Below are 72,089 nucleotides of genomic sequence, written 5' to 3' on the forward strand. Positions count from 1 at the left end.
CCCACATATATCTATATTAAAAAGTCAAATTTTCTTCTCATTCTCTCTCGACAAGTACTCTACAACTTCAAAGCAAGTAGTTGTACTTTTCAACTTTTGAGGTCTCTTTCCATAACTATCTACTTGTTGTCACATCCAAAAAACTTTGAATGCAAGGAGGCCTACAAATATTTTTTGACTTCTTTAAAATTTGTGAATATTATGCTTAAAATTTACCCCCAAACAATATATACATGAAAAAGATTTTTTCCCTCATTTTCTCACACTAACTATTCAAAAAAAATCCTTAAGGCTTTTTAACATATAAACATTCTTCTCTCTTTACTTTTTTAATTTCAAACATTTTCTCTTATTTTAATTTTTTATATATGTCTAACCTCTCTCATCACATCAACACAAGATTGAGTTATCATAACTTATCCTTTTCAGTTCTAGAGTCTCTCATTAACTTCCCAAATTGCCACCTCATTAAAAACGTGTATGGGAGTGCGGGGGAGGGGGAATCACTTTTTCTTTGGACTCCTTTTATCTCAAACTCTCTCCCAACCTATGTTAATGTTAAAATTCTATTTTTTTCTCTCATTTCCTCACACTAACTACTTTTACTGAAACACCCCTACGGCTTTTTTAACAAACAAACATTTCTCCTTCTTTACATTTTTTATTTTCAAGCATTCCATTTGAATTTCGATTACAACCTCTCTCCCTCTCTCGTCACATCAAGAGAAGATTTTTGACTTAACCTTTTTGAATTTTGATTTTTAATCTCTCTTCTCTGCCTTATCACATCAAGATAAGCTTTTTTGGATCATCATAACTTAACCTTTCCTCCTCCAGGGTCTCCCATTAGCTAACAAATCATAACTTAACCATTCCTCCTCTAGGGTCTCCCATTAACTAACAATCATACCATTAAAATCCTAATGGAAGCCTTATAGAAATCACCAATACTAATGACTCACTATGTGAAAGTAAACTTGATATGCATGTGCATGTTCTTGAGCAGCACACCTGTTTCAAGCTAAACAACCAATCCCTCCTCATACTATTCATTCATTAAGAAGCGCGGGAAAAGAGAATTTAGATCTTTGGGTTGATGGTCGTCTTTACCTCTCGATCTATTCATTCGATCTTTGGGTTGATGGTCGTCTTTACCTCTCGATCTATTCATTCGAGGTGTTCTTGTATTTAAGGACTTGTCCACATTTGTACGATTTGTGTGTGAAGGGTATAAGGGATTATTGGGGTATTGCAAAAGGCTATCCATGTCTGGAGCATTGCAAAGCCAATATTTGCATTCTTAACTATAGGGCATGTAATCACTTCTACATCAATGCCAACAAGCTTTGCTAGAGACCAATCAAAATATGAAGGAGCTAATGGAGAGAAGGATGCGCACATCTTGAAGTTAGAAGGGACTTTGAAGTGGTAAAAAGCATCCCAAACGGAGGCAGGGATCGCAAAAAAGCATTGGCATCAATTGAAAGTCTTGCGGTGGAGCTCACAAAAGGAGAATTCATGCCACAAAAACGTAAGTTCACACTACACTTTGGCTCAATTGTTCTTACTAACTTAGTTCCCATTAATTTTTAGCAGAGTGATTTAGGGTTTGCTTTGTATAGGGATTTTCTTAGAGAGGCTTGTGGTAATAAAAATCATGGGTGGAGGGATTTGGTGCATTTATGCATCAAGAAAGTCGCCCTTATCGCCCTCTTTCATGATCCTACTTGTTGCAAGCCCTTGCGCAAAGCAGTGATAAAGGAAGTTATGTCAAAACCTTATAGACCTTAGCTCAATGGACATTCAAAATGCATGCGATGAAGAGGGAATCAGTACCAAGGGTTATGAGGTAATACACCATCTAATCAAGGAAGCCCTTTGGAAGCGTGGGATTGCAAGCAACTTGTTTCTAGTTCCTAGAAAGGTTCGGGCTGTGAAGAGAACTAGTAATAATGATGTGGAAAAATGTGCAGGGTAGTATTTCCATGTCAAAGGCACATTGACATTAGCAAGTCCCAAGGGTAAGGCCAACAAATCACCGATAGTCTTTCAATATGATAACTTCAACAATATTTTTATGGACTTAGAATGGCTATAGTAAGCTATGGTGAAGTTCTATCACCTTCCCTTGCATGGTGAGTTTTCTTTCCTCTTGAATTTTTTGGTTTGAGAATTACTATCATGTCTACAATGCAGCCTTACCAATAACCTTCGATGGTCTTCAAGTTACTGCAATCTTGGATGGGGGAGCCGGAGTGAGCATTGTTATCAAACAATGCTTGGAAAAATGGAGAGCACCCGCCTTGGACAACACCTGATTTCTAGTTAAACTCATTGATGGAGCCACTGCTAGACCCATTGGTCTACTAAGGGATCTAAAGATCAAGATCCTTGAAACTACTTATTACCACCACACCTTCGTGGTGATGAATTTTGGACATCAGCCAGTTTCTTATAACTACATCCTTCGCAAACCCTTTATGAGAGAATCAAAGATGATCCATGATGACTGGGACACTGACCACATTTACATTCGGAGAAAAGATGTTACCTTCAAGATCAATCTATGCACATGGAAGGTACACCCCATGAGTGGCAAACCATTTGCAGAGGACTCCATCGCGAGACAACAACTCGATCCACGATAGTCCATCTGGCCAGACATGCCATAAAACGCTTGAAGATGAAAAGGAGAGTGAGGATAATGCACCTCTTCCAGGGCTGAAAGACTCCGAGAACTAGATGCATATCCTTGCTACCCTGGATATCTTACCTTGATGCACTGGCACAAGGTTTGCCACCACGGTAGATGGGCAAGAGCTTACATCATTATACATGCTCGGTTCAACATACTTGCTTGATGTTGCCACCCAAGCGCTTGAACATGCTGTCAAAGCAAAGCCATCAAGGAGTACACGCTCCCATAGAACTCACAGGCTTGAGGGATTCTGAGCATTTCAATAAAATATGGCAAAAAGAGTTTGCAAACAACTCTCTTTTGGTCCACACTACCATCCCATAGCCCAACAGAACCCACTGAACCTAAACTAGCCCCATAAAAGCTTTGCTGCTATGCGTGCAAGGCAGGCAACAAAAAGTTAGCACTTGCTGAAAAAGAAGCCAAAAGGATTGGTGAGGAAAGTGCTAAGGTAGAAGAGACAAGATAAGTGCCCAATCACTTTAGGACCTTCCAAATGGCCCACCAATTTGTCCATTATGATTTGGCTTAGAGGTCTGATAGTGGGAAACCTGGGACCTCATATGATGATGGTCTAGCTAAGGTCAAGGAAGTAAACTTAGCAAGCCTGAGTGAAGATCCGAGACCGGTATTTATTTGCAAAAGACCTTTCAAAGGAAGAAGAGACCGAGCTCATCACTTTATTGACTGAGTTCCAGGATTTCTTGGCTCTCGGAAGTACATAGCATGAAAGTTTTACCCCCAGAAATAGTCTAGCATACCATTTCCATGTTTGATGGAGCCAGGTTGGTCAAACAATGAGCTTATCCTATGAAACCTAAGTACTCCAAAATGGTCCGTGAAGAGATTGAAAGACTTATTGATGTCAGATTCATCTATGAAATCGAGCATATGAAGTGGGTATTACCAATCGTGATAGTACCCAAAAAGAAAGGAAAAGTCAGAGTGTGTGTTGACCTCAAAAAGGTTAATGCCACCACCATTAGGGACCACTATCCCCCCTACCATTCACTGAACATGTGCTAGAAAGAGTAGCAGGAAAGGAAGCTTCTAGCTTCCTTGACGGATTTTCAAGATATAACTAGGTGCTGATTGATCCAAAAGACCAGCACAAAATGGCCTTTGCCACTGAGTGGGGTATATGCATACGAGTCATGCCCTTCGGGTTGACCAATGCCCTCAAAAACTTCCAACGCCTCATGTGTACGGCTTACAAGGAATATCATTGGTTTGTGTCAATTCCTCTTGGAAGGAGCACCTACTAGCATGTTTGCTCAAAGTGTTAGAAAGATGCAGGCTATATCACATCTCGTTGAACCCTCTTAAATATCAATTTTGGGTTCGACACGATGTGATACTGGGACACATTGTCTCTAGGTAGGGAATTTCAACTGATGATAGTAAAGTGAGGCTCATTCTCAAGCTTCCCCCATCTACAAATGTCAAGGGTGTCCAGTGCTTCATGGGACATGTCGGCTATTGTAGGCCGATTCACCAAGGAGGAGACGCTTGCACTTTAGGGGGGGAAGATTGGCCTTGATTTACTCTCTTGGGTTGCCACCTTCATATACCTTTATGGTGAGCAAGACTCTGATAGAGAGGTAGAGGTGGAGGATGTCTCAATTAGAGGCATGGTACAAGGCAAGGAGGAGGATCCTAAACCTGAGGTCCTCAACACCAGATTGTTGAGGCCGTTATGGCCAAAGATCTCCTCCTCCAAATTGAGGCACCTGAATCTGGTGAAACATCCTCATCAAAGGCATTGGTGCCATACTCTGGAGAGACAAGTGCCTCAGCCACAACAAAGGGTGGAGAAGAGGTGGGGAAGGGTCCTATAGAGGGTATCCTAGATGTACCAGATGTTGTGGGCAAGGGAAAGGAGGTTACACATGAGATGCTGGAGCTTGAGCTTAGTAAGCTCAGCTCTTGGTGACTGAAGGGAAGAAATTCCTCTTTTTACATGACCTAGAAAAGGTCTACAAGCTCAACCAAGCCGAGCTCCTCTCCTTTTTAGCTGTGAATGATGAATTTTCCATCGACAAAACAAGGGCTCGAAGGCTTTGCAACAAGGACTTGTTCTGGTGCAGGGTGGTGTGCATGAGTCGGTGATGATTCTGAAATTAGCAATTGCAGAGGCTGATCAAAGCCTTGTGATTGAGGAGGAGTTCAAAAAAGCTCAGGAACAATTTCCATCGACCAGAGAGTCTAAGAATGCTACGCAGAAAAACCCGCAAAAATGTAGAAAAAATATATTTTTAATCATAAAAATGCTCAAAAAAATATATTTTTAATCATAAAAATGCTCAAAAAATTCCTTAAAATTTAGAAAAAAATTCCTTAAAATTCTACAAATTTAGGGAATCCATTCTACCAAAAATACCCATAATAAAATATGTGGTATTTTTGTAAACATTTTCATTAATGCTTATTTTAAACCATAAAAAAAGAAAAAAATAGCATTAAACTCACGGAATTCCCCCGCAACGTCAATTCGTCCATTGAATTGTAGTAACACACATTCCAATTGCCATATCGACGATCCACGTGTAAATCATCAATACAAATCAACAAAATAACATTTTTATTAGTAAATATTAAAATTTACTTCAAAAAAAATCAACAACAATTAACTAGAGATTGCTCTGATACCACTGTTAAAACCCTAAGATCTCTCTAGATAATTGTTATGCATAAACATGCATAAATCAAGCATAAACTCAACCACCCAACCACCCTCGAGCCCAATGGATGCACACATGAATTATAAATGAACATCATACCTCTACCTTGATGTCCCATACCATCAAGAGGCATAACGCTAATCCAATAGCATGTAGCTATAGTGTGAAATGGTAGGTGAGTAGATATGGACCTCTACACAAGAGACCATAGCCTAAGCCTCCAAGCCTCCCTTGAGTGTGCCCCATGTCCCTATTATATATAGGAGGGCCCTCAAGTGACTCTTGACTTTCCATTTCCCATGTGTGACCCTTGGATGCCTGACCCTAACCTTAACCCTTAAGGTTAGTCCTAACCCATGCTCCACTAGAGCTTGTTCCCATGCTCCCATTCTCACAAGCCTAATGTGGGTTGGCCTTCTAGTATATGCACACATAATGTGCATATAATAGTACACAACCAGCCCGGTGAAACTAGTATTATTTAGGAGACTCTTACTTGGCTATTTCATGATATTGCATCACTTACTTTGTGCTACCTCTGTTCTTCACTCTCCTCTACTTTGCTTCATTGCTCATCCTCTTCCTCCATCGCCACACCTCCATCGCCATGTGCCCATCTGCTCCCTCCATCGCCATGTGCCCATCCGCTCCCTCCATCGCCACACCCGCTCCCTCCACTCCCTGTAACGCCACACCCTTTCCCTTCAACGACACCATCGTCATGCCTTTTAACTCCACCCAAATGCCTCCTTGTATCACTCTACCTCCTATTCCTCGTATTAACGTCATCCCCATTTTGTCATCTTCTGCCTATAAGAGGTGGCCGTTTTGCATTCAAACCGGCTCTTGCTAAATTCACTTGTGCACCATCTTTGGACTCTTGGTCTGCTCCCCACAGGACTCTACATTGCCCATCTATTGGCAGATGCATGAAGCAGGCCTCTATTGTGTCGTCCTGGTATGGATGCCCTGTGGATGTTGACGAAGGGATAGCAAGATTCATGGAGGAGTGGTCTCGTCTCACATCTTGAGACTGTATTGTACATCCATTTTTGTGTACAAATACATTTTATGCTCGTCTCACATCATGAGACTGTATCATAAATCCTTCTCTGTAAATCCTTTTTGATGTACAAACACAAGGCCAATTTTGCCAATTATGCTGACTAACTAATATAAAAAGGACAGCATTTTGCTGCAAGGAACACAAGTCCTCCACATTGACATTTGCAAGCCTGAGGTAGTTAGCTCTGATTTCAAACATACGGTAAGATAAAGTATGTATGAATCCAATAAATATAATTGATAATACTAGTAGAATTCTACTAATCCTCTTTCTTGTGTGCAGCATATAGTCTCTGTAGATTCTTGGGCTCAATGTAAAGGTGGCACATGCGAGGGTTTTGGAAGAGATGCTACATTGGCCCATTACATGGATTGTATTGCACCTCAACACCTTGTTGTGGTGCACAATGCATTCACCCCCATGGTGGAAAGCTTCTACATTTATAGTGCCCTACAAAGTAGTATTAAGATCATAAAAGATACCCTTTTACATGATGAGAGAGTTCTTACACAGGGAAGGAGAGTTTGATTAATGTTAATATATAGTGCCCTACAAAGTAGTATTAAGATCATAAAAGATACCCTTTTACATGATGAGAGAGTTCTTACACAGGGAAGGAGAGTTTGATTAATGTGAACCATAGATAAATACATTTTTCCTATGATGAGCTATCGATAAAATGGAAAATGTGGTGTCTTCACCTTGGCCCTGACATCACCTAGTTATTTAGAGTTCAAAGTAAAATGGTAAAATGTTGCACTATCCTTGATGCTGACATTGGAAGCATATTTTGAAAACTATCTATATCAATCATTGTTTGCAAGCTTTGCTATCACCAAGCAATTTACAACTAAATAATATTAAAATAAAAAAATATTGATACATATGGTTGGGGAGGAAGGTTTACAAAGGAAAAAAGACCCCCAACCTGAACAGGGTGAGTTTTGCCCAGACAGGCTTCCTGTCTGGGCAAAAGTCACCCTATTGAAGCTTGTCTGGGCAAAAGTCACCCTGTTCAGGTTGGGGGTTTTTTTTTCTTTTCTAAGCCTTCAAACTATACATACTAGCAAGTGAAATATACAAATCACCCTTGCAAATGAAATATACAAATCAAATACATTAAAATTTTTTTGATATAGATACACATACAATCAAGGCCTTGATGGACAACTTGAGAAGCACCAAAAAAAGAATATATTAAGTGAAGTTTTACATTGTCCAATCATGTACATCATAAGGAAAAAAAATCATACATTATCACGTCGTCCAATGGTGTGTGCCAGCTTCATGTCTTTACACATGATTGTGACCTGCTTTACATGGATTACACACATGTTAGAATCTTCAAACATGGTGACCAAAAATTCCTCTGTTGCTTCTTGGATTGCAGCCAAGGCAAGGCTTTGCATCCTCTTGTCTCAACCCCCAAAATCGTCTAGTATCTCTTTGACAAGACGTGCAAAAGGAGCTCTCGGGATGAGGAGGTTGACACTCTTATGGAACCTCCAAATCTCCTTTAAAGCTGCCGTGCCATTGCATTGTTTGCTCCTAGGGGGCACGAGGAGGAGGGTTTCTTGCAGGTGGTCAAGGAGGACATGCATGAGCACTCCAACCTCGTGCACGTTTACGTCGTCCAAAGGATGATGGAGCTCCTTCAACTGGTGTTGCTTCTATTGTTGCTACTTCCATTGCTGCTGCTGCTGCTACCACCTCTTCTCGTGTTGGTGAGATGGACCCATGCCTCGATGCAAGCTCTTCCCCCCAATTGTGGAACGTATTGGGGGGATAGGAATATCACCCCATGGCACTCCATCAAGGTCAACATCACTCCATATCTCTCAATCAGGGTCGGGCAGTGTCTGGATGAGGGGGAGAGGGAGGTGGCGGTTGGCGGTGGCGGTGCAAGACGATGAGGTGATGGTGGATGCTTACGTGCAATGTTTTTTGTGTGCAAGCCTTGGCAAAAAGTGAAGTCAAAATATAGAAATGAGAATGAATGAGACTTTTACGCCTTTATATAAAGTCATTTATAATGTGTTCAGATAGTTTGAAACCAGCTAAAAATTAAAAACCACCAAATTAGACATGTTTCACCCAACGTATGCCATGTCTAACCATTGTGGCATGCCGCCATGCGACATGGCCTGCTCTTGAACTTCCATTCCACTTCTCTATGTTTGCCTCTTCTTTTTGAGTCATGCACCTTTAGCAATTGCTGACATTCGAGCCTTTTCCCTAGTAACATTTCTTGCAAGATTGTTGTGATAGAACCAATTAAACATATCCACAAGATAATTGCTACGTGTCTTCCCTCCACCATGTCGAGTATTCTTGAAGTACACTCCTTTGGCTACGTAATGTGATTTTTCTGTGCCTTGGGTGCTGAACATAATCCTAGGACCCGTATTTTTGTAGAAAATACGGTCCATGTGCATATACAATGTGCTAGGAAAAAATGTCCAAGTAAGAAATTATGAAGATAAATGTTTAATTTATGGAATTTTAGTAAGCAATTGCAATGATAATTAATGAACCACTGAGAATATCTTACCATGTAATATGTAATGGAGGTATCTCCCCAACTCTCACTAACAAGCTTGATGAATTCTGTCCTATCTATTTTGAACACACTTTGTTCTTCTTGAGTTGTTGTGCTTTTTAACATAGTTGTCACAACCTTGTTAAAGTAAGCCCATGCCTTCTTTCGCTTTTTTCCTAGATTTGGATCCTTGTCGAGATCTGTGATGCACTTGCAAAGATCTTTCCAATGCTCCCATGAGGACAGGCTCCTCCCTCCATCGTTCATATAGGATGCAAGAATCACCTCACTCATTGACACTTGTTGAGCAACAATATGATGTGTCCCAGACTTCTTAAGATCTTTCACAAACTTCACATTCCCACCATGCACTCCCAGAGAGTTGAGGAGCTCCTGCACTTTCTTTATTGCTTGGGCTAAGCATGAGGCTAGCTGCATAGTTAATGTGAAGCTTAAGCAACCTATCAAAAATCCTTATCATGGCATGCAATGTGCAAAAGTGTATACTTTCCATTGGGAAAGGAATAATTGGAGCCCAATTTGGATCCTTTGTGTCCCTATTGGGTGTTGCATCTAAATCAGAAGACAAGATCCCCTCCACCCACCATCAGAGCTCATCCTCGCTCTTTGGCTTGAGAATTGACCGCTTCATACACAATGGACATGGATGGAGGCATTGTGCACTATTGTCACAATTACATATGCATTTGATGTTCTTCAAATCACCACCTAGATGCCAATCCACACAAAAGCAACCCACACCATCCACTTCAAGCTCCTCCCCATTAATTTATCGTTTGATGACTTCTAGAATTTGAGGGCATCATTAAAGCATCCAATTCAACACCTCAGTGTTCTTCTTTGGAACCTCAAAGGCTCCAAGCCACCAATTATCCTTCTCAAATTGAATACTGAAAGAAGGGATTTTATCCTTGTCCTTTGCATATGCCATTGCTTCATTCATATATGTGACTCCCATTCGCTCCAATCTTTTTCCTTTTACTAGTTAAGCCTCATCCAACTTCTGTATAAGTGATAGGACTCCCTCCGATTCTACATATCACGTAAACTGGGCCAAACAACACAAGTAATTCATGTCATTGATGATAAGGGAAATTTGCAAGTTAAACGATAAATGCTTAAACCCAACCTTGATGTGAAACCTTATAGAATCGGATCATATGTCATTGAAGGTTCTTTAGGTCCACAAAGAGGTTGTTGTATGTGTTGTACTGTACTTCAAGCCTATCCTTGGACATAGGATCTAAAACCATTGTTCCTTCTACGTGAATATACTCACCAAGGATTGATTTAACATCTACATTGCTTGCCTTCTTTTCTAATGATAATTTGTAGGAAAGAGGAAGAAAGTGCCCTTGAATCCCTCGGGCACAAAGAGATCCTTTGATGACTCCATAAATTCCCTCTCATAACCCTTGCAAGACTGATGCCCGCTTCATCACATGCATCTTATACATCCCTTGCCCTAATAAGCCCCTTGATGTCTTGCATAATGTCCTTTGTAACCACCTCAAGGACCCTCTTGTAATTTGGATCACAGATGATTGATGTTATCTCTTTGTTCTTCATGCAGGCTTTGAAAAGATGCGTAGTATCTCCCACACCAAATGCATCAGCTAAGAAATTCCTGGGACATAATGAAACCACCATTAGATCTATCAGGAAAAACCTTTAAATTAACACAGAAATAAAAAATACAAAAAAATAATTCTATAGAAACATACCTTGTTACCATGACCCTCTGTTTTCTTGCGCAGCCTTGCACCGAAAGATTTTCAATATTAGAAAGCTTTTGTTTACACTCACGTATACCAATTGGTGTATGCTTCAACCTCCTTATTTTTATTTGTAACCTAGACAAATTATTTCTTTGATTATTTATGAGTGTTTCTTATTCCTTATTTTTCACGTCTAGGTCATGCGAATGTTTTTTAAAATCTTCAATACTTGATTGAAGTCTTGAATTAATGAGTGTAAGTACTGGTTATGAATACCACCACTTATTAATAAAAAAAATCTCTAGAAACTTAAAAAAAGGCTTTAACTTAAAAAAGGCTACAATTTTTTAATATGGAACCCATTTTCGACCCATACGCCTACGCGCACCGAACCACTCACGCATCCCATGCATGGCACTTGATGCTTGCCATGCAATTGCTCGTTGCTGCATATTGACATTTTTTACAACCCTTCGTAGTAATGACACCTGCCCTTTTGCTTTCTGTCGACGTCGACCTCCCAAATTGTGATAAAACCAATTGGACATCTCATGCAAGGCATTATTTTTTTCCTTACCACCTCCACCATGTCACGTGTTCTTAAAGTATGCTGCCTTAGCTTGATAATGAGAGTGCTCCATTCCTTGGGTGCTTCAAATTGCCATTGGACCATATTGGTCGAGAAAAAAATGTGTGTGTGCAAATATAATGTGCTGCAACAAAGATCATATCAGAATTTTACTATTTGGCGATTAATATCAGTAAATAGATAGAAAGGTAAATACCATATAGTGGGTGATATGTGTTTCTCCCCATGCATCAACCATTTGCTGAGTAAATGTATGTATTGCAGTCTTTAAGTTTGCAATCTCCTCAGCAACAAGTGGAGCCTTTTCTAGCAATTGAATCATTTTGTCAAGTGACTCCCACAGCCTTGCCCGCTTGAGACCAAGCTCTGCATTATTCCCACAATAAGTGGTGCACAAATGGCCTTCCATAATTCATATTTTGTGTGACTATTGTACCCCTCGTAATTTGAGAGAAGGTGTCTTGCTTTGGACCCACCCATGCATATTTTGTTTGGATTATCCTGACCAAGTCCTAACTTTTTAGTATCCTTAGTTAACTTTACAGCACCACCATGAAGCCCCACGCTTGAAAGGACATCTTCCAGCTTACTGATGCATTGCGAAGATGTTCAGGCTCCATATTCCATGCATAATTGATATGTAACTTCAATAATTTGTCCATTATGCGTAACCTAGCATGAAGCGTGCAAATATGAACAGGGGAAAGTGGAATCTCTAATATAGGGCTCCATGAGATATCTTCTTGATCACGATTAGGCGGACAATTGGTATTACAATTCATAATGCCATTAACCCACTGCATAGGTTTCTTTAGATCTTTGTTTTGCGTTGTCCTCATTAAAGGTGGTTGTACATTTTTCTTGCCCTTTGCATGAGATTTGGTCGTCTTGGTGGTTGCAACCTTGCCTGAGGCTTTGCCGCGATCAATATAGTCTGATTTTGAATGGCAGCAATAAATACATGGAAAAAAAGTATTTGCTCCTAGCTTTCATCCTAGCATACACTTCAATGTCTTTAAATCACCTGCCATGTGCCACTCAACTGTAAATGTTCCTACATCTTCCACATGCAAAGTTTCTCCTTTTGATTGCAATGATATGACATTTGGGATGCCTGTTCGAGTAAGGTACCATCGCAATGTATCATTCGTCTCCTGTGGAAGCTCAAATGCTGACAACCACCATATATTCTTTTCTGATTGCACTCCATAGTAATCTTTTCCCTGAGATTGACTTCCCGTGTTGGAATTTGAGGCTTGTGCACTACAGTCAAGAAGATTATCATCCTGTTCCAGATTTCCTTTGATAGCCCTGTTCATAAGCGTTAGGCTGACTCTTTCTAAATTTTGTCCTTTTACAATTTGACACTCATCAAGCTTTAACACAAACACAGCCTGACCTTGGCACTCCTCAATGCTTAGACCATAATAAGAAATCATAGCTCTTTGAAGGGTCCTTAAATCAATAAAAACATTGTTGTACTTGTATGGAGTTGGTAGCATGGGTCGAAGAAATCCTTTAGCACGATGACCTAGTGTAAACACCCTGTAAATGGCTTCATATCCCTTCCTACTAACACCAGCACTATCACATGCATCCATAATCTGTATGGGGCTTACCATATTTTGCAGCTCTCCAGAAATTTTGTTTCGGATTTGCTTAGATATTTTGCATGTGGGATCTTCTAGTAGCTTTGATATGTCTGATAACTTAACAACATGTTTCAATATGCCTGCTCTACATTCCTCAGCACCACCTTCATATCCCATCATATCCCCAGCAATATCTCTACATGGAACATAAATACAAAATAACATCAATATGTTTCACAAAACAGAATGGCCTGCAAAACAATGGCAAGAATAGAAGTTACCTTGTTGCTCGTATACACGTCGTTTTCTTCTTCCACTTAGGGTTGCCAAGGTTTCTAGGGACTGACGCTTTCTTTTCCGTTGTCGAAAGCCTACTGGAAGCTTCTTCAGGCTTGCAAGGTGTCGTTGCTTGTTTCGTGCATCCTGTTTGGCTGCATTCATCTTGTCCCGTTCAATATCAAAGGCCTGCTTAAGCAACAAGTTGTTCTTCTGGAGCTCCTGATTCTGAGTTTTCAAGTTGTTCACCACTTCTTCAAGCCTATCAATGTCCTTCTTGTGTTGCTGCTGCAACTCAAGCCATAAGCCTCGAAAATGCACTCTTGAATGCGATTCCTGAGCTGCAACAAAAGAAAGCCTCCTACAGTACCCAAATAGACAATTAGCTCCATCACCTACATAACTAAGAAATGTAGTGATATTAACAAAATGAGGTGGAGCATTGGTGAGCGGCTCAATAGGGTATATGAATCCATTCGTCCAGAGGTCAATACATTTTCGCCCTTGTGATCGAAGAGTACCCAATGGCACATTGGTCACACCACTTATTTTTGTGTTGCGGATGGTAGCATACTCAGCAGCCAAATCTACATGTAACCTGAATTTTGGTGCTCTGTTAGATATATCTTCAAGTGGCATTTTCTTTAGGGTTAGGCAATGCTAAAAAGAGCTTCTTGTAGAACACAATGCAAGAGTGAGGATAGGGTATTCTGAGGAGAGTGCAATGAAGTTTTGCTATAAAAAATATTAGAAGATCATAGATCTTTTGATTAGGTAATAGGAGAAAGGACAAGGAAGATGGCAAGAGGCATAGAAGATGGTAGATTGAGGTTTTGCAGCATAATACAGTAGAGAGAGAGAGAGAGAGAGAGAGAGAGATGTAGATTGCAGACGGAAGTAGGGGATATGTATGGTAAACAATGCAAGAATGGAAAGTGGTAAGCTCTGAAGCTATGGAGGTTGACAGAGGGATTTTCTGCACTTCAATGTGGGAAAGACATGAGAGAGAGAGAGAGAGAGAGAGAGAGAGAGAGAGAGAGAGAGAGAGAGAGAGAGCAGAAAATGATAAAAAGATGAGGCATGGAGGATGAGAGAGTGTGAGATATTTGCATTTGGAAGTGCAGAGGTTATGGAAGCTTACTAATCAGAGATGCAGAGCCATGGCACACCCAAATGTGAGAAAGGGGAAGAGAAAGAGAGTGGTAGAGAGACGAGGGCGTCTTAGAGAGAGAATATAGAGAGAGAAAGTGGGGGGGTCCTAAAAGTGGAGGGAAGAGAGGAGGGAAGGCTTTTCAGCCATTTTGAATTTGGGGAAACCAAAAAGTTACCCCCAATTTAGCTCAAGCAAATATATATTTGAAAAAATAGAAATTCAAATAATGATTGCATAAAGATCTCCTTGTCAAGCCTAGTCAAAGTATGCTTAGAGTCCTTAAGCAAAAGTACTTAAAAACATAATATGGCAGCTTAAAGGGCCCCCATAGATCTCAACCTTTCCCTAATGAATAGAGGATTAGAAAAGAGATTTAAATTAGATAATAATATTCTAACATTTGGAATGATCCTAGAGAAATATATATTAAGAATATATACAGCGGAAGCAGCCCCCTCATGCCCACTCAGGGTCTCGCCCACGAATGTCTGGGCACGAGACTAGGCTGGTGGTCACTCCGAAAACCGAACCCGAGAAAATTTCCCATGCCCGGAAAGCGGGGACGATTCCACCTTTTTGAATTTTTCTTAACGAGTTTTCTAATGAGATCAAGATCTAACTATCCTCCACTTGAATAAACCAGATAGAAGGAAACTATCACTGATATAATTTGATCATTTGAGCAATTCAATGCTTTTTTCCTAATCAAGATTAGGCACAGCCATTGATCCACTCAATTGAGAAATTTATCATGGAATTAACTATCTACTGGAATCCTAGCGTAATCCTAAGATTTTTCAGTTTGATTATTAAAACTCCACTGATTCCAGCCTAACCCCATCCGACCCATGGGTTAGCCACCACCCTACCATTGGAATCGATAGATCCAAACAAGTACTCACCCACCCATAATTGAAATGCCTTTCTTAACTTTAGCTTTAGGAAACAGATACGCACACACTCCTCTTTAAAACTTTAATATAAAAAAAATCCATTGACGAACAATTTACTAGTTACACATGTCATACTTCAAAATTTCCATTGAGTCTTTGTTTCTCACAAAACAGTATCACTCTGGACTCTCCGTTGAGACCAGCGAGTCAACAACGAGATCCAGTGATAGATTACAATAACATTGGTCTGTCGTCCTTGACATACGCATGGGTGTCCTCGGCACTGCGAGCCCGTGCATCGCCTGGTCAGAACCCTCCAGGATCCTCCTTAGGTGTCCTGGCACTTCACTCAAGGACCGCTTCGTCAGCCCTCCCCATCGTACCGGAAGCGCACCATTTTAACCATACCGAGGCTGGTCAAGACCTCGGTAGGCTTTGCCGCGTGAGCTGTCCCTCAAACACTCCCCGCCAGCTGTTGCAACCGAACTTCCCTTAGATAAACATATATGCCAAATGCTCCCTCTAACATTCTGACGTAAGACAGTCCTTTAAGAAAACAGGGTTTCTATGCAAGTTTTCAGTTTTGATTTTTGTTTAAAAACTATGAAAAATCTTAAATCCGTATCTCAATACTTCTAGATCCAGGTCTGAATTCCAAACAGAATTCCTCGAATTCTGTCAACTTGATCCTCAGATTAAAATCAAAAGTCTTAACTTAGTTTCAGATTCGGTGGGTGTTTTGAGTGCATTTTTCTTGAACTGAGCACATCGTCATTGACGAAGGAATTAGGTCTTGGTCAATAGTCAGAATCAGAGTTTGGGTCTGGAAAGGTTCTTCCCTAAACTATCTTTCTCGAAAGGTACTATTTCAATTTCTCTTTTTCTAAATTTCATTCGAACGAATATTTACTTACAAATTTCTAAAACATGAAATTTCTTATGAGGAATAAAATAATCATTTATCTCAATCTCCGACTTTGATAGTTTAATTGAATTTTCTCATTACCATTTTAGTGAATATGAAACGGTAGCATTTCTTCTCACAGATTATCTACTTATTCATTTTTCCAATTTTTGCGAAAACTAAACAGAGGATTAAGGAGAACCCTTATTTAATTATAAAGATTCTATATGCATCTAATTATGCATAAAATCCGATTCTGATGAAAATCACACTTTTATCATCACTCATAAAAAAATCATTTATGATGAAAATCACTCTTTTAACATGAAGAATTTCTTTTATGCATATGTTTATGCATACAAATCATTTATGATGAAAATCACTCTTTTTATAATAAAAAATATCTTTTAGGCACCCATTTATGCATAAAAACAATTTATGATGAAAATCACACTTTTAATATAAAAAAATATCTTTTATGCATATGTTTATACATAAAAACCATTTATGATGAAAATCACACTTTTAATATTTAAAAAGATATCTTTTATGCATATGTTTATGCATAAAAAACACTTATGATGAAAGTAACACTTTTATAATAAAAAAATAATATTTTATGCATACTTCTATGCATGAAAATCAAATATGATAAAAGTAACACTTTTATATAAAATAATAATAATCTTTTATGCATACTTCTATGCATGAAAATCAAATATGATAAAAGTAACACTTTTATCATATTTAAAAAATTATCTTTTATGCATACTTCTATGCATGAAAATCAAATATAATAAAAGTAACACTTTTATAATTAAAAAAATAATCTTTTATGCATACTTCTATGCATGAAAATCAAATATGATAAAAGCAACACTTTTATAATAAAAAATAACCTTTTATGCATACTTCTATGCATGAAAATCAAATATGATAAAAGTAACACTTTTATAATTAAAAAAATAATCTTTTATGCATACTTCTATGCATGAAAATCAAATATGATAAAAGTAACACTTTTATAATAAAAAATAATAATCTTTTATGCATACTTCTATGCATGAGAATCAAATATGATAAAAGTATCACTTTTATAATTAAATAATAATAATCTTTTATGCATACTTTTATGCATAAAAATCAAATATGATAAAAGTAACACTTTTATAATAAAAAAATAATATTTTATGCATAAAAATCAATAATAATGAAAGTAATACTTTTATAATAAAACTAAATTTCTTTTATACAAATAATCAAAATGCATCTTCTATGCATGAAAATGACACTTTAGAATATAGAAACCATGAGGATTACTCTTTTAGAATAATGAAAGATAATACTTATTTTCAAATTTTTGAAAAATTTTGCCATAACCTCCTTTGTATGGCTGACCATTTTTTAATTTTTAAGTCTCTAAAATTAATTAGAAATGCAGCAAGAGTATTTAAATCATTCTAAAGTAACATTTTTTCACTTATTTAAGAGAAACATTATGAAAAACTTGATTTTATTCATTAATTATTCACCTAGGATAAAGAATGGTTGGATTTACTAGAGAAGAGAGGGGAATGCCTTTTGCAATGAGGCATAACATCATTTGCAATGAAGAGAAGACAAAAATCATAAAAAAACCATAAAAATCATAAAATGAATGAAAAAGAGAAGAATCTCCAACTTACTAATGAATTTGAGAGCCTTCCTTTGGCTTGATGGTTTGAGGGTTCTACTCTTGTTTAAAACAACAGTGGCCACCAATATTTTGGAAGAGGGAAGGTCAAAAACTAATGAATTATGAGTAAAATTCACTGTTTTTGGCACTTGGGAGAGGCAGGGTAATAGTGCAAAACACTATTGAGTTTCAACAAAGGGGAGGGCTTCTATTTATAGGAAAAAGTGAGCTTCTAACCAAGCCAACTGATTCTAGAATTTTCCAGATCAGTTTGGTCAATTTTTTACCATTTTTAGGTCAGTTTTGCTCACTTTTTGGATCTAGTTGAAACAAGAGAGAGGAGAGATAAAAATATCCCATTATTTGGGAGTTTAAAACTCATTCAAGCATGTGAAATAGGCGCCTCCTTCACGAGGGGAATTCCCCCATGCAAAGGTGTCAAAAATGCATCATTACTTCTAAATATCTCTCTTTTTTGACTATTAACCTTGTCCTTAGTCAACTCTTCATCTTATGAGAGTATTTACTCATTTTTGGGAGATTTTTCTTTTATTTCTTTATTTATCTCCTCCCTACATTTGGATGAATCTTATTGGTCCATAGGAACCTTAATTCAAAATTTTAAAAAAATCTTCACCCCCATGATCATGCCTCTTGAACATATTATACTTAATTTCTAATGCACCTTCTGAAAATCTTTTTGAACTTCTGGTTCAGGGGAACTTATTTTAATAAGATGAGAATTTTTTTCATCGAAAAATATTTAAAATCTGAATATTCTTTCTCTAGAATATTTTCTCTCTCTAGGCCAAAACTGGTAGAAACAAGATCTTTTATATTTCTGAAGAGGGATTTGATTACAGGGGAAGATGTTGGACATCTTGAGAGGCTGGGGAGGAATCTTACATTCTCTCCCACTTGAAAAACGCGAGATGTTCTCATCTCGCAAATTGGGGGTAATCCGGCTACAGATCGACTTCATTCTCCCGGGTGGCATCTTCAAAAGAATAGAACTTCCATTTTACCAATAATTCTGTGAGAATTCTATTTCTGAGAATCTTTTCTCGAACATCAAGAATTTCTTCAGGTTGGAGTTCCATCTGCTCTTGGGTTGAAGAGGTTAGGATTTCATCATCAAGCACATGATTTGGGCTTGGCAAATATTTCTTTAGAAGGTTTACATGAAATACATTATGAACTTTGAGATGAGGAGGCAGAAGAAGCTCGTAGGCTAAGTCACCTACTTTCTTTGTAATCAGATATGGCCCACAATATCTGGGGGATAACTTCTTGTACTTCCCAAGAGATAAAGAACTTCTTTTGGGCCGTACTCGAATGAAGACCATATCTGCTTCTTTGAATTCTCTGTCTGTCCTCTTCTTATCTGCATACTGCTTCTGTCGATCCTGGACAGCTTTTATATCTTTACGAATTGCCTACATCTGCTACTCGATGTCGTCAAGCATCTATCTGGACATTTCGACCCTAATCAATGGGTCGAACCAAGTTAATGGAGTTAAGCAATCTTGTCCATACAGAGCTTTAAAAGGGCTCATCCTAATACTCTTGTGGGACTACTTTGGAACAGCCAGGGGATTTTGAATAGAGAGTCGGAACAGCCGTGGTAGTGTGCGGGAGAGGGAACGGCCATTCCAAACTGGGAACATCCATGTGGCAAGTCAAACTTTGAGAAGGGAAAGGCCATGTGAAACTTGGAACGGCTGCGGGATTTGTGGTTAAGGGAGGAATGGCCATGGCACTTAGAATTCTAAAAAAGGAATGATTGTGGCAAGGTGTTTATTTTTTGGGTGTCCACCCTGTTGTAACAGGTTTTGTACACAGAGGCTATGCTACCAGCACCCCATTGCGGGTTTTGTACTGACTGTGTGCCCAGTTTGCCAAAGAAAGGAGTCTATGTCGATTAGGTAATGGTGGCGAAGTAGGGGGTGGGACTTCCTGAAGAGATTCCGATGAGGGTGGCAAAGGAAGTAGTTGGGGTTGAGGGAGTTGAAGGGAGTTTTGCAGTCCTGTCGAGCCTCTGAACGATAGGCAGAGGAATTGCTAACTATGTCACATAGGACTTTATGCTTCCCTTTGTGTCTTGAGTAATATTGACTACAGATGTTGCCTTGGGTACCCACCACAGAAGGGTAGGTGACTATGGTGTGACACAAGGTAGGAGCTTAGGTTGGAGAGGTTTGGGGATCCATAGGGTATTATTGCCTTCATAGTAATGTTGGGCACAGAGAAGAGATTTTGGGATCCACCGAAGGGTTGAGTGTGTGGGTTTAAGGTTTGGTTGAGGGTTAGAACTCCTAGGAGAGCGCGTGGGCTTGCGTCAATCATGTACCCTATAGGCTTGAGGTTGGCGAATGGGGGGCCTACACTTCCTGAAGAGATTCCGATGAAGGTGGCAAAGGAAGTAGTTGGGGTTGAGGGAGTTGAAGGGAGTTTTGCAGTCCTGTTGAGCCTCTGAATGATTAGGTAGAGGAATTGCTAACTGTGTCACATAGGACTTTATGCTTCCCTTTGTCTTGAGTAATATTGACTACAAATGTTGCCTTGGGTACCCACAGAAGGGTAGGTGACTGTGGTGTGACACAAGGTAGGAGCTTAAGTTGGAGAGGTTTGGGGATCCATAGGGTATTGTTGTCTTCATAGTAATGTTGGGCACAGAGAAGAGATTTTGGGATCCATCGAAGGGTTGAGTGCGTGGGTTTAAGGTTTGGTTGAGTGTTAGAACTCCTAGGAGAGTGCGTGGGTTTAAGGTTTGGTTGAGTGTTAGAACTCCTAGGAGAGTGCGTAGGCTTGCGTCGATCCTATACCCTATAGGCTTCAGGTTGGCGAATGGGGGGCCTACACTGGGGACGAGAAACTTTGGATGCCTATTGGTGAGGGGGATGGTGGAACCTTTTGGGGATCCATAATGGAGATGCTCCCTCATAATAGCCTTGTCCTACATAAGAAGTTGCTTGGGCACCCAGTGGTGGTGAGATATCAAACCCTGTGAAGATTTTTTAGTATGGTTAGCAGTGTTATTTAGTGTGATGTGGTAGGGCAGCTACTTGTGATTTGGCTGTGTGAGAGCGCGCTGCCACTGTGCATGGTGGTGGTGTGGGTGCAAGAGGCGTTGATGTGGATGGCATGTTGAGCGGCCTCTTTTTTGGGGAAATGGAGTGATAAGGGTGAGGTGTTGGGGTACTTGTGGGTGGCAAAAATGGGAGTTCTTGGCATAGGTAAGTAATGGGAACTGGATCTTCATCTTTGGCTAGAAGCCAAGTGTAGGGTGATCGTCTGTGGATCCCAGTCGATGTTGCATCTGTTATGGCCCATCCATCCCCTGTTGAGGAGGATCTCTCCACGCACAGTTCCTGCAGGCATCACATAAAACTTACCTTCCAAGGAATTAAATTTTCCAATGTGGAACAAAAGTGTGATTATGCCAATGCAATGAATATGCTATGAGGCAACCGTGGTGACAATGGTAGGTGTTTCTTTGAATGTGGGTTCCCCAAGGGAACACCATGTTTCATAAGACAGTAAATTGTAACTAGCCCCTGTATCAACAAGAGCTAATTTTTGGACAAAGCTGGTTGGTGTGGTCATTCCTAACCATAACTGAGCTGGCTTCACCTCCCAATATTCTTCTTCTAATTCAACTACTTGGGCCATGTTAACCCCATGATATTCTTTTGCCTCATCTTGGCTTGCCTCACTTTGGCCTCTTCTTGCATAGTTTTTTTCATATCCTCATTGTCTTGTTTTCATTGTTTTTTATCATGGATGGGTTTCAAGGTGGCCTCGGTGAGTAGCGTTTAAGTTTTCCAACACCATCAAGTGTTTCAATGCCTACAACGCCTTGTAGTGTGATCTCAGAGACTAGGAAAGGTCCTAAGCCCCTGAGCTTGAACGTTTTCTTGTGCGTTTTGGTTCTGAATAAGAGGACCATGTCACCCTCATTCATTTGTTTGTCCTTGAGCTGATCATCAAACCATTTATTACGCCTGAGCTTCTCTACAATCATGCTATAGACTGCAAAGAGGCGGGTTTCATCGAGCTTTTCAAGTTTGAACATGCGACAACTTAAGGCATTTTCAGTGAGTTTTTTGTGCACCACGACACGTAGACTTGGGACTAAGAACTCCATGGGCACTGTAGGTTGAACTGAAAGGGGTAGCGTTGGTTTTTGCTTTGTAGTACGAAGTTCTATAGGCCCAAAGTGCAGCCGGACAACTTCTGTTCCCAATTCTTGTGGCTGGCCTCCACTGTTTTGGTGAGAATGGCACACATGGTTTTGTTTGTGCTTTTGGCTTGGCCATTTTCTTGAGGATAGTAAGGGGAGGACTTCTTGTGGGGGTGACAAGGAACTCTTGCAAGAGAAATTTGATTACCTCATTGATGAAATGTGTTCCATTTTTGCTGACAAACTCAAGAGGCCAACTGAACCGTGTGATTACAGAATCATAGAGAAATTTAGCCGTCGATCGAGCATCAACTTTGTGGATTTCACGAGCTTCTACCCATTTGGTGTAGTAGTCTGTGTGGCATCAATTATATATCTGGCTTGAATATATTTGGCTTCCGGTCAAATGGGTCCTACGAAGTCTATACCCAATTTTTCAAATGGTTATAAGGACACAGTGGGTTTAGGGGCATGTGATCCTTGAAACGAGGGATTGCTACGCGTTGGCATTCATCACATCATTTGTTGACATACTCAGCAGCATCATCCATTAAGGTGGGCCACCATAACCCAGTTGTGAGAACCTTATGAGCACTGATGTCTACTACAAAGTGCCCGCCACAGAGCAGAGGCAGAGTGAGCCTATTCAAGGAGGAAGACATACTCGTCTTCTCTAATACAATGTCTTAGGATTTTGTCCTTTCTCTGCTTGTTGTAAAGTTGGCCCACGATAAGCTAGTAAGCGGTCGCCTTTTTTATTAAATGACGGGCATGGTCCTTGTTGAGGAGAGGATCAACTAGTAACCCATTGGCTAAGAAGTGAGCCACTTCTTTGCTCCATTCAAGAATTAAGTAAAGCTGGAATAGGGCAGCGTTTGGTAAATCATCATCTACTCCCACAGGCTGTTCGCCATTGGGGATCCTTGACATGTGTTTTGCAAGAACATGTTCAGAGCCTTTCCTCATAGTAACGGCGGTGAAATCAAACTTGAGCAAGATAAGTAGCCACACCTGGTGATTCTTCCTGTCATACATGGCTTATTGATCAAGTATACAAGAGGGTGTGGTGGTCTACAAAGAAGACAAACTTGGTCACCCCAAAAGATAATGGTGGAACTTCTTAACCGTGTAAACCATCGCTAATTCTTCTCTCTCAATTGTGGTGTAATTTCTCTCAGCTTCATTAAGTTGGCGGCTGGCAAAACTGATGGAGAAGTCCATCTCGTGTTTACCTGGTTGTGGGCCAGCACGCATCCTATGGCAAATGCTGAGGCGTCAATATGGACATGGAGGATGAGATCCTAGTTGGGGGGGTCTAAGGATTGAAGCACTTGCCAAGGCTTTTTTGAGTGTGGCGTATGCCCTTTGGTATTCTTATGTCCACTCAAAAACTATAAGGAGTCCGTAAAGGGGTCTAGCAATATTAACGTACATAAAAATGAATCGCCGATAATAGCCGACGTGTCCCATGAAGCGTTGGACACCCTTGAAGTTGTTAAGTGGGGGAAGCTCGAGAATGAGCCGCACCTTGCTGTCGTCAGTAATATTCCTTGTCTATAGGCAATGTGTCCCAAGATCACTCCATGTCAAACCCAAAATTGGCATTTAAGAGGGTTCAATGCGATGCGATATAGTTTGCATTGCTCTAGCACCTTGCGCAAACATGCGAGGTGCTCTTTCGAGGAAGAATTGACACATAGGTCATCCATGAAGACTTCCAGGAATTTTCAGAGATATTGCTTGTAATCTGTACACATTAAGCCTTGGAAGGTTTCGAGGGCATTAGTAAACCCAAAGGGCATGACTCTATAAGCGTGTGTACCCCATTCAGTAGTAGGCGAAAGCAGTTTTGTGCTGATCCTTTGGGATCAATCAGCACCTAGTTGTATCCTGAGAATCCATTGAGGAAGTTGTAAGCTTCCTTTCTCTCGGTACTCTCTCTAGTACATGTTCAGTGAATGGTAAAGGATAGTGATCCCTTATGGTGGCAGCATTGACCTTTTTGAGGTCAACACACACCATGACTTTTTCATTTTTCTTGGGCACTATCACGATCAATGATACCCACTCCGTATGTTCAATTTCATAGATAAATCCGGCATCGATATAAGTCTTTCAATATCTTCATGGGACCATCTTGGAATATTTGGGGTCATTGGTTAAGCTCGTTGTTTGACTGGTCTAGCTCCATCAACCATGGGAATGGTGTGCTGGACCACTTCTGGGGGTACACCCTTCATATCCGTGTACTTCCAAGTGAAGCAGTCCTGGAATTCAGTCAAGAGAGCAATGAGCTTGGCTTCTTCTTCCTTTGAAAAGTCTTCTAACACAAATACGGGCCTTGGGTCTTCACCCGAGCCTGCCAAGTTCACTTCCTTAACCTTGGCTGGTTGGACCGTCATATGAGGTCCCAGGTAGCCCACTATAAGACCTTTAAGTTAAATCATATTGAACAAAGCGATTTGGAAGGTCTTAAAGTGCTTGGACACCTGTCCTGTTTCTTTGTCTTTAGCACTTTCCTCATCAATTAGTCTTTTGGCTTCTTTTTCCTGCAAGTGCCAACTTTTTGTTGCATGCCTTGCGTGCAGAGCAACAAAGCTTTTCAGGGACTGATTCTGGTTGAATGGGTTCAACTGGCTGTGGGACAGTAGTGTGGACCAAAAGAGAACTGTTTGCAAACTCTTTTTGCTACATTTCATTGTTGAAATGCTCATGCGCTATGACACCCACATATTTCAACCAATGGGTTTCATAAATTTTTGGGAAGATGTACTACTTTGGCCTAGGTAATCCTTCAGGCTTGTGAGTTTTAGCGGACCATGCACTCCTTGATGGTTTGGCTCGAACAACCTGTTCAAGCTCTTGTGCGGCTATATTGGGCAAATGTGCTAAACTAAGTAAGCTCTTGCCCATCTGCTCTGTGGCATATCTTGTGCTAGTTTTTCTAGGCAAGATTTCCAGGGTAGTGAGGATATGCATCCAGTTCTCAGAGTCTTCCGGCTCTGGAAGTGGTGCGCAATCCTCACTCTCCCTTTCATCTTCGAGTGTTTTATGGCTGAGTAGTTCAATAGTTCATGTAGTTGTGACTGAGTCCTCTACAAACGATCTGCCACACTCATGGGGTGTACTTGATGTAAGCTCTTGCCCATCTGCTGTGGCAAATCTTGTGCTAGTTTTTTTAGGCAAGATGTCAAGGGTAGTGAGGATATGCATCCAGTTCTCAGAGTCTTCCGGCTCTAGAAGTGGTGCGCAATCCTCACTCTCCCTTTCATCTTTGAGTGTTTTATGGCTGAGTAGTTCAGTAGTTCATGTAGTTGTGACTGAGTCCTCTACAAATGATCTGCCACACTCATGGGGTGTACTTTCCACGTGCGTAGATTGATCTTGAAGGTAAGATCTTTTCTCCGAATGTATATGTGGTCAATATCCCAATCATGGATCATCTTGGATTCTTGCATAAAGGGTCTGCCAAGGATGCAGTCATATGAAACTGGCAGACGTCCAAAATTCATCACCACAAAAGTGTGGCAGTAGGTGGTTCCCATAATCTTAATTTTAAGATCCCTTAGTAGACCAATGGGTCTAGCAGTGGCTCCATCAGGTGAGTTTAACTAACAATCTGGTTTTATCCAAGGCAAGTGCTCCCCAGTTTTCCCAACATTGTTTGGTCACAATGCTCACTATGGCTCCTCCATCCAATATTATGGTAACATGGTGGCCATCGAAAGTTATCGGCAAGGCTGCATTAAATTTATCGCCTTCAAAGTATTGTCCGAGCTTATTCACTTGAATGGTAGGAGTCCCTTTTACCTTAAGAGGTATGTGGAATTCTTCTTCCTCATATTCATCAGAGCTTTTCGGATCCATGGTTTCGTGCATTCCTGCCCTAAGACATCCCTCCATCCAGTCTTTCAGGTCATTCCATGAGCTTAGGCTACCTTGGAGCAAGGTGCCGATAGGAATTTGGACCTGTCAAGAGAGGAAAGAAGAGAGACCTACGATGTCTCTTGGAACGAAGATTGTCCTTTTTGAGAAAGGCCCGGCGTGCTTTGTCTCAATCTTTTTGAGGTGTATGGGATGGGAACATGGATTTCTACATTGGTTCCCCTATGATGTTCATCTCCCAGGTCTCTAAGATATTCCACCACCTATCTTTCTATTGGGGGGTAGCTTCTTCTTGTGTTAACTCTTGCGGGAGTGGTTGGTTTGGAAACTCGCAAGGATAAACCTGAGCATTATGCGCAAGTCTCTGGTTTGAGACAGACGGGCATGGTTTGAGGTAGGAAATAGGAGGATCAGCTTCCAAACTGAGCTTTTGGCACTCACGAACTAACTCTTGGGTGGCTTGGATACTTTCTTTTTCCTCAATAGGATTTGGATATTCCATAATCTTTTTGGGTAGCTGACGGGTGTTAATGGGTTCTTGGTGGGCGCGAGCGACAACACATAGCATATCTTCTTCTCCAGATGAAGAAGTTGAAGGATGAGTTGTTGTACCAGAGTCAGAACCGCTTTTGATAATCACTCGGCTGTCACCCTTCCCAACCTTGGTGGCTTTCTTTCGTGAGCGCCGAGTTACTCGGGCTTGTTTAGGGGCTCTTGCTTGGTCTTGGTTTTGAGAGGTTGACGCCTATGCAGCAGCATGTGCTATGGCCCTTTGCCTATTCTATAGTCTGGTTACTGCGTTGAGGGAGACTGCTCAAATGAAACCATTTCTAACACTCAGCAGAGGTTAAGGCTAGTGTTGGGATTAGCTTCATGAGCCTTTCCAATTGTTCTTGGTCTTAGTGGGCAGTCTTTGTACATATGATCGATACCGCATCCAACGCACAGTGGAGTCATAGCGGGAGCACCTACTACAGGGGCACTTGCCCTTCTATTCTTGTTGGGACACTCAACCACTCGATGAGGTTCACCACAATCATAACACTATATGGGCAGTCTTCTCATTGTTCGATTCATATCTCTAGCCCGCAATATCGAGGCTACTAAGTACACAGGGTACATTTGATCACCCTCCATGACATAGTGACTGAGAATTTATGAGGGCAGGCTCATGGGCTCTTCGGTTTAATAAGTGGAAGTCTCCAAGATTTCTCCCTCATTCCCATCCTCGAAGAGTTCTGTCAAGGTTATCTAACAAAATGGTGTGACTTTGGGTAACGGGGGCTGTGGTGGGAGAACTGGGGGGCGGTAAGGGCATTTATGGTATCCTAAGGATTCCTCTTTCTGCCACTTCTTGGCCAGGTTGAGGAGCGTTGTGATGTGTAGGCAAAGCCAGCGGTTGTCTGGGGTTGGTAGGCAATACCTAAGCCATAGCTCAAGCTAAAGCAGCCTTGTCCTCACGATAGCAGTTAGAGATCTCGTGGTCGCCCCACTTCACACAGTAGGTACAATAGAGACTTGGGCAGGGTCTCATATGAGGACATTCAGTGCCGGTATGGTTTTCTCGACAGGTTGGGCACCATAAGAGTTCCCATCTAGGATAAAGATGTGGATGGCCCCCTCGATCCCGGCCTTGGTTGATTCTCCATTGCTGGGTCATTTGTTGCATTAGGACAGCCGCCAGTTGATCAACACTTTGTCCAGACGTGGACTCCTTATCCTTTTCATTAGGCTTTATACTGGTGGTCTTCAAGAAGGCTTCTAATGCACCTTCGTGGAGTTGTCGAGAACGTGTTCCCTTGAAGTTATCCTCAAACTTTAGAGCACTCCTATAGCATTGTTCAAAAGAGGTGTGGCCCAAGGCAAACAAGGAGTTTTGTAGGGGAATATCTTCAAGTCCCTCTAGAAATCTCCCAATTAGTCTCTCATCATCAAAGAACTTGTCTACGGTAGTATAGCATGAGTGGAGATATCTGACTCTGTTTATGTAACTTTGATGGTTTCACCCTCATTTTGTTTGACATTGTTGAGCTGTTCAACAAGGCTCCATCGGGTACCTTGACAAGAATACCCCACTTTAAAATCTTCTTTTAGAGTCTCGAAGGAAGCTTTATCTTCCGCTTTCAGAGATCTAAACCATTGGCTGGCTTTGCTATCCAAGATAAGGCCAAAGGCACTTATCTTAGTTTGATCGTCTATATGGCCAAATGCTTCGCAGATCTGATTAAACATCTCCATGTGAGGAATGGAGTCACCTGTTCCATCGAACTTCGTGATCAAATTCGAGATGTTCGTTGGTTTAGTTCGTTCTTGCCTAGGTTGAACTGGTGCAGGGGGAGTAATGCCAACGGCTACCCCCCTCTCGATTTCCATGGCCATCCTTAACATTTCAAGTGTCAACCTTGTCATGGTGGGAGCAGGTGGTGTAGGTTGGGGAATAGGTTGTGGAGGAGCAGAACCGGGCGGATAATAGACCAACAGGGGTCTTTTCCCTCTGGGAGGACCAGGTTGTGGCCCATGTGGTCTCGTTTGGTACATTGGGTGTGCCCCATGAGGTGGGTACTGCTGATAGATTGGCGGGTCATGTTGTGGTGATGGGACTAGGTAGACCCATTCTCATTGGTATGACGTCTCAAGACTTTGGGAAGATGGACCTGGTTCTTGGTTTGGCAAGTTCAAAGTGGAAGAAATATCTTATTCGAAGCATGTTTGGAGGTCATGGGACTCCATGAATTGGCCAATTTCTGACCTACCCTTCACTGGGTTACACCTCTAGTTTCCGTATTGTTGGGAGCCTTGGGTTGCCACATTGAAATCTTTCCTTGGTTCTTTTTACTGTGACTAAATAGATTGGGAGAAAAAATGGTGTGACCTTCATAATACCCTTGGACCACTAAGAGTATCATCTTTCGATAGTGCAATTTTGTTAGGGTTGCCTTGTTTGTTGATAGGATGGTTTCTATTGCACTACTTTACATAGCTAGAGTTATTTTTGTCGAACGTAGTACGACTCCTTATTAAGAAACCATGTTTTTTCTCTGGACTTAGGGTTTGATGGTTTGATATTTGGTCCAATCAATGGGGTGTGGCTTTGACTGTTGCATATGCAAGACCTTCCTCTTGGGCACCCAAATTTTTGGTTGTCCTTCGTAGTAACCTTGTGCTCTAAGCATTACTTTACCTTTGCTACCCATTTATCATCCTTATCATGGAAACATCGATGTTATGCTAGGGACTGATGGGTGGACAAGACAATCTTGATTCTACAAGGTTTCTACAAGGTTAGTAACGTTAGTAGTACTGATGTTAGTTGGGTTAGTCCTTTTCTTGTATGTCGAGGGGGAAGGGTTAGGGGAGAGGAAAAAGGTACTCTACCATGAAGGTTGATTTTGCTGAGACAAGGCTTTTAATGGAGCTTAGTTACTTACCCCTACGATCAAGTGTAGAATGTCTCTTTTTAAGAAGCATAGCTGTTGTGTGGGATACCTTTGAATGCTCAATGAATTGAAGCACTTTTGAAAGAATGGTTTTTTGGTGCTAAAGTTTAACAAGAAATAGGCTCCTCACCTCTTATTAGGACTGTTTATCTCTTGTCCAATAGTTAGTTGCAAGATAGCATAGCAACCGCGAGTCCCAATCTATTTGGCATCGATTATGCCCCCATCCAAAAAACATGTCTTTACGAGTGGTACTTATAGCATAATGTAAAACTTCCCTTCCAAGCCATTATTTTCAATGTAAAGCATAGTAGTGAACTATCCTATGCATGAGGTTTTAAATGTGTCTACTCTTTCAGCTCTTGCTTTTAAGTAAAGCATAGAAGTGAACTTATAGCATAATGCAAAACTTCCCTTCCAAGCAAATATTTCCAATGTAGAGCATAGTAACGAACTATCCTATACATGTGGTTTTAAATGTCTCCTCTTTCACTCTTGCTTTTTAAGTAAAGCATAGAAGTGAACTATCCTATTCATGAGGTTTTAAATGTCAAAAATCCTATTTGAGAAGGACTTGGAATGTGTACGAGTTACAAAAGAGAGCTATTGTGGATGGAAGATGAGGGAAGGCATTGTTAGAGCATGAAATCAATACTAATAGAGATGATTAAGATATGAATTAAGACTAATCACAAAATCACGACTTACATTAGTGAGAATGACATACAATGCCTCATTTTCATCCACATGGGATCTTACATACATATCTCCAAGAGATAAGGACAGTTTTGGTCCACATGCTACTTTTATACATCCACATGAATGTTGCACATGACCTTTACCCCACATTCATTGACCCATACACATTATTCTCACATACATATATGACCATGCATAACCTCCCAAATCCAAAGGTTTCTACCCCCACATAAATCATAATGGAAATGACATAAACCTATATGGCTTGACACACACACATACATTTGGGCACCACATTTTTAACATCTACTCCTTCAACATTAGGTTATGCCTAACACCCATGTCAATGAGTGTGACCTTGAGTTCGAGGCCAATCTTTGTGGTAATGCCTAGCCAAAGTTTGGTGGACTTCACCTCCCAATCCTCCTCTTCTAAGTCAACAACTTGTCAAGACATCGTGATAAGTTTCTTGTAATAGAAGCTACATGATCCAACAACTGAGATCGACAATCTGGCGACTCACCCACAACAACAAAGGTGATACGTGGGCGCAAGCAATGAGAATTCCTCACATTATTGCCAGCTACAAGTTAAGCATGCTAAGTAACCGATATGAGTACCACTTCACACCTATACACTTTCATGAACACATCATGGAAGCAAGTAAAGCACTGATGACTCTCAAGGTAGTCCTGGACAAACTTCTACCGATTGTAACAACAAATTTGGGAGACACAGAACAGCTTATGTACATCACCAAACCCATCCATTTTTAATCAAATATCCCACCAATTAGTCTTAAACAAAAGACCAACATACTCAAACGCATCGACAAAAGAAGGCCAGCATACACCCATGTACTAACAAAAGGAAGATAGTTTTCTAATGCCATGTTTCATGTCAAAAACTCAGACAGTTGTATAGTTAGACCATGCTGCGCTCCAGTCACCAGTAATGATCTCAACCATCCATTAGACCTGCAACATTCAACCAATCACCTGGAGTCCTTCACGAATAGTGCATCCATCATTTAAACCATGAGAATAAACCCCCCAAAGTGGAGGCATAAAAACTTGGATGTTTGAGCTCTATTCAGATAACTCAGAGTTTTAAAAGAATACCTTGGGAATAAATTTGATCCCCACTTTAACCTCGCCCTGTGGTTGGCCTGATTTTCCCAGTACTTTATAGCTAGATGGGGGGACATAACCTTCGGCAAACACCTTGTGCAATGGCACTCTGATCAATCACTCAACAAGTGGTTTGGAGTTAGCATTTAGGTTGAAACTCCTCACCCCTTAAGATCTTTACAGAAATCTCTGCTGCCCATGTGACGGGTGGGGGGTCCACTCTGGTTGGATACCCATGAAAGAGGGGCCGGTGAAATATCCCCTCAACCCCTCATCACAGGTGGGGATTACGTGTGTAAAGCCCCTTTACATGACTAGACCATAAAGACATTTACTTAAAGATTGGAATTAACAGAAGGAAAAATGCACATCAGCACAAGTATAAAACTAAGCACTGAAGTTAAAACAATGTAATGTCAGGTAGATGTCTTGACTCACATGGGTTGCACTCGGGCCTTTCTTACATGGGTTACACTCTGGTTGGATACCCATGAAAGAGAGGCCAGTGACATATCCCCTCAACCCCTTGTCACAGGTGGGGATTACATGTGTAAAGCCCCTTTACATGACTAGACCATAAAGACATTTACTTAAAGATTGGAATTAACAGAGAGAAAAATGCACATCAGGACAAGTATAAAACTAAGCACTGAGAGTAAAACCAATGTAATGCCAGGTGGATGTCTTGACTCACATGGCAGTTCCTAGTGGGTCATCTGCAGTAAAGGTATCTTTGTCCAGAAGGTTGATTATGACCTCTGTAACCTCACTGTCAATAGTGAAAACAAAGGTCTGATCCCAGATAGGATCACTACCAGCATCTGAAACCATAGTATGCTTGCTTAGAGACACACAGCTTCGCCAAGTAAAATAAGGAATCTCAAATGCATTACATGCCAATCGATTATAAGAACTTACTCTTCGCTACGCGACTTTTCAATGTTTGTTTGTGACAGGTAATGACAGCATAGGGATCAGACTTATCTGCACCATAGTAGTCAAGAATTGTTTGGATGTTCTCTGCAACATGGACATTTCAAGAGAGTTAAGAGCAATTTGATAGTTTCTTACCAAAAACATCTGCCGAGAGCAAGCCATGTCCTTGCACAAGGTGCAGATCCAGGGCTCCGTGGTGGACCTGTGCACACACAGAGGTAGGAAAAACTGCTATGAACCTCTACACAAGAAGGTGTAACATTGTTTGATTCAGATGCACAGGTGAGGTGACAAATGGTCACCTTTGGGAAGAACTTTAGACGAAGCTCTAGCTCTCCGTGGAAGCTTCCATTGGGCAGCTGGACTTTGTACTTGGTGGGTCCAATCTGTCGTTGGGCATACACGGGGGCCAATGGTATTCTGCGATCAACCCCATCCATTCACTGAAGTTGCCAGGCAAGGGACAAGTACAATCTATGGAGCTCACATGCTAGATTCACCCTTGCTCTTACACATGTATGAGCCAACCTCTTATGTTTTTCATTTCTGAATGCACCTAGATCAGATGAATATTCAATACAAAAAGAGAGCTTTTACATGAGAGTGCCCATGGCTTCGTCTTTGCCGTGCCTCTCCAGGTCGTAGATAGCAATGGAGAGCTCCGGCACACCGTCTGGGATCTCGAACAGAAAGCTCTGGTGCCATGCAGGGTTGCTCCCTCCATCTACGAGCTCAAAACAAACAAGAGGGACTTCACAATAGAAACCAAGACAGAATGGTGAACCACACACAGAGATGGGCTTTCAAAGCCCTTTTTACCATGAATGGTGCGACTCCGGTGCGTCACAGGACCGCATGAGAGGAGGGCGTAGGGGTCAGATTTGCCTGCAGAGGAGACAGAGGCAGGAAAACGGTTAAGAGGGAGGGAGGGAGAGACAGAGTGTGTGTGTGTGTGTGTGCGCGCGCGCGCGCGCACAGAGAGAGAGAGAGAGAGATAGTGTGTGAGAGAGAGAGAGAGAGAGAGAAAGTGTGTGTGTCTGTGTGTGTGTGAGAGAGAGAGAGAGAAAGAGAGAGGGGAGGGGGAGGTGAGAGAGATCAGGGACATGCCAAAGGTCTCCACGTCCTTGAGGTCATGGGCCTTGATCAGCTCCACTTCAAGCGTTCCCTCCGGCATCCTGCTGGGCTCTTCTAGTTCTGCTTTAGATTTTCAAACCGAAAACCCTGTGGCCTGGGGGGGGAGAGCCTTGAGAGCGCTTTATAAAACGTAGGTTAAGGGTATGATCTCGCACACAGGGCTTCCTTGCCAGGTGGGAGATTCCTGTTGGGTGCCTCATGCCCTTCCCCGTTTCCACCTCATCTTCGCTGGATTTCTGTTCCCATGCTCGATACAAACGAGGCATTTTAGCCGGCCAAAATTAAGAAAAAACGCGCCGATACTTATTTGATTTTTCATATATTTTAGTTATAAAAATATTATGAAAGCAAAAACCTCCTTATTCTGATTGAAAAATGTGTTTTTTACGAGCATGTCTCTCTCTCGTGTTGCATTCTACCGACGTTAATACCTCTCTCTCTCTCTTTCTCTCTCTCTCATACAAGTGGGACCTTTTTTAGGGAAATAATGGCTAAGCCATCGAAGTCTGGACAAGTCATGGCATTCTAGATGGCCACTCGACCAGTGTTCACATAACCCGGTTTTTGTAGTGTAATTTTTTCGACCGAAATTTGAAAATCCCGGTTGGAATTCGGCATTGTCTTTAACTTTAAGGGATAACATTTACATGTTTTAGTTATAAATCTCGGAATTAGTATGGTTTTTTGAGATTTTTAGGTTAAGATCCCAGTTAGGTTTTGGCATTGCCTTTAATGTTAAGGATTGAAAAAAACATTTCTTTTCGAGCGCCTTGACTCGGACATCCTAGATGATCTACATACTTCCTCCACCGCTCACGCTTTCTTTGAAGAAAAACAAGGAAACCTATGAAAAGGAGAGAGATCTCCCCACCCAAGCTCATGGACTTCATTCTCCCCATTCATTTCCTTGCCCACTCCTATTTTAGGAGAAGCAAAAATTTTGAGAGGATGTATAAAGGCCCTCAGTAAAGAAAGAAACCTACATTTTTTCAATATACAAGCTCTCGTGGATATCTTGATCACCTTTGATGCCTCTTCTACATCCGAAAATTCAAAGCTATCAATTGATTTCACCCATGAAAAAAGTGTCTCCATAAATATTTTTTTAATTCACAAAGAAAAATCCTATAGAAAAAAATTTGTACTAAGGCTTCAGAAAATTACTACCAACTAGACCAACACTCCACTAATTAAAGCATCTTCTCACATTTTCACAAATGGTTACAAACTCAGGCTACCTCAAAGTGACTCCATGTTGTGCAACTTGTTGGCTTCTTTCAAACTGAGAGAGAGAGAGAGAGAGAGAGAGAGAGAGAGAGAGATGGAGGGAGGGAGAGAGAAAGAAAGTCATATTAACGTCCACGGAATGCCTTGAAGGCATATGGACAAAAAACCGGTATCTCACAATCATTACAATTCACTTCAAGGTGCACTTAGGCACAAGCAAAAGATTAATGAAAACCCTAGGATGATAAACAACTATCTGTGATACAAAAAATGCCAATGGCACATTAGAATGCTAGTCAATTGGGTTTAGGCTTACGGAAGTCCTCAATTATTGCCCTTTCGTCACGGTAGACTGATAGAAAAGATATTATAGAGATGGAGATGAGCATGTGTGTGGATTGACGTGCATTAAATAAGATGATTTTTTAAAATCATTATCCTATTCCTAGAATAGACTATTTACTTGACAATTTGAAAGGTGTTTGTGTTTTTAGCATAATAGATTTAAAATCAAGTTATCATGGAGTGCTATATTTATAAAACTGCATTTTACACTCAAATTTGGTCACTATGAAACATATGTTCTAATTAATTAATTAATTTACATTTATTACTGGCTTCTATTATTATAGCGAGCAATAGATGCCCTTACAACCCACATAATCATGATTCATGTTCACCCATATGATTATCCTTAAAGAAGCCATATTAATCAAACAGCTTTTGAGCAGCGTTTCTTGGTCTTATTAATCACCCTTTTCATCAAGCAAAGGGGCGATAGCAGCGTTTTGGCGTCTCTAGGTCTTGTTAATCGTCATTTTCATGCATCAAGCAAACAGCCGACAGAGCAAATCAGGGCTTGCAGCGGAGAAGGGCCTGCACGTTGACGCCTTTGTTCGTCTCTTGGTATTCGATGGCTGCTGCCATTGTTGGTGCATTTAAGGTCTGAGCTGCTGTAGCCATGGCCAAAGCTATGGCTTCTTTTCTCTCTCAGAACACGCTTCTTGTCTACTGGAGAAGACAAAGACTGCAGACAAGATGGACTGCTCAAGATGCCATTACAAATGTGAAGGTATTAGGGTTTTCTTGATCAAGCTTCCTCCATTTGTTGTAACCCTAACCATGGTTGAGTTTTTTTTTTTTTTCCTTGATCATTTCCAATGCCTTCTTTATCATTCTCAAAACATTCTTGCATAAATCACGGTAATGGAAATGGAAATGGAGTTTGTTTGTAAGCATCGTGAAGGGTCTTTTGGCTAAATGCATCAAGATTGTGCATAAGTTCTCAATTTGGCAAGGGGTTTCAATGTTTTGTCACATAAAAGAGCTTCTAGTTGCTTAGGAGAGGCTTCCTTGAAGCTATATTGCATTACATCGTAATTTCTTGAAGCTTTTTTGAGGGTTTTTCATTGATCCATGCAAAGAACATTCGACTTTGTGCATAGAAAATGTCAATGGCATGAAAGGCAAATGATTGGATGTCAAGAATGAAAATATCAGTGCATTCTTGCAAAAATTGATAACATTGACATGTTCTTGCAAACAATGATGAAGATTCTTGTGACTTGGATGCATTTGGAGATACTTTGCTTGTCTTGCAAGCCTTGGTAAGAGGCACATGATATCTTATGATAAAGATGGCAAAGTTTGAAGCTATTAGTGATGCAATGGTGATCAATGATGGTGTAAAGGGATATTATAAGTATGAGTTCATGCACTTGATGTAAGTGGCTTAACTCTTATCTTTTGAAGTAACATTTCATTTTAATCTCCATTTCAAACTAGAATCTAGTATATGGAAGAGGAGTATACATGGCTAGAGGAGTAAGAAAGAACTATGGGGAAGTGTTTTCATGAATCTTCCTTACCACCATGAGTGCCTTGGAAAAGTGGTAAAGAGGAGGATTAGGTGAGCTAGAGAGGAGGCGGTGAAAGTAGCCACACGGCATCAACCTTTGACAAATGAATTGATGCAATTGAATGGCAATGATGAGACACATGCATGATGCATGCATTGGTGCTTGTACACTCTTAGATGAGTATTAATTGCTGGATTGATCACTTGATTGTGTGGATTGAATTTTGTATCAATTTTATGAAAAGTTATGGTAATTTTTTTATAGTTTCACTATGCACAACTGAACTGCAAAAGTTTAATTCAGTCAAAAACCATGCGGACTAAATTTAAAGTGATCACATAGCTTGAAAGCATATTCCATAAGCTTCGAGCCAAGCTATTAAATCGAAGTTTGAATTTTTAACCAAATTGGCAATTTCTTATGACATGTTGAACAACATTGTGTACACTTTAAATTTTCCAGATTCAAGGTATCGGTTGGATAGAGCTTCTCAAATGTTTGCCAACAAACCAAACAATGCAAGAATGGGACACCATTTGAGAAGTCAAAGTGCATAGTTGGCTTTTTTATAAAAGTCAAAATAGAGAGTATTTACGCCTTGGGCTAGAGTCAAATGTATCATAGGGTTATTAGTATTTACGCCTTGGGCTAGAGTCAAATGCATCATAGGGTTATTAGTACTCCTCAAGAGCTTCACGTCGAGCTATAGATCATCCCATTTAGATCATTTTTGTTGAGGATCTACGACCATTTTGTTGAGGATCTACGACCATTTTTCTATTTTCAACTCTATGAATCATAGAAGTCAAAACAGAGAATAGTTACCTCTGATTGAAGTCAAATGGCCTACATATAGCGAAAGTATAGATCATAAGCTTTCCATCAAGCTAAAGAAATCCTAAATCTGACATCATTTTGGGGTTCAATCAATCAGAATAGATTTTCAGCTTAACCAAGGGAAAGATCCAAGAAGTTTTCAGAAGTTTTGTAAGACGCCAATGTTGAGGTTGATGATATGGATGCAATTGATGAAGAAAATATTTCTCAAGTGCATTTAGATGATAGTAGTTACAATACTATGAACAAATGCATGAGATGGATAAGAATGCGGATACCTATGCGGGGATGACTAGCACAAATCCTCTAATGAGCATGGAGATGTAATCAATGATATTGATATTGCACTCTAATGATGGAGGTCATGATGGATAGTTTCAACAAGAAACAAGAAAAGTTGATTGAAGGATAATAAGTGAAATGTTTTCTCTCTTATAAATAAGCTCAAGGTTGAAAGTATGTATCATGGTGGAAAATCATCTTTTGGTGCAACTCATGGTATAAATCTAATGCATGGTACACAAGGAGTGGGTGCTTCTTCTAAGGCATATGAAGAAATGACATCTCTATTAAGGCAACTCACGGCATTTTGATTAGTAATACAAATGAGGGTGGTCATGCTAATAAGGAGAATCATCCCAAATACCAGCACGGTCCATGGGAGAAAATCACTACCAAATGCATTCTTCATTATGGAATCAAGACAAATGAGAACATGTGACCTATGATTTCACATGCATGGATGGTACTCGGAATGACAGAAGACCTTCTACAAGGATGCATTTGGACAACACTAAAGAGAGAGATGAGTCCAAGGGGGTAAACAAGGGTCAAAGACAAAGTAGTTCTCACCAAATTCGAAGGAGAGAGCCATTCCAATGAGGAGGGGGTCAACAAAATGGACATGTGTTTTCAGCTCAATCCAAGGAGTGAAAGGGCCAAAGTCTATTTTGCCACTCTTCACCTTGAGCAATATGCTCACACTTGGTGGAGACACATCTATTCTTATGATTATGAGGTTACTACTTGACAACTTTTAGGGAGACTTTTACAATCAGATTTGTAGTACAATAAGGTCATTGGTGCTTGGAATGATTTGGAACAAAGAGGAACTAGTGTTAAGGAGTACTCACACCATTTTCTCAAGCTTGCTTTGTATGTAGAAGGGTTGAGTGAAAATGATCAACTACATGAAGCCTAGCATTGGGTGTTGGTGTGAATGCCCAAAGGTCTCTTTCTCTTGTGGAGTCTATGATGTCTGAGATATATGAGGAGAAATATGGTCTCATAATTGGCAATACAAAGGCCCTCAAAAGAGTAATTTGATCCCTAGCTCTCATGTGAAGGGGGAACCGACTATTCTGAGATACCCTATCATCTATGCAAGAGTGATTCGATTCCTAGCTCTCATGTGAAGGCTCCATATGGTTCAACAATGGGACTGACCATTCTGAGATTCCCAATGGTCTATGGAAGAGATGTAAAATCAAATTTGAAATTTGGGAATACTTCTTCTAAGGATCTGAGTGGGGATGGAAAGCCTTCAAGTGGTTTGACCGAGAGAAATGTGATTAAGGAGGATCACATTAATGAGCTCAAGAGGTTTGACCGAGAGAAATGTGATTAAGGAGGATCACATTAATGAGCTTAAGAGCAAACATATATTTTAAATGTGGGGAGAAATAGAGCAAGGATCATTATAAAGCATGCAAGGCAAAGAAGCTATCTTTGAGTATGATTCTCACGGAACAAGGTGATGAAGGACTTGAGGATGATGCGAGAAATTTTGTGGATTGCAATGAGCATAAGTATGATGATCATGATCATGATCATGAGCTTAGTGGGGATTTTCCTTTCGATCATAGGAGAGTTCATGATAGGGATTATGATAATGGAGACTTGAGGATGATGCGGGAAATTTTGTGGATTGTAATGAGCATAAGTATGATGATCATGAGCTTAGTGGGGATTTTCCTTTCGATCATAGGAGAGTTCATGATAGGGATTATGATAATGGATTATCCACTACCATGTTTGTTGCAGATTTATCAAGGTGTAATGCTACGTTGTGTTCACTCTCTTATGATGGATATGCCAGTTGAAAAGGTATAAATACCTTGAGACTTAAAGTAAAGAGTGGCACATATATTGGTGGATAGTGGTAGCACATATTGGTGGATAGTGGCATATATATTGGTTGTCCATAGGGAAATCTAACCATATCACGATAGAGTCTTCAAGAGGAACCATGGATGTTTCAGGTTTTGTTTCAGCTTCAAATCCCATTTCGGTTTCATATTCCCATTCATTTTTATCCTCTTCTTGGCTCTCAGCTTTTTCAAGAGTGTGATATATGTACAATGGCACACTCAGTCCTTTTGACAACTTTAAGTGAGGTCTGTTCGAAAACTTGCGAATCCTCACAGTCTTGTTCTATGTAGCTCTGGAGATCTTGGTACAACTCATGGTTAGCCTTTAAAGGTGCAAGGGCTAAAGAGCTATGTTGGCTTCACCCACCACGAGAGAAGAGCACTCCTCTAAATGAGGATTTGAGAGACTGTTTTAATTTTTTAAGGGATTCATCAAATTCCTCACATGCTTTTTCAACTGCATTATTCGCGCAATCTACCTCTAATGAGTCTTCTGTTAAAGAGTACATCTTCCTCTTGAAAGGGAAAGTGATACTTCTCCGATTTTTGTATTTTGGTTGCTTTTTTATGTTTCACATTATGAGGTTCAATCACAATCCGGTGATCCTATATGACACCCAACAATGCTAAGCATGCTCTCCTGAGCTTGCTTTTTGCGTTGCGTATATGTCATGTGATCATGATTTTCAGTTTGGGGTGGTCGGGCGGTTTCTAGTTTCTTAATTGGTCTGTGAGGTGCACTGAGTGATGAATCAGAACTTGTTTCATCCTCACTAAAGTGATGTACTAGAACTTGTTTCATCTTCTGACTTTCTTTGGATCGTCAGGTTTTCATTATGTTTGCCCATGCGACGAGAACAAACTTTCTTTTTTGCTTTTGTTTCATGTGTCGCACATGTTGGTTTTGTGGTTTGTGAGGTAGCCTTTGAGGTGGATGCATTCACATCATGTGTAGCTTTTAGCTCTTTTGGGGTTAGGAAAGCCACAGGCTCCTTTCCCTTGTTCTTTATTTCTACCTTGGTTTTGAAAGCTTGTTAGCCTTTGTTTTTTTGCTTAACTGCTTCCTAAGCAGGTTCTACCCTTTGGACTGTTTCTATTTGGAACATGGGAGATAGAGGTTTTGAGTTAATTGTAGGTGAATTGGGACATTGTGGTGTGTCGTGACCAAAGGTTTTGCAATATATGCAGTACATAAAGATAGGCCTATTGTACGCACATTGGGGATTGGATGGACATAATGATGGCAATGAATACAAGGCATTTCGCCCATCACTTTGATAGGCATTAAGGATGTTTGGTTTTGAGGGACCTTATCCTCTCTTGGAGATGCCAATTCAAAGCTTTTAAGCAAGGCAACGTAGAATTCAGGGAATGACAATTCTGAGATCATTTTTTCTTAGCCTTTGCTTCACTTGGTTTAGATAAGGGACATCTCATACCATTATCATTTTCCATCATGTTGTTATCTAAACGTATTACTTATTTATAACATCGATCGAATGTTTCCAAATTGGATACAATGATCAAGTTGTGTAAAGCTATTTTGCTTTATGTCCATCATGAAACATCTTTTCAATTAAGCATCGTTTAGTTTCTCCCATGGCTCACATTGTGAGTCCAAGATTTTTATCTGAAGGATAAAATCTCTAATGGTTTCGTTTTATTTTCACTCAATCGAATAAAGTTCACTCAACTACACTCCACTGATCACCTTTGTCTTGAAAAGCCACAGATAAAGTGTTAAAACCCTAAAGATCTCTCTAGATAATAACCATGCATAAACATGCATGAACCATGCATATACTCATCCACCCAACCACCCCCGAGCCCAAGGGTGCACATAAATACAATCAAGTATCGCATATCTTACCTTAGTGTCCCATACCGCCAAGAGATATGACTTCACTCCATCAACACTTAGCTCTAGCTTGAAATGGCAAGAGAGTAGACACAATGCTCTACACAAGAGAACATCCCTTGAGTGTGCCCCGTGCCCCTATTATATAGGAGGGTCCTCAAGTGACTCTTGACTCTCCATTTCCATGTGTGACCCTTGGTTGCCTGACCCTAACCTCAACCCAAGGTTAGACCTAACCCTTGCCCCACTAAAGCATGTTCCCATGCTCCCATGTTCACATGCCTAGGGTGGGTTATCCTCCTAGTACATGCATATATAATGTGCACATAACATACTTCCCCTCTCTCAAAACATTGCACTCTTGCAATGAAAAGAAGTAAAATTGTGCTGAATGTTCTCACTGACTCCCAAGTCGAATCCTCAATTTCCCTATCTTTCCACTTAATTTTAACCTTAGGGATTAGACAACTACGAAGTTTCCTTTCCCTGAATTCAAGTACCTTTTCAAGATCATGTGGAACATAAGATAAATCCTTGACTTCAATGAGTTCTTCAGGAGTAACTTTGTTATCCTCACCTCCTAGCTTCTCTTTCAGTCTATTGACATAAAAGACTAGATGAACTCTAACATGTAGAGGTAGTTTTAATTCATACGTAATCGTGCCAATCCGACGTATAACTCGGAATGGACCACAATATCTAGGAGATAATTTTGAGCACTTTTCTATTGACAAAGTCTGGGAATCTTTAGGAACTTTCAAATAAACCAATGCTCCTGGCTCAAAAGACCGAGGTGAGTGTTCCCTATCAGCATAAAACTGTGCTCTATCCTGAGCACTCATGATAGAATCCTGAGCTTGGGTCAGCATTTCCTACATATCTTGTAAGAAATCCCTCAATGCATCAAGCTCAATGTCCTTAAGATTGACATCAATAGGTGCCCTGGGTTGATACCCATACATAAGCATGAACGAACTATAACCAGCAGCCGAATGCTTAGACCTATTATAGAAAAATTTCATCAAATTTGGAAGATATTTTTCCCAACTTGATGGTTTTTCAGAGACATATACATGAAGCATATCCTCTACAATCTGATTCACACGCTCTGTTTTCCCATCAAACTGCGGGTAATTTCTTGAAAACTTCCTGCCAAAATGAGCCGTGAACTTAGAGTCACGATCGCTCACAATATCAGAAGGTAGACCATACAGTCTAAATAGTTGCTCGTCGACAAATTGGTAAGCCAATTATGAAGCTTTAACTGTTGTCTTTGTGGGTAAAAACCTAGCCACCTTTGTCAATCTATCCACGACTACCCAAATGGCATTGTGACCCTTGCTGGTATGTGGAAGTCCCGTAATGAAATCCATGGAAATACTTTCTCACTTTTGAGACAGAATATCCAAAGGATGTAATAACCCAATAGATTATCTGACACTGATGACATTTGACCACAATTCTGAACAAAATCCTTCATTTTTGGCCAATAAAAGGTCCTTCTAACCAAAGCTAAGGTACATTGTATACCCGGATATCCTGCTAATGGTGCATCATGACACTCAAATTGGATCCTTAGTTTAATTTCCAGCACATCCGCTATGCAAACCTTATCATTTCCGAATAAAATACCATTCCGAATAAAAAATTGGTTGGCTTTTTCTTAATTCACTAGGTTTTGATCTACCTTAGAGTTGGACCCTGATTTTGCTAAATTCTAATATTTTTCAAAGAAAATATCTGCACTACATTTTCCTTTGAGTGAATCGTACAAGTTAGAAGTAATTTCCATGAATCTAAGTTCATTAACTTCACCAATTCGACTCAACACATCAGCAATGCTATTCAAGTGACCTTTTCTATATTTAATCATGAAATCAAAGTCTTGCATCAATTCAGCCCAACTGGCCTTTCTACCTTTCAAGTCCAGTTGATCTCACAAATGAATTTCAAAGACAGATGATCTATCAAGAACATAAATTGAGACCCGTAGAGATACTATCTCCATGACTTTAAACCATAAATAATTGCATACAACTCTTTCTCTTGAACTGGGTATCTAGTTTGTGCATCGTTGAGTTTCTTACTCTCAAAGGCCATAAGCTTCCCATCCTGGAACAAAGCTACACCTACTGCAAAATCACTAGCATCAGTCTCTACAATGTAAGGCCTACTAGGATTTGGTAAGGTTAACACAGGAGCATCTCGAACTTTATATTTCAAAGTATCGAAAATTAGTGAGACCAAAGGGTAACACTAAAAATTCATAATGGCCATAACGTGTCCTAAAAGTAGTTTTAGGAACATCTTTCTCTGCAATACGGATCTGATGATAACCGGTTCGTAAATCAAGCTTTGTGAAATACTTAGCTCCTTGCAACCTATCAATAAGATCGTTTGATCTAGACAATGGGTATTTGTTTTTAATTTTGTAACTTTAAGACGGTTGTAATCAATACACATCCGCTAGGTACCTTGATCTTTTTTCTTAACGAGGAGAACTGGTGCACCCCAAGGAGACTTACTTGGTCTAATTTGACCCATCCTCAAGTATTCAGCTAGTTGCATTGCTACCTCGTCTTCCTCAGTCTGGCTAAACCTATATAGAGGAATACTAATAGGTTCTTTGCTACCTTGTCTTCTTCACCCTGGCTAAGCCTATATGGAGGAATACTAACAGGTTCTGCACTCGGCACTAGCTCAATTTTATGGTCCACCTCTCATTTAGGAGGTAATCCATGAGGTAACTCATTAGGAAATACATCCTGAAATTCATTCTTAATGGAATTTAACACTTTACTTTCCCAAACATCCATAGAAACAGTGTTTACATCAAAATGAACACATGAAGACACTGGATCCATAACCAATTGAAAAAGTTCATTGTTAAAAAGATTTTCCATTAACTCAAGCTCATTAATAAAAGTTTCCTTGGGTACAACAATGTTTCCCTTAAGAGTAACAAGGTTTCCATTGTGATGGAAAAACATCAAATGTTTGACCCAATCAACATTAAAAAATTTATTTTTTTAATGAAACCATTATATCCCTAGAATTATGTCTATATGACCCAAGCTCATGACATGAAAATCAAGTCTATCTGAGTACAATTGGATGTCTAATGGTAGTTTTGACACCTTCTTGTCCCAGAATTGGATTTGTTCTCCAGCCATCCTAACCTTGTACATGTGATCATTTTGTGTGGTTTTTCAGCTTCATCCTCTGTACCGCAATGTAGTCAATAAAATTGTGAGTACTACCACACGAAATAATTCGTTTGGACCAAAAACTTCTTTACTGAAAGTACAATCTGAACATGGCTTCCTTCAAGATGCGTAGTATTGACTTTAGAAATTTACCTTAAAGTTCTATAATGTGTATAGATTTCTTTGGTATGAACTTCTTCGATGCCGCCTTTTGTCCAAGCGCCGAGAAGGTGCTGTAGCTCCATTCAAAGGATAAAATTTCTTCGTGTGTCTCTTTTTCTTGCATTTTAAACATGTGATATTATCCTTGCTCACAAATTTTTGCTTCTTGCTGGCATTGTCAGAATTTTTTGGTTTTGGTGTGAAAACCAACTTTCTTTTTTGTCCACTATTTGAAAAAGTGAACATGGATTTCTTTTCATTAGATGATGGTCTTGAAGTGTTGGCATCAAGCATAGTCTTGTGAAAAACTTGAGCTGCCCTGAATAGCATCCTCAGCCATTTTACCTCGTATTGATAATATCGAGCTAGACCATTGATGACAATCCCACATAAGGTATGATCATCAAATTTGACTTTAGCAGCCAATTGTCTAAATTTCTGCACATAATTGTCAAAAGACTTATTTCCCATGCTATTTTTAACAAGCTTGGCAATTATTTCAAATTCATCCTTTGGTTGGACAAACTCTTTTTTAAAAGCTTCCTCAAAACTTTGCTAAGTGGTGGGAATGGAATTATCTTTGAGATCCTTCCTCCAAGTTAATGCCTTTCTTTTCAATAAACCTTGCGCCATCTTGCAGCTTTTGCGCATGTGAATGGATGAAAGGCAAAATGTGTAGTCCACCTATTGAGCGAGGCATCTACACATTCCTAATTCTTCTCCTTTTTCTCACCACCATACACTTTTGGTGCAAACGACAGAGCAACTGCTTTGGTAGGAGCAAGAGGTGCCGCCAAAAGAGCTTTTTGCAAAGTCAACATCTGCATCTTTATTGACTTCATTTCGTCATGACATTTGGCAATAGTTGCCTCAAGACGCTCTATCACTTCCAAAAATTCACTCTTTCCAACAACCTCCTCTTCTTCAACTTGAGATTTTAAATCTTCCCCACCCAAGTTGGGATGATCACTCATCTTATCGACATTATCATTGACTGAGAAGTCAATATGAGCCATGGTAATAAAGTTCTTCAAAAAATCACGATTCACTCGAATTCAACTTCACTTGCCCTCTTTTGACCAAAATGATCTAGCAAATCAATTCGTTAGAACTGACTGCACATAAGAAAAAATGCTTTAATTAGCATTTGGTGGCTAAACAACGGTAAAAATCATGAAAACATCGTCTAGAATTAACCAAATAGAAAAAACTACAAATACGAGGCACACTTGCATTAATTATACGCAAATAATCCGCATCTATCTGATGTCAGCACGTAAAAAACATACATCAACACTAGATAACCCCCGAAAATATTAAATTCTCAAGAAAAAAGAATTATCATGATTTTTTCTAATTTTTTCTATTTTTCTAGGGTCTCAAAACTTACTAATTTTGAAATCCACCAATTTCTATCTTATGGCACTCCAAATCTAAAATTTTCCAAAAAAAATTAGCAATAAAATTTGCCAAAATACTATTGATATTTCAAAAATACCAATTTTTAAGATTTCTAAAATAATTTCTATAATTTTTCTAATATTTGGTAATTTTTTTAAAAATTACCCCAAGAATCCCATCAAACACAAAAATTTTCAATTTTGCCCGACAATTCTTAAATCTAATTAAATTTTACTATTTTAATGAATTTACTAATTTTTTGGGTTTTAAAAAAGATTTTTAAGAAATTTGAACGGTCACGGGCGCCCGAACAGACACACCACATATCAGCAAACCCGGATATTCTAAAATTTTGAAATAACATTTATCTAATTTTTCATAAATTTTTTGAAAAAAAAAATTAAAATTTTTTATGCACCCCGAACGCATTAGAATACGAATGGTCAAAAAAATTTCGAAACCCGAAAGGTCATCCTGGAATATGAAGAGTCAAGGGTCGTGGGAAAATGAAAAAAGCTTTAATCAAAGAGTAATTAACCTTTGATTTTAAAGCTTTAAATAAGCTTTTTAAAAAGCTTTATAAAATTTTTTGAAGAAAAATGGGGAGGGGCGTTGTGCGCCGTCGGCTTGAAAAAAAAAACCCCTGTCGTGCACGAAATCGCCATGGAGAGGGTGGATCTTCCTCTTCTTATTCAGGATTTTTTTTAATAAAAAATATCATGAATAAGAAGATTTTTTTTCTTTTTTAAAGCTTTATTCAAAGAGTAATTAACCTTTGATTAAAAGCTATTAAAGCTTTAAATAAGCTTTTTTAAAAGCTTTATAAAAAAATTTTTGAAGAAAAATGGGGAGGGGCGTTGTGCGTCGCCGGCTTGAAAAAAAAAACCCTGTCGTGCACAAAATTGCCAGGGAGAGAGGGAGGATGGATCTTCCTCGTCTCCATAATAATAAAAATATCCTCATAAGAGGTTGTTCCCACATAGAAAAGAGAAAAAGGAAGAAAATCTCGACGGAGGAGAGAAAAAGAAGCCCACGCACACGGAAGAGAACCCGAAGGTGCGTCCATGCATCAGAGAAAATTAATTCTCTAATTTCCAGCAGGCAATAATATTTTCTAGCCCATACGCTTATGGAAAAAACCCATAAAAACACATTAAAAATGCCTAAAATTACCATATAATGCTCAAACAATGTCCTAAAAATTAGGAAAAAAATCCTAAATTTATTTGAGATGTAGGGGAATCCCTTTTTAGCAAAATATCCACATTATCATGTGTGGTATTTTGGTTTAAAAAATCCATAAATGCTTATTTTAACCATAAAAATAAAGAAAAATAGCATTTCAACTCATGGAATTTTCTCGCAACGTCGATACGTTATCCATGTCAAGAAGCACCGCGTTCCAACTGCCATATTGACGTTCCCAACACAGACCATCAAAACAAATCAAAAAATAAATTATTTTTTTTGTTTAGTAAATATTAAATTTTACTTTAAAAATGATAAAAATTTTAGAATAATGAGAGAAAAATAAGAGGAGAAAAACACCAGAAATTAACTAGAGACCACTCTAATACCACTGTTAAAACCTTAAAGATCTCTCTAGCTAATAACCATGCATAAACATGCATGAACCACGCATATACTCATCCACTCAACCACCCCCGAGCCCAAGGGTGCACACATAAATACAATCAAGTATCACATATCTTACCTTAGTGTCCCATACTACCAACCAAGCGATGTGTCCCATACTACCAAGAGATATGACTTCGCTCCAGCAGCACTTAGCTCTAGCTTGAAATGGCAAGAGAGTAGACATAATGCTCTACACAAGGGAACATCCCTTGAGTGTGCCCCATGTCCCTATTATATAGGAGGGCCCTCAAGTGACTCTTGACTCTCCATTTCTATGTGTGACCCTTGGTTTCCTGACCCTAACCTTAACCCAAGGTTAGACCTAACCCTTGCCCCACTAGAGCATGTTCCCATGCTCCCATGTTCACATGCCTAGGGTGGGTTAGCCTCCTAGTATATGCACATATAATGTGCACATAAAATTAAGTTAAAAAAGTGTTCTTTACAAAATAAAAAAGAGAGCTATTCTTCACCAAATCACACACAAATCACCATCAAAACCACATATTTTTCATGGGAAACCACTAATCAAGACAATGGGCAGTGGGTAATGCGTAGATTAGAGAAAAACGATGGAAAATTGCAAGGGATGGTTCCCCACACAATGGCGCCAGAAATGTTATGGCTCACCCAAACCCCCTTGGAACACATCCAACAAGAACATTACTTGGTAAACCACAATTGCCTCATGAGGATCTTTCTAATGGCAGAGCACGTAACCCTTGAGGTCTCTAAGCTCTACAACTCTTGAGAAGCAATTCCATCGTGCCTCCCGCGAGCGTTGTCACACCGCCGCATTGCACTACGTGTACTCGTCTCTCCTCTCATCTCACTTCACTTAGACACACTCACTAGCATGGATTAGAGAGAGATTAGCAAGAGGATTAGCAAGAGCAAGACTCTATTGTACAATGGGAGAGTTTTTTGTATTATGAGAGATATTCACTTATATACATGGCCATAAGTGTCCACACTCACATAAACTGTGAGAGCCGACCAACCACTTGAGGCTCATAAGAGGCCTAGTGCTATTACAATGACTACTCTCATAATATATCCATGAAGTACATCACTTGGGACTTTAGCCTAACTTACTACCACATGCTCTTAAAAGTGGGAATCACCATAAGTATTCCATAGGACCATTACAGGTGCCTGTCCAAGTTGTAGATTTGGACACCATTGCTTTCATATCTTGAATGTATGACCTTTTTCTGTATCAACCTTGACTCCTTGATGTAAGATAATGGTGGTAGCTCTTGTTAACCCTAGGAATGGATTAACAACTGCACGTATCTACAAATTGGATAACCAGAGGTTTGAATTTGGGTTTGAATCTTGGCAAGTTGAGTTTTCTACAAATTGGATAACCAGAGATCACCTAGAACCTTAAGGTTTTGGGGTCTAGATGGCTAGACCAATTTGTGGAACACCTCAGTTAAGCACACTTGCGCAAGAGCACAACTGAGATGGGTGACCTCCTGGGAAGTGGGAGGATCCATGTTTCCAACATAGTATCACAACCCAGGTTATGATGCTGGAAGCTAAGACCTTAACCAAATTGTGGCTTGAGGGGGGGTGTTGGAGATGCAATCCACACTTCTGGAGAGAACCAGCTCACTTGGTGAGACTAGGTTTGAATCTTGGCAAGTTGAGGTTTCTACAAATTGGATAACCAGAGGTCACCTAGCACCTTAAGAGTTTGGGGTCTCGATGGCTAGACCAATTTGTGGAACACCTCAGTTAAGCACATTTGCATAGGAGCACAACTAGGATGGGTGACCTCCCAAGAAGTGGGAGGATCCAAGTTTCCAACAGATGGCATTATGGAGTTAGTATTCGATGGTGGCCACTTGATTGGTTTTGGGCTGGTTCCTTGTTGGAGGATTGATTGATAGAGAGGTGGAGGTGGCATTACTACACTAGAGGGCTTCCATGCCTCTTTCTTTTCTTTGTGTTTTTGCTTCATTGCATAGACTTCAACTGCTTCTATGCTACATGTGCTTTCTACTACCATTTCTTGTTGGTATACTCTCACTATCGGATTGTTGTGATGAGCAGCTCATGATATGTCTTTAATTTGAATCCATTGACTTATTTGGGCAAAAGCATGCCATCTGATGAAGTCAGGATGAGCGTACCCTACCTACTTGAGCTTCAATTTTCCTAGTTTGCGAACCTATTCTTGAGTTGAACACTAACACCTAGTCACCTTCCTAAAAGAGTTTGTACTTTGTATTTCTGTTAAACCATACTTTCCTTCTCCTTTGCATTATTTCTACAAGGATCTAACATTGCTTAATTATGCTTGACCATTATATTGTGAATAGTATACTTTGGATTGCTTGTGGATTACCTATTAGTTCTTCCATTATGTCATTCAAAAAATTTCTACCTTGGTCACTGATGTGACCAGTGGAATTGGTCACTGATGTGACCAATTCCACTGGGCATCCAAATGATGTCATGATGTTCTCATATAAAAACTTTGCCACGTAATTGGCTGAGTTATCCCCATGAGGGCATTTCTCCCACTTAGTGTTGTAGTCCTTGCAACAACCAAGATACAACAGTTTCATGTCCATTGAGCTACAAGGTGCACTTTGAAATCCAATCACCACTTCAATGGTATAAGTGGTAGAATCAGATTCTGAGGTATACATCACATTGTTTTGAGAATTTCTAGGCATTTTTTAGTATTATGGTGGAAAGCTTGACCTGCAATATCTTGTAGCTTGTGATTTCTCCTTTAAAATTTCCTCCCACGGATGCCCTGACATGTATTCTATAAACAACATGGCTTAGTCTACCCCAGTTGGTCTCTACCACCGTATACATCTCCTGATGCTTAGTGCAAGATTTTCCCATTGATCCTTATTTATGCCATGTTCCTATCATAAAAAATGCTAGCATTCATAGTACCAATTACCTAGCTACTGGACTATCACTGCATATAAATATTCCACAAATTGAATAATAAGGAAATAAACCATAGACACCATAGCAAAACTTCTTCAATTTTGTGACATCATAGATTAGAAGTTCCACACTTATAGCTGTAGCATGATGTGTCTTTGACATTGGGTAGAATGAATGTCCAACTATTCTGAATCTATGAATCTATGAAGCTTTGAATATTTTAACAGGTTGTCCACCCAAAAACATGTATAATTTTGGGATATCAGTGGATAAGTGAGTTGCCGTGATTGCTTTTGGGTATATGGTACCTGATGTTTCCATGTTCTATGAATGGTTGACATGTGGGTTAATTGGTTACACTCTAGATATGGGTGAGTCTGTATAAGAAACTTAGGCTCTCTGGATCTAGCTAGTCTTCACTGAAAAAAGAACTTCCAAACTTACAAAATCTTATTGTGTGTGTACATGGAAGTACCTTACAGCACTTGACTTAATAAAATGTACAACAATTTTCCACTTTCTATCACTGCATTTTAAGAATTTCACATTAGTTTACACATTAAAGCACATTTGCAGCACTTATATTGATAACATCAAATTACGCATGAAAAACCATTGACACCAAGAAATTACACATTAAAGTACATTAATGCCAGTAACTTCTTGTATTGATACCAACAAACTACAACAAATTACATTGTAAGTGTTTACATGGTCAACAGAACATATTTACATAAGGTATAAGGAGGGGTACACAAATTTCTCTTCACCTCCTTCTCTTTCTTCTCTGACTAGCCTGTTCCATTTTGCACCATTCTTTATAAGGCATAATCTTTCCTCCTTTGAGCAGAGACTCATGTATAAACTCTTCTTCAACAGTATCCCACACATTAAAGGGGTTCATTGATGCCCATTCCACACGATCAACTGATAACAGCCACTTATACAACCATGGCCCAAGCTCTTTCATCATGAAACTTTTCTGTTGTGCTTCAAATTGATCCCCCATCTTTGGTACTATCACATACATGCCAGGATAATTTCGGCTACACTTGTACGGAGAGTCATCCAACAACAGAGCATTGGACTCATTGAACTGCGGCGGGTACAATTGCCAAAACTGCCTTGCCAAAACTGCCTGAGGTGCTTAAAAAAGATAGGTTTCCCTATTGAAATGTGAAATCCACAACCAAGCAAGTTTCTTGCGCCATCCAACCAGACAACAAGCCTATATCTCTTCGAAAGCGTATGGTCTACATTGGCATACATACTCGTCGCTACGGCCAAAAACAGCTCTGCATCCTTCCCAACAAAGTACTTCACCATACGTTCTTTGATGGTCTCCATATCATCAATGCTCAAATTTGGAGGATCACCCCTCCTAGGGTCAAAAGTGATCATCAACACATTGCTCATGTTAATGATGAGGGCTGGCTTTCCCTTCCAATCATCCTCTCTAAACTTTGAAGGCATCACGTACTGTGGCAGCACCCTATCAATCTCTATCTCTTCAATTTCAGGGGCTTGGACTTGTGCTTTTTTTGTGTGCCTTAGCCCTATACAAATGTACCATATTAGAAAATACACATGCTTTATTACAAAAAGAGCCATACTTTTATTACAAAAAGAGATAGCACAACACGATGCACAGACACACAAAAATTTCATTCCAATAGTGGGGATGACAAAAGTGGAACCTTCATTGCTTGATACAAGTGGCTAGGGCTACATTAGAGGATCTAGTGTAGTTCAACAGCTTTTCACATGCTCTTGGCTTAGGAGGGTGTGCTATAGGTGATGTGGGTGTGGTACTTTTGGGGTCTACAGGCAAGGCATCTTCTCCCTTCTCAGCATGACCATAACTCCTTGCTCTTGCTTGCGGGTCACCTCCTTGCTCCACTGCATCCGTGTATGCTACTTTTGCTTTCTTATGTTGCCCACCTACATAAAAACAAAAGATCATTAAACTCTATCTTACACATATATTTACAATGTTTCTAGATGACATAACACGACATACCAACTTCACTATCGTTTTGCTTTCCTTTTCCTGCTCTCTTCTTTGATAACTTGGATGCCATTTGTTGAAGGGTATCCTCTCAGGGGTGGCAGTGCCATCAGAATGTAGTTTCAAAGCAGCCTCCACACCGGCCGGATGCTGTTGCTGTTGCGTCGTCCAGATGTGCACCTTGATCCAGATATGTAGGCACCTCTTGAGAAACCTTCTTTGTCTTCTCTTTTGTCTCAGTAGAACTCTCGGTTGCCTTCTCTGCCTCTGTAGCAGTACAAGAAGTATCCCCTTGTACATATTGTGCACTCTCTTCTCGTATATCAAAGCCAAACTTCACTTCTTTCGATGCTTTGCTAGCTTTTGACGCTCTGTACTTTGTTGTTCTCGATGAGCTTTAAGTGCTTGTAGAATAGGACCTGAAAACTCAAAACAATGTAAAGATAGTTTAAATTATACCACTTGGAATTCTCATTCATAAATTAAAATGTACAAAAAACACAAATCAAACATACCTTTTTCTTCAAATGTCTTTGCAACATCTCTTTTGGCTTTGAGCTCTGCACAAATTTGACAAATCCCCATTCTAGTTTTCTTGGGAATTTTCACATCAACAAAATATTGTCTCCAAACTCTAAGAAATGAAATGTTCCTTCCTTTTAACGTTTCCACGTAGAGGTTGTAAACTTCTCCCTTTGTAAAATTATTAGGCAAATGGTGAATTTCGAATTTGGCATGAGCTCACCATTGTAAGTGACAAATCGTTCTATCCAGCTCTTGAGAAAACACAATCACGTGTACTAAATGAGTACCGTGAATCTTCTTCCACCCATTGCAACCGCTTTAATATCTTTTGCATCCGCTAATTGCTTAAACAAAACACTTGAAGAAAACACTTTCGACACACAATCGTGCCGGAAACTATATATTTTATCTTCTTTCCAGACCTTAATATTCATCTCTTAGTGCTTTCTCCTCTCTTTTATATCTCTGTATTTTGTTTTGAAGCTTCTTGTGAGTTGTATTCTGGAATACACAGCTCTAGAAAGTTACAAAACACATTTTTGGAGGAAAACAACCTGTTGTATTCTAGAATACATCTCTCTCTCCCTCTTTATCTCTAGTGTGCTCAGGAGCTCTCTCTCTTACATTCCTATCTCATGTTTGCTTACACATCTAGGTCCGTTCTTGCATGGAGGTTAACACACACACTCTCTCTCTTTCTCTCTATGTCTATTTGTTCTCTTTCACTTTTGTCTTTCTCATTTGTTTGCCCTACATACATGTTTGCTAATCTTAAATGTTGTTTCACTTAATAAATCATATTTTTTCATGAGAAATATGATTTTGTCTCTGTTTGTTTATCTTAGCAATGAGATAATGATTTTTTATTGTCTTATTTAGGATTAAGATGGCCTCACCAATACGTGATGCTCGAGCTTCTAAGAAGCAAAAGAAAAGTAATCAAGCAACTGCATCTATCCCTGTGGTGGGTGGCTCAGGATGTTCAGGAGTCTTGACACCTTCCCGATCTCAACCTGCTCCAATTAGTCCTCACTTTCAGGCACCTCGAGTGACTGTGACTCTTCCAAACCCTGATAGGCATCCAAGTGAGCCAAGAAGACAACTTTTAGCAGCTCACCAGTTTCCAGAGTTACAAGATCAACCACCATCAAGCAGAATGGTTTTAGCTACTCATGGACTTACTCCATCATCTCAAGGAAGCACACCTTTAACTCAACATCAACAGAAAAAGTCTTTAAGCATGGAAGCTACAACTCTTCGGAGTAGTGCAAGAGGTAAAGCACGAGAAGGATTTGCTTCTTGGACAATTCACTTTGTCATGGTAGGTAAGCACAAGACAATCGTTGAGCCAAACACACATTTCCTTTCTATTGCTGAAGAAAAAGAAGACTCTAAAAATACAAAGTATTTAACTTATGGTCGCATTGTTGAAGTCAAAGAAAGTATATCTCGTGGGATCGTTCATCATCTGGTAGACAACAAAGGGAAGTTTCTTGCAGTTAGAGTTTTCTTCGCAGATTTTTGGCTTGAAGAGATGAATCCTGTTTCTACCCAGCAAGAGTTTAAAGATGCAATGATTACTCGTCAGGTATGGATGTCTTTCTCTTGACCTTTTTTTCATTAGTGTTAAAAAAATTTCTTATCTTTGTGTATTCTGGAATATGTAGAGAATTGTTATTCTTTTTCAAGTTTGTTTGAGTCATGTCTTTCCAGCTCATATATTGGAATACGTAGAGGTCTAGTCAACTCTAGTTTGCATGTATTCTAATATACATGAAGTTTGTCTAGTCTAGTTTGTATGTATTCTAGTGTACGTGTAGTTCATAAAACTTCTTATCTTTGTGTATTCTAGAATACATTGAAAACTATTCTTTGTTTTTTAGTCTATTTAATTCTTGTCTTTCTAGCTCATATCTTGAAACACTTAGAGGTCTAGTCAAGTCTAGTTTGCATGTATTCTAGTATACAAGAAGTTTGTCTGCTCTAGCATATGCTAGAATGCATTCTAGTATACAAGAAGTTTGTCTTGTTTAGTTTGAATGAATTTTAGCAAGAAGGAAGTTTGGCTTACTTTTTATGTCTGGTTTAATGAGTTTACCATGTATTCTAGTATACAGAGAGATGGTTATAGTGTTCTTACTTTTGCATAAGTTACGCTTTGGTTCTTACTTTTAAGTTCACTCTATCAAGTCTTCAAATCCTCTTCTACTTAGAATGATTTTTTCTTTTTTTTTACGTAGTCTTTTTCATTTGTTTGTATTCAAAACTAGCATTACAAATCTTTTTGAGGAGCTTGCGTTTTGAGATTGGTTCAAAAAATTGGTCAAATGTTGTCACTATTGAAGCATTTATAGGAATTGTCTCATAATTAGACTTGTTTTTTAAATCAAAATGAAGATTAATTTAATCATGACATTGAAGTTGTGCGGTAAAAGTAGTTATATTTTGCTTTCTAGTAACGATAGCAATAATTTTGTATCGAAAGTGAAGCTCTTTGTTGTTGTGGTGTCATGTTTTTTTGTTTGAAATATTTTAAGATTTTGTAGTTGATAGGCTTGTACTTAGACATCAAATAGTGGAAAATTTGGTAAATTTTTAATTTAGCGAATGAATCACTTGCAAGTATGTTTTAAGTTAAGCAAAAAAGTCTCTTTTTAAAGTTCTACTTTATTGGGCACTTAAAGATTCTTTTGGTGCTAGATTTGGATTGTTTTTAAAGGATTTTTTTGGTCTCTCAAAACTACAACTCACGACGATTGGTTGTATTTTCAAATGGCTGGGTGTTAGAAGAGTTCAACTACAGTAAAGCACGAGATAGAGTGAGAGAGTGGAGTGACACGAGATAGAGTGAGAGAGTGGAGTGGCACGAGACGACGTGAGAGAGTGGAGTGGCACGTGTCCCACCACCACCACAACATTTAATCATGAAGTTTTTTGAACTAAACAGTTTTGCTCAACAAAATGCCTCTTTTACACCCTAAATAACTACTTGTGAAAGCCTTCCCAAAAAGAAGAAAAGTGGTACCACTTATGCATGCTTTGACCCAAACCTTGCCCAACATATGTACAATGGGCCAAACCATACAAAATTAATTATTTTGCCACATGTGCATAGCTAGATAATTCCGTCCAATGTCCACCTTTGTTGTCCCGAACTTATGATCATGCACAAAGACATTCCATAGTGTGATCACAATTACTTTGGATTCACTCACAAAAATAATAATGATAAGTGGAAATCATTATCTAGATTAACTACCATGCATCACACAGTTAACGGGATTCAATTCCACATTGGATTCACTCACAAAGTCTTCACACTATGTGAAACATAATTAATTGGATTCACTCATATTAATCACATATTGGTTAACGCATTCCTATGACAACTATGTTCTCACACTTATGTAATGGGCGCTGGTTCTATATTATAAATTGTTGAGAAGTGTGGTGCCATAGAGCACAAGGAAGAGGTAGGGAGTGAGTGGAGTAGTCAAGAAAGTGCAAAGCATAGCATGTAGCCACATGAGCAAAGGGATTTATCCCACATTATTGTACAAGCCCAAAGGTGTGCCTCCTCATATAAAAGGGGACCATTTTAAGCAATGAAATCATATCACTTGCACACATCTCAAGCCTCTTTATGAGTACAAGTATTAATCTTGTAACCTAATTGTTCTTGAGTCTATTGTGTACACACTCATCATGGATGAGTAAACTTAGATTACATCCACCTTAGATTAATCACATTAATCATATTTAATTAGTGTAGGATTAGGCTTGATTAGGTAGATGTTTTGCTAGTAGGAGAGCTTGATCCATGGATTTATTATAAATCCCGTCATTTGATGAGGGAAACACCCTAAAGACGCTCTCAAGTATTGAGCTTCAAAGGGATCTTGGTTAGTTGGCCAAATTATAGAGAAAAGCCTTGTAACTATATTTTGGACGCCCCGGGTCACTTACTCCTGCGCGGCCTAGTGGAAAAAGGCTTGGAACTATAAAAGCTAATTTCTCTTGTTTGTAACTCATTCTTCCATTTGTGCAATAGAGTGGATTTTTCTCTCTCTCCCTCTCTCTTGCAACTCTAATCTAGCATGTGTGGTGTGCTTAGGGTTAGGGTTTGGGAGCGATTAGTGCTAATCACTTATCCTATCTTGCTTCCCTTTTGCTTTCTCTCTCCCTCTTGCTTGAGTGATTAGACTTCCAACACGATCATCTTCCACAGAGATCCCATATGATCTTTGCAAGAGAGGTTGCACCACCTGTTGGATTAAAGCAACGAGTGCGGGAGGACGACGGTGTGATGAGCGGCTATAGTGGAGCTCTTGAGCATTGCTAGAGCTTGACGGATAGGAAAATTCCCATGACACATTAGGGTAGGGTTTCCTTACCATCTTTAGCACTGTTGCCACCCACCACGGAGCGCCAATTCACTACTTGTCAAAGCCATCTTTGATTCAAATCCGACATAGTCTCCATAGCCCAGTGCCATGTAAGCTCTTTGGCATGCAATTTTTTTGATATATTTTTATGTTTTGTATGGTTGTTTTTTAATGTTTTTGTTGTGATTTATGCATATATTTATGTTTAGAGTAGGATTAGTACTTGTTTGAGTGAAAAAACTTGAGATTTAGGTGATTAGAGAGCCTAATCAAGAGGATTCTTGCTTAAACCTAGATTATTTTTCTTAATTTTTAGCTTAATCTTGTTTCTTTTGCTTAATTACTTAGCATAGGTAGGTTAGAATTGTTAAATAAAACCCTAATCCATTAAAAAAACCATAAAAAATCATAAACCATCTCATAATTTTCACTAATCTACTAGTTAGTAAACTTAAAGAGAATAAAAAAAATAAAAAATTGAGCCTAATTACTTGTAATTAGACTAATTGGAGTGGCATTAATGTTCTAAACACTTTTCTTGACCCAAATCCATGTTTAGTCCACTCCCATTAGGCCTTAATTAGCAAGAATTAGCACTAATTAGGTCTCAATTGCCTAATTTTTTCTCTTTTGAGAGGGTTCATTAGAGACCTGGTGATCACATCATTGGATTAGCCTAAACCTTGCTAATCCATCTATCAAATCCCCATCCCTAAACTCTTCACCATTTAGGAGTAATAAGAGGGCAAAGAAGAGGGTTAAAAGATGATAAGATTATTCATTAGTTAATTTAGAGTGCCTCTAAATTAGTCAAAATCCACTAATTTAGAGGTAACCTCTAACTTTAGCCTTTTCCTACCTATCTTGCATTAATGAGGGGACCTTAGTTGTCTCCCACTCACTTCTGTTCAAATCTCAAATTTCAAACTTGCCACACGACCATTCATACCTAAGGCCACGGGCGTACGCTTCTAAGCATACGACCTTACCGTCCCAAAAAGCTTTTTTTTTTCAAAAATAAAAAATAAAAAATTTACCACGACTGTACATTCCTTAGCCATAGGCATACCAACCTAAGCGTATAGTCGTATACTAACCTAAGCATACGGACGTACCATCCTTGAAAAAAAATTGACTTTTTTTGGGGCCATGGCCGTACCTTCCTTAGCCATGGCCGTACCAACTCCAAGGCGAATAAAGTTGAAAATTTTCTTGCAAAAAAAGAGAACTTATTGTAACTCAGACTTCTAAGGACAAGAATGTTGTGAGGCCTGCTATGTTCTATGCAATATTCGTGCTCGCTGGGTGTTTACTCACTATGAGGTGGGCTAGGACTTATTAGTGTGTAAATGAATATGCATTGGACCTTCCCTAGGAGGCAGTGCTATGTTCCATGGGTGATGTTTGCACTTGCTAGGTTTTTACACACTTTGTGGTGGTGGGCTAGGACCTATGAATGTGTGGAAGGGATGTGCATTGAACCTTCCCTATTCTTGAACACTAATGGAATTATCAAAGGTTTATACTCCTTCCCACCAAGACCTACTAATGTAGCTGCAACAACCAAATCATTACATCATCCCACTCGAGAACCTATCGTACCCAAGCATTAGCCATACTTTTAATCTTTAGCACATAATCATTTACAGTCATAGAGTTCTTGTTAATCCCATGCAATTCCTGATTTAACTACATCTTTTTGGATTTGTTGTTTATCTCATAGAGACCCATAAGAGTATCCCCAACCTTTGGGTTCTTTGCATCATGTAGACATAATCATATGGTCACTAATACTCATAAAGATCCAATGAAGCACCTTCCATGCTCTCTCTTCCCATGTCTTATGTTTCATTGTGGGGGCCAACTTCTTGTCATCACTTGTAAATAAACTCTCACATTCCTTGTCCCATAATAAAGTTCTACATTTGAAACTTCCAAGATTGAAAGTTGTTCATATCAAGCTTACAAGTAATTAAAGGCAAGCACATAAGTCTCCCATGGTTGCCAAACACCTATATGGGATTCATAAATCCAGGTTTTGAATTTCTACAACACTCTTGTGATTTCAACCAATCACTAAGGCCACATACATTGAGAATACATCACATGTATTATCACCATTCATCACATACATTGTCAAAAGTTGCCTGTAACTTATTTTCTAAACCAATTTTGAGTAAGCATTCCTCACACACACTTCAAACTTTTACTAAGATATCTTCACATCCATTTACCCTATTTGTTAACCACATTGGCCTAACATTACTCCAAAATGTGGCATCATATTCAAGCCATATTTTTGTACCACACAATACGCTTTATGTAAAATATTATGGGAAATCTCTAAGTTTTATGACTTGTGTAGCCCAACACTTGGCTTTGTCGACTTCACTAGTAGCAAGTCCCTTACTTGCCACAACAAACCTCACTCGGGGAAGTATATGCCCCAAAGAGGAGTTCTAAGAGTTCCAGAACTACCCCTACCACCTTTGATATTACCACAACAACCATCCATTCCTAGAATGACCCCCATGAACCATTAGAGGCTCAGAGTCCCCAAGTCAAATCCTAAGCCACTATGTTCAAGACGGTGACAATATCTACCCTGTATATATAGTCACAATGCAATCAAATATCAAATAGGAGGAGGGACATCAATTATCACTATGAGGGACCTAACTAAATGGTGGAGTGTCCCATCAAGAAGGATAAGGTAGATAGCCACATCAAACCAATCCATATCCTTTAGTACTAATATGTACACAGGATGTAAAATTGACCACATGTACAATCCAACCCAAGAGCATAAACCAAGTACAATCCTTAATTTATTAAGCATTAGGGATGTGCTATTATAAATGGTTCCTCTCTATGTCATGACTAGAATGTAGAATAGGAGAAGAGTCACTGCTATCACAAAGTTGGATAGGCTTCAGACTCCCATACTCAAAGGACATGTAAGCTGGCCCAAGTCCTACCAGTCCATCGACAAAGTTTCAAAATAGGCTAAAGTTTCCCCTAAAACTAGAAGACGAAGGACCAAGAAGATAGGACAAGGGGAAGACCATCAAGCGAGATCAGGTGAGGACACAGTTTCCAACATCTCTTCATCCTCTTCAGAGGAAGAATTGAATCCCCACAACTCACTAGAGATCTTTAGGAACTAGCCATAGACTTGAATTGAATCCCTAACCCACCAGAGACGTGGAGGAACTAGTCATAGATCCTTGCAACCTACCTAAGAATCTAGCAAAATATCCCAATCCTATGGAGAAAAAAAGTAGGCTTGAAGAAGCCCACGAACTAGTAAGAGCATGCCAAGCATAAATGGAGATTGAACCTCTAGTAGCCCCCACAATTGGAGGGGATGCAAATGCAAAGGCTAGTTTCACCTTGCTTAGGAGAAGACCAGGGAAAGAACCAATCCACCCCATAACGCAAGAGAATGTAGAATAGGGATTAGGGGAGGAGGACAAAAGCTTTGAGGCCATGGCCTCCAAACTCTTAGGAGATGACTGTAGAGTACCACACTCAAGGGCCTATACACATTCTATACACCATTATTGGCCTCGAGAACTATGTGAGTGATAAAGGACAAACTCTTAGGAGATGACCGTACCACACTCAAGGGGGCCTATACACATTCCATACACCATTACCGGCCCCGAGAGCTATATGAGTGATAATGGAAAAATGCTTAGAGACATAGCTAGGCTTATCATCACACCGCCTTCCTTTCCTCCCAAGTATAAATTTCTACTTCAAGGAAGCTTAAGCCTATGGAAGGAATTAAAGGATTAGATGGATAGTAAGATAAAAGCAGGAGTGAAAGAGCAACTGATTCAAGACTCCTTGGATGAATTAGAGGATGACAAACTTGCTAAGAGTTCACTAATCCTTTCTAAGGTACTGGTGAATAAGCTATGCTGCTAGTGTGAAAGTGATGACATGAATGATGTCCTCCCAGTAATGCAAGGATAGTTAGGCGGCTAGGTTCAGCATCATTAGCAAGTAGTGCTAGGAAAAATGGGGGCAACCATCACTTGGATATCACTAGTCAGCCAAGATCCTTAGAGCGTTTCATTTATCTTTTCAAAAATGCGGTAAGTAAACTACATATTTGAATAGATTTTTTTTATTTGAGTGTTTTTGAAGGTTTTGTAAAAAATTAGATCAAATATTTTAAAAAATTGATTTTGATTTTTGTAATCCAGTCAATGTGCATTCTAGAATACATTTAATGTTTACTTATTTTCATTTTAACAAGTCTCGAGCACCTCGTGCTCCCATAAAGAGCATTCCTCAAGAGTTTGAGCAACATTTGAGTCGCGCAAGGGCAGAGCGAAAGAGATTAGAAGAGGCACAAACTTTGGAGACCATTCAAGAGGCAAATATTTTCATTTCTGATGATGTGTCTATAGAACCAGTTCAATATTTAATTCATGAAGGCAAAGTAGAGAACATGGAATCGTTTGTGACTGCACAACATTTTACTTTAGCCATTTTGTTCATGAAGGCAAAGTAGAGAACATGGAATTATTTGTGACTGCACAACATTTTACTTTAGCCATTGCTGATGCTCCATATGGATTTAGGGCACCACACTCAATACACAATGAAGTAAAGTACAGTGTAAGTGCATATAAAAGAGTCATCGACGCTTTCAAGAAGGTCACAACAGCTGAATCATGGGCATTGTTAATTTTTCATGCTCATGATCAAATCTCTGCTGTGCAGAGAAAGCATTCGTTGTGACAATCAAATGGTCCATCAACTATGCATATGGTATGTTAAATTTCAAGGATTCTTTTGCAAGTTATAAAAGCTTAAGTTAAAGCGCCTAACTTTTTCTTTTGTAGGACAAAGCCTAACATCAAAGGTTATAAGCTTGACAGACTTTCTTTTGCTGCCGAGTTTGCTACCATTGGTTTCTGGTCTCCTGCGGGCGGGTCTCAACCCGATGGTCAATCTCGCTAATGGAGCCATAGCAAAACCCATGGGACTATTGCAAAATTTGAGAATTAAAACTTTTGGCCTAAGTTTCCACCACTCTTTTATGGTGATGAACTTCTCAGAAGCCTACTTCCTATGACTATATCCTAGGTCGACCTTTCATGAGAGAGGTCCGAATGGTCTATGATTGGGCCGTAGACCACATCTATGTTTGGAAAAGGTATGACACCCTCATAGTGAGCTTGCAAGCATGGAAAACTCATCCCCCATGAGTGGTGAACCTTTTGCTAAAGACTCTATAACCACCAATAATACCACTCAGCTAAAAACTTGTCACAAAATGTTGGATGAGGAATGTGAAAGCTCAGAGTTTTCCTCACTTCCTAAGCCAAACGACTCAAAAAATTGGATACACATTCTTGCAACTATGGATATCTTCCCAATAAGGATAGGCACAAGATATAATGGCAAGGAAATCTGTTAACCACATTTCTAATGGTAGTTAACTAGGCGATTGGCTTATGTAGGTCCATAAACATATTTTTCAAAGGCTGTCTAAGCAAAGCAAGTGGTCATCATTCATCAAATTATTTCAAAATGGTAACTTGTAATTTTTGAACCATTCGAGCGGGTTTTTTAGCACTTCATGTAACATTTTACAGATTTTTCCCGCTCAAATGAGCACATCACGATGTAAACAAGGGATGTCCGAGCTAAGTGTAATGCCGGCAGCACATTCACATGTACACTAGTAGGTGTAGAGACACATAGTTCTCATTTTTACATAATGGCCACCCAAGTTTGGGTGCCCGACCGCTTATAAGTTTTGTATAAATAACAATGTAAGGAATGAGAATACACACTTCCCTTGTGCAATTTTAGAGCTCTTGTGTACTTCATGTGCTCTTGCCCTGTTGCTAGTGTATGAGAGAGAGAGTGTGTGTGAGTATGTCTTAGAGGTTATTGAGTTGCACCACCATGGCTATGGAGCTATGAGAGGAGTTGTCCAAGAGAATTAACATAAACACAGTTTGGTAACAAGCGGTGGAGGGTAAGATGGCACAAGCCTCTTCTCAAAGCGGTCGGAGAGCCTCCCTTGGGAAGCTCTACATGGATTTGTTATGTGTCCCCAATGACAAGCAAGTGGTTTTATCTCTTTCTCTCTTATTGAGCCTTCATGTACATAATACCTTTGCTGGTGTTTTCTTGAGAGTGTGGTGAGAATAACTTAACATTGGCACCACTGTCGGGGAGGCAAGAGCCAAATCTTAGTTTTTTCTTTCCTTTAGTACTTTCTCTTGCATTATCGTCCATTTTTGCCTACACTCTGTGCATAACGTTGTGGATAAGGTGAAGGAAGGAAGGGGAAAAGGAGAAGGAAAGATTGGTTGGATTTGTGTTTTGTTTTAATTTTTGTTTTGTGTGTTGTTTTCTAGGATAAGGTTGGTTTAAGGATGTTAGATTTGTTCATTTTTTTGTGGATTTAGTAGATTAAGGTGTAGAGTGGTTTCTGTAAAGAAAAAAATAATTCTTTAACTTTTGTAGGCCCATAACAAAGGGCTTAATTAGTCCAAAATTAGGTTTTTTTGGCTTAAATCTTTCTCCTTAATTAATATATTAGTGATTAGCTTTTTGACTATATACTATCAAATAGCTTTATATTTTCAGCATATTAGATGCTTAAAACTTGCATTTCATGCATTTTTGAAGGGATTAATTCATTTGCTAATTACTCTGTAAAGAGAGATTAGTGAGCTTAATCATTCATAGCTCAAATATTAGGCCTCCAATCCAAAATTTGAGCTTAGATTTGGAGTTAAGACACCAAAATTGGGTTACCACCAAAAGTTTCAAAACATTGTTTTAACACACTTTAATTTTTGAGAAAATTAATAGGGTGATTAAGAGATAATTAAGACTAAATTAATTTTTAAGCATGTTTGAAGCTTGTGATAGATGAATAAGGTGTGCTTCATTGCTTCTAATATTTATTTGCATCATTACAGATCTATTTTAACTTGCATTTGTATTAGTTTTGCACAAGATAAGATTTTTATTTTTTGGTTTTTCACAGCCATTTACAAAGAGCTTAATTAGCCCAAAATTGAGGTTTAGGGATTAAAACTAACTAATTAAACCATATACTATCAAATAGATCTGCATTTTCAACATATTAGATGCATTCAAACTTGCATTTCATGCATTTTTAAGGGATTAATGCATTTGCTAATTACCTTTTAAAGTGGGATTAACGAGCTTAATCCATTCATATCTCAAATATCAGGTCTCCAATCCAAAATCTGAGCTTAGATTTGGAATCAGGATGCCAAAATTGAGTTAAAAGCAAGTCTCAAAACATTGTTTTAACACACTTTATTTTTTTTAAATTAACAAGGTGATTAAGAGGTAATTAAGCCTAAATTAATTTTTAAGCATGTTTGAGGCTTGTGATAGATGAATAAGGTGTGCTTCATTGCTTCTAATACCAATGCCATTCATCTTGCTTCAAGTGGATAGATTTTGGGTGTTTTGCAGCAGGTATTTAAATGGCTTCTCTATTATGCATACAAGGAGTAGAAGGTGCTAGAAAGTGAACTGTAAAGGCTCATATCTCATCCACCGAGCATTGATTTAGGGATTTGGAAATATATTTAGAATCAACTCGACATTTTTCACAATCCCCTAAGTCCATTTGAGCTATTTTAAAGTTTCTAAAATTCACTTAATTTTATGCTATGGCTGAAATTTCTTGTGTTAAGTGGGGTAAGTGGTGTTGTTGGCTTGATTTTGGGCTACTTTCAAGGATAACTCGAGGGACCAATCGCATACTTTACAAGACCTACATTCAACAACCACTTAGGTAAGTAAAGGTAAGTGCTAAATCTTATACTCTTTGGGGAGAACACATTTTGTTTGAGGCTATGCAAACCCCCTCAAACATCGCAATCCTCTTGCAAAGGGCATAAGCTTTTGGCCATCTCACTCTTTGGGTGAGCAAGTGGTGCTATCCAAGCATGTGTGGGGCTCTACCATAAGCAACAAAAGCATCAAGAGGAATTTAACCAAAGTATATTCGCAAGCACAGAGGTATAGTAAGGATTGGTATGTTCTCTTGAGCCCTTCACTTATGTACACACAGTTTAGCAACATACTCTTTCAGGTCATCGCTGCATAGTCTGAAAGCACCCACGTTCACATTTAGTATTGAAACGTTGCTGAATTTTTTAACTTTTATCCAAGTTTTTGGTCTTTTTGCATAATCTAGGTTGGATTGGGACAAGGAAGGGAAGCAATTGTTGGAGCTAGAAGATAGAGGACAAAGCGCGTTGGAAAGCCTCTTCGCATGTTAAGATCGAGCTCCTAGAACAAAAGGGACCCTTCAAGTAAGCTCAAGACTTTACTCTTTGCTGGATTGTGCTTCAATCTAGAGTATCTAGGATTATTTTGACCATTAGAAGTAAGGGGTAAATGGTGGGATAGTAAGGATCTCGAAAAAAGTGTTATTCTTATTAAATTTGATTTCTATGCATAGAAAGATGCATAATGGAAGTTTTTTTATTACAAAAGTGTGCTTGGCGTAGTTAAAGGTACTTTTTCTCAACGGATATTTTCATATTCTTTCTCAAATTTCTCAAGTGAAATATATTCAATATTCTTCTTTTGAGTAAAAGATTCATGGGATTTACAAAAATCAATTCTACCCATATTTCCCAATAAAATTAATAATGCTCGAAATTTCACTTTTGATAAATACTCATAATTTGAATTATGCTAAAAATTTCTCTTTTTCCATTTAATTTCTTGGATCTCAAATATCATGGGAATTCCTCTTTTTGCATTTAATTGATTGAATTCCAAATGTCATGGGAATTCCTCTTTTATCATAAAATAAATTTATTTAAAATTCCTCTTTTCTTTAATAAAAATATCCATTATTTCAAATATGTCAAGAATTCCACTTTTACCATTTAAATGATTGAATTCCAAATGTCATGGGAATTCCTCTTTTATCATAAAATTTTCTCATACATAAAATAAATTTATTTAAAATTTCTCTTTAAATAAAAATATCCATTATTTTAATATACCAAAATTTCTCTTTTTCCATTTAATTACATGGATCTCCATTTATTGGGAATTCCTCTTTTTACATAAAAATAAAATTACAAAAAATTTCTCTTTTCTTTAATTAATTATTTATGCATAAACACTAAAAATTAGTTTCCCATGAATTTGATGAAAATCATTCTTTTAGCATAGAATGTCCAATCCTAGAATATGGTAGGAATTCCTCTTTTAGCATTATGCATAAAAATGAGCTATGTATTAATTTCTAAAAAATTTACTATAGCTTCACTGCTATTACTGAGATAATTTTTAATATTTTTAGAAAGGATAAGACTTTGTAATACAATTATGATAGAATAACTATCCTTAGACTTAAATCCAATTCATGGAATTAAATCATAAGTTTACCATATTTATATTATCATAAAAGCATAAAAAGCCATTTTCTTAACCTCTAGCTTAAGAAGCTTAGAGATTGATTTTGAATTAAGAATTTATCAATGAGAAGAATTTATTTGCTTAAGAATTAGTCATAAGAATGAGAGAGATATACATAAAAAGCATTCTAATTAAGCATAAAGATTAACTTTTTTGTGATTAATCATTAAAACTCTTAGAGCAAGCTTGATTTGCATTAAAAACAACTAAATAGAAACTTCTCAAGCTTGAGAGGGGTTGAGAAGTGAAATCATTGAGAATATAATCAAAAACCATGAAGGAACCCCTAACCAATCAATTGGTTTAGTATGTTGAGAAGAGAGCTCCAAGGATTGTTGAAGAGAGAGAGAAGCTCCAAGCTCTCCAAAAGTAGAGAATTTTTAAGGGATAATAGAAAATATCGTTATTTTAATGTAATACTGGCATGGTATAGTTCATAGATGAGAATACAAAAGAATGAGGGTCTATTTATAGGTGAGAGAGGCCACTAACTGAGTCCAACTAAGTTCTAGAAATTTCTAACTTCAGTTTGGACAAGGTTTGGACCAGTTTAGCTCCCATTTTGATCCAGTTTGATCCAGGAGAGAGTAGAGATAAAAACCCTTATATCATTTTTAATTGATTCCTAATGCACATTGGAAAGTTCATTTTGAACTTCTGTTTCAGGGGAAACCATTTTAGACACTAGGAGGATTTTTATATCCAAAGATATTTCAATTTTAGATTACCTCTCTCTAGACATTTTCTCTCCATAGGCCAAAACAGGGTAAAATAAGATCTTTCTTCTATTTCAGAGAGGGGAATAATTACAAGAACAGAAGGGGAGGCTCTTACACTTTTACACCTCAAAAGCTGGAGGGAGGAATCTTACATCCTACCCCACTTAAAAAACGCAAGATGTCCTCATCTCGCAGCTAAAGGACAACTCTTTCCGTTAAGATCCAACTGATTTTGGGGTTCCTTATAGTCTAGTCAACCCAATAGAATCCTAGGATAAAGATCCCTTCTACAAGAAGAACATATAGAATTCATTATCAGATAACAATTCATTCAGAACATATCATTCATATCCTTAACACAATAATGGTCCATCAAACCAAAAATTCCATTTGATCATTCCTCCTCGAGAATTTTAGTTATGCAAGTTTTCAATTTATCATCCCTTAATTAGATCCACTGGTTCAAGGGTTAACAGCAGCAATCTGTCAACACAATTCACTAACCTCATAGTGAATTTGCTAAAGTTATAATCGTCATTCCAGTTACCAATATCATCACTGGGATTTGTGCCATTCATCCTCATTGTGGCTTTGTTCAACTTATCTTCTGTCAACCAGAATTTAGGAATCATCATCTTTCAATCAGAATCCAAATCAACTCATCAATTCTCAACCATAATTCTAAAATCATATCAACCAGCATTCGAATTCATCCTCTGGATAGCATTTTTGAAAAGATACAGGGGAGAAGAGAGCTTGAGCTCTTGCAAGCACACACACACACTCACAAAACCCTAAAAGAGAACACACAAGGTGAGAGGCTGAAAATCTTCTTCTTCTTCACACAACACTCAACACACCATATACAAAGATAAGAGTACACATAATATGAAAAGGTACTCAACCAAATACATACTAGGGTTCTCTATAGTGTGAACCCAACTAAATGAGTTGGCGCTATAACTATGCCAGTCTTTAGAATGGCTGTCACACAGCCTGTCATCCCACTGGCCGCATATCACCCATGATCTCACCAACCATGCCAGTGGTGTAAGTGTGGGGCCTATCACCCAGGCGGGTCATCACAGTGTCCACCGCCTCACTAGATGAGCTCGATATCTCAACACTCCCCCTCGAGCTTAACTCCATCTCATGTACACCAAGCGAAGCCCTGAATCTGTAGAGCTTCTCTATACCCAATGCTTTGGTGAAGATGTCAGCGACCTGATCCTGTGTGCTGACATAAACAAGGACAACGTCTCCTACCAAAACCTTCTCTCTGACAAAATGGTAGTGGACCTCTATATGCTTTGTGCGAGCATGAAAAACTGGGTTCCTGGCCAACTATATACTGCTAATGTTGTCACAGAAAATGACAACTTGTCTATCCACTGATAGGCCCAAATCTGCAACAAGTAGCTTTCTCAACCAAGCTGCCTCACATGCTGCCATAGCAGCACCTCTGTACTTGGCCTCTATACTGGGCAGAGCAACCGTAGGCTGCTTCTTGCTGCTCCAAGTCATAGCAGCACTCCCCAAAGAAAACATGAAGCCACTAGTAGATCTTCTATCTGAGATACCACCAGCCCAACCAATCAGCATCTGTGTACCCATGTACACATATCTCTATCCCAGTTCCATAAAATAGTCCACAATGCAAAGTAGACCTCACATACCTCAGTATGCATCTCAATGCATCCAAATGTGGCTTTCGAGGAACCTGCATAAAAAACTGACTCACCAACCCAACAACATAGCTCAAATCTGGCCTGGTGATCGTCATGTAGATCAAGCTTCCTACTATGCACCTATACATAGTAGGATCCTCCAAAATCTCTCCTGAATCTGCACTCAACTTGCCATTCTGATCCAATGGCATTGAGATAGGCTTACAGCCTGTCATACCGTACTTGGACAACATGTCCAAGCCATACTGTCTCTGCTGTAGTAATCCAATACCATGTGGTGACCTAATCACCTCAATGCCCAAGAAATATCTGAGCTCCCCCCAGACCCTTCATCTCAAACTTCTGTCTAAGAAAGATCTGTTTGACCTCCTTGCAACACACACAATGTCTGCACAACCAATCTGTCTTCCTGTAGTTCTTAAAACAGAGTTCTGCATAGAATCGATGACTTACCCACAGTGCTTAAAATCGCCTGCTTTCTGAAAAACGGAGGTCCTAACGTGCCTGAAACGCGTTTTCGACTCTAAAAATGTTGTCCGATAGGACGATATAGTAGCCCTATAGCTTTACTCCCGTAAAGAAAGCTCCTCAATCAGAGATCGTTTGCCGCCGGTGCCTCCCATAGAGCTCCCGACAAGGGTGTAGTTGCCAACACAAATATGGAAGAGTAGATGAAGCTCTTACCCTTGTACCACTTCCTGTGCTTCTCTTGCTTGCAGCTCAGCCCTTAGCATGACGAGGCTCTGATACCATGAAAAGATGCAGGGGAGAAGAGAGCTTGAGCTCTTGCAAGCACACTGTTGCATGACGAATGAAGATCAATACAAGGATGCAACAAAAAAGACACTTAGGGCTCTTGAAAAGAGTTCAAAGTTGTAGATGAATGTGGGAGAGGGCTTGACAATAATCCCACATGGGAACTTTTGGGAGTTCTAGAATTTTTGTATAAAAGATGGCCCATTTGAGAGCTAGAGAGGACTCTTTGGTCATTTGGTTGAGAGGCTCATAGAGAGAGCTTGCTCCATAGCTCCATCTCAAGTGCTCTCCCAAGGCTCTCCATCTCCATTCATGCTTCAATCTTGTACTCTCTATTCTTTACATTTTCAATGATATGAGGTTTTGGTCTACACACTTGCTAATCTAGATTTCTTAATGATGTTTTGATTTGTGAGTTGTAGAGTGCATGTGATGAAGCTTGTGCATGAAATGATGTGTAGTTGAGGCTTGTGTGATAGCTCTTTGCATGTTAGGTTCTTTGCATAAGTTGCATTTTTATGCTTAAGTGTAGCCTAATCTTGATGCTTTGATTATGTTAGATTGATTGCTTGAGTGTTGAAGAAGGATTGAGTAGGTCTAGAAGTCATTAGTGTGTGGTTAACTCATCTTCTCCCATTCGGGATAGCCTCTATGCGCTAACCGGGTTGCATTCACGGATTGACAAGTGTGTGGGTTGGAGTGTAGCCTCCGCTATGCTATGATGTCCCAAACAATGGCGCCGCTGCCGGGGAACGCACACCTAAGTTAGTGAAGGGTGTTAACCATTACTTCTTACTAAGTGCTCCATTGATTGCAAAATCGTGGATTAGGGTAGATTAGAGTAGAGTTAGCAAGGGCATTGAGTGTGTGATCTCAAGGGCGCCTTGTGTGTATTCGATTTTTTTGATTAGAAGCAAAAAAAAAAAATTTAATTAAAACCTCATTGCGGTAGAGAAATCCCGCCACTAATCAGATTTAAGTACTTCAAGTTTTTGTATTTTTGACGGGGATTGGCGAGAGGTAGGTTGAAAGCGTAGAAGGCGGCCTTTCTTTTATTGTTTTGTTGTTTTGTTATTGTGTGGGGAGGCATCTCCATCAAGTGAAGCAAAGACAAATAGATATACATCTCCATCAAGTGAAGCAAAGACAAATAGATATACATATATATATATATATATATCTATATATATATATGTATATATATATGTGTAGGGAGGCGGCCAGCTGAAAAGTGACGTGAGCGCTGCATCAAGCGCTGGAGTGGAAGGTCGGCTGAAAGGAACGCAGAGGAGACGGCTTTTAAAAAAAAACAATTATATATATATATATATATATATATAATTATTTTTTACGTTGGCGTAGGCGAGTAGAAACGCTGGCGTAGGCTGGTAGAAGCGCAGGCGAAGGCGCAGCAACTGAAGCGTCGTCTGCATCGTGTGAAGCACAGTGGAGGTGCCTGCAGTGGGCGAATCATTAGACGGCACCTGCACTGTGAAGCGACCAAACACCTACAAGTGAAGCTGCAGGCGTAGAAGGCGAGCTCTGCAGTGGGCGTAGCTTGAAGATGGCAGCAAGCGTGAAGGCGAGCTCTGCAGTGGGCGTAGCTTGAAGACGACAGCAAGCAAGCGTGGAGCTCTGCAGTGGGAAGCGAAGGCGAGCTCTGCAGTGGGAAGAGAAGGCGTAGGCAGCGGGCAGCTGTACATCGGAGGCGGTGGCTGTAGCAAGGTGGCGACTGCAGCAGTGCGAAGGCAGAGGTAGCCGCTGCAGGCGAAAGAGGCTGCAGGCGGTAGAAGGTGAAGGGCGACTCAGTGATCGCATTGAAGAAGAGGACTGTAAGCGGTGCGAAGGCAAGCGCCTGCAGCAGCAGTTGAAGGCGACCCACGCGCGTGCCAGCGACGAATCCGGGCGAGCCGGGAGGCGGAAGATAAGGTAGGTATATTTTTCATTTTTTTTTATTTTTTTTATTTTTATTAATTTTTTCCATGTTTTTTTGTATTTTTAAATAAAAAATAATAATAATAAATATAAAAAAACAAAAAAAATTTAACAAAACAAAACAAAAAGAGAAAAAGAGATTGTTTTT

At 39.4% G+C, this 72,089-nt stretch overlaps 1 protein-coding gene across 2 annotated transcripts; it reads right to left on the reverse strand.

Moving 5' to 3' along the window:
• Nucleotides 1–30,758: 30,758 nt before the first annotated feature.
• On the reverse strand, nt 30,759–33,433 carry LOC147609205 (synaptotagmin-4-like). 2 transcript variants are annotated; one of them, XM_086787629.1, is made up of 9 exons: nt 33,183–33,433; nt 32,895–32,960; nt 32,673–32,799; nt 32,378–32,495; nt 32,211–32,277; nt 32,058–32,123; nt 31,834–31,960; nt 31,131–31,248; nt 30,759–30,986 (listed from the first exon to the last, which is right to left on the reverse strand). In XM_086787629.1, exons 1-9 carry the CDS (start codon nt 33,247–33,249, stop codon nt 30,981–30,983), a joined length of 762 nt encoding a protein of 253 aa, XP_086643755.1. In that variant the 5' UTR covers nt 33,250–33,433; the 3' UTR covers nt 30,759–30,980. The 2 variants fall into 2 exon arrangements, with proteins under 2 accessions (XP_086643755.1, XP_086643754.1); XM_086787628.1 differs by having other exon boundaries at nt 30,808–31,007; nt 33,183–33,432.
• Between the last annotated feature and the right edge of the window lie 38,656 nt (nt 33,434–72,089).

This window comes from Cibotium barometz, chromosome 51, assembly GCF_041138505.1.
Source record: "Cibotium barometz isolate CiBa-2024 chromosome 51, ASM4113850v1, whole genome shotgun sequence".
In the NCBI taxonomy this organism is placed as follows: Eukaryota; Viridiplantae; Streptophyta; class Polypodiopsida; order Cyatheales; family Cibotiaceae; genus Cibotium; species Cibotium barometz.

Excerpts from the sequence above, each read along its gene's own strand:
- LOC147609205 (XM_086787628.1), bottom strand. The coding sequence starts at position 33,249 with ATGCCGGAGGGAACGCTTGAAGTGGAGCTGATCAAGGCCCATGACCTC. Across the intron at positions 32,496-32,672 it reads GAAGCCATGGGCACTCTCAT|AATACCATTGGCCCCCGTGT; the intron begins GTAAAAGCTCTC and ends GGTTGATCGCAG. Across the intron at positions 31,961-32,057 it reads GAAAAGTCGCGTAGCGAAGA|ATGCTGGTAGTGATCCTATC; the intron begins GTAAGTTCTTAT and ends CTATGGTTTCAG.